The 71725-nt window shown below is 42.4% G+C and overlaps 4 protein-coding genes across 4 annotated transcripts in view; 1 reads left to right on the top strand and 3 right to left on the bottom strand.

The window, feature by feature from the left end:
- Positions 1 to 4225: 4225 nt before the first annotated feature.
- Positions 4226 to 8623, bottom strand: foxa3 (forkhead box A3). The gene is made up of 2 exons (XM_040130001.1): positions 8500 to 8623; positions 4226 to 7089 (listed from the first exon to the last, which is right to left on the bottom strand). The coding sequence occupies exons 1-2, from the start codon at positions 8569 to 8571 to the stop codon at positions 5755 to 5757; spliced, it is 1407 nt and encodes a 468-aa protein (XP_039985935.1). The 5' UTR covers positions 8572 to 8623; the 3' UTR covers positions 4226 to 5754.
- A 4858-nt stretch (positions 8624 to 13481) lies between these two features.
- On the bottom strand, positions 13482 to 18489 carry irf2bp1 (interferon regulatory factor 2 binding protein 1). The gene is made up of 3 exons (XM_040130753.1): positions 17449 to 18489; positions 16775 to 17121; positions 13482 to 16373 (listed from the first exon to the last, which is right to left on the bottom strand). The coding sequence occupies exons 1-2, from the start codon at positions 18465 to 18467 to the stop codon at positions 16815 to 16817; spliced, it is 1326 nt and encodes a 441-aa protein (XP_039986687.1). The 5' UTR covers positions 18468 to 18489; the 3' UTR covers positions 13482 to 16373; positions 16775 to 16814.
- A 471-nt stretch (positions 18490 to 18960) lies between these two features.
- Positions 18961 to 21632, top strand: polr1g (RNA polymerase I subunit G). The gene is made up of 3 exons (XM_040130754.1): positions 18961 to 19088; positions 19609 to 19753; positions 20666 to 21632. Exons 1-3 carry the CDS (start codon positions 19004 to 19006, stop codon positions 21462 to 21464), a joined length of 1029 nt encoding a protein of 342 aa, XP_039986688.1. The 5' UTR covers positions 18961 to 19003; the 3' UTR covers positions 21465 to 21632.
- Positions 21633 to 67168: 45536 nt separating this feature from the next.
- nova2 (NOVA alternative splicing regulator 2) overlaps positions 67169 to 71725 on the bottom strand; it is a 79451-nt gene continuing 74894 nt past the window's right edge. The window contains exon 5 of the mRNA XM_040131568.1: positions 67169 to 68758. Within this exon, the coding sequence (XP_039987502.1) occupies positions 67736 to 68758 (1023 nt within the window). The 3' untranslated portion in view covers positions 67169 to 67735. The remainder of the gene's footprint in view (positions 68759 to 71725) is intronic.

Here is a 71725-nt window from a genome sequence, read left to right as displayed (position 1 = left end):
CACACTGGATTTGCTGTCACCAGCAGTAAGGCCTGAGGGCAGCTGTCATCAAGTGTTCAACCGGCTGAACTGAGAGACTGTTGCACCCCAGGAGACAAATAATCCTTTTTACTGAAAATGACAACAGCGTCACCCTCCCACGGGTCCGTAGGCCTAAGCGACTCTCTTCAGAGCTTCTCCCAGATCTCCAAAGCAGGCCACTAACTATGCAAAAAGCGACACGACGCACTTCAGTTATTGATAAGATCTTCGCGCCAAATCTGTTTTCTTTCACCTCAAACCTCAAACATTTCATACCTTCGTTTTACATCTTGTTAGATTACTAGAAAAGCTGTCGCTATAAACTATTGGTCTTTATAAGCTTCAAAACGAAGTCAACTGAAAAGGCTTCTTTTAAATCTGGAGAGTTACACGAGTAATTGGATACAGATTACTGAACACGAGAAAATAATTTATAGTAAACTCAAGCCACGTGAATCATATTGACACTTTTTACTGGTCGGCTCCAGTTGCTTCCAATTCAGTTTGACCATGATGCATTTTGACGGCCAGTTATTCATTTCCGCTTATAGAACCAGTGGAGGATCTGGGGCCCAATATCCCAGGGAATTACATCCATTTTGGAGGATTCTGCCCCTCATGATTTATGTCCAAAGTTCAGTGCCATTGCAGGAGCCAGTAGCTAGCTACCCTTTATGTAGCGAGGCAGGAAGTCTGACATTCATGCACAAGATGGGAGTCTGTGTCCCGGTCACAAATCTCCACTTGATTTTTTAAAATTCAGTTTTTATTATATGTAATCACGCTCTTTCTCTATCCTTCGCCAAGTGTTTTAGTTGCCTAACCCTAACCATAGCTTAACCATAGTTTATTTGCTATAACCACAATCCTCTTCCCCAAACTTAACCAGAGGACCATAGTTAGCCATGCTCAGATACTGTAAAAAGCAAATTCTTTTTTTCAAATGTTGGCATTGGACATGATAAAAACAAAATGAAAAAAAACAACCAAAAAACAACTTAAAACAAAACAAAAAAACCTTGTCACTGTACATAATACACGGTTTTGCGTCCAATACTGATGATTGTGAGTGGTTGAGAACTTAGAAGTGCCCCTGTGGCTGCTTCTCTTGAGCCAATTTATCAGACCTTACCAGGATTTAACAGAACTGACGTGGATTCTAGTTTTATATTTATTGTTCTCAAAGAAAAAAACCAGAGAGTTATCCATGAAAAGTCAAAAATGCCCCACAAGTGCACATAGAAAGTCAAATGGAGAGAAACATGTTGTTCACGATGCGGAGAGAAGCGGGATTGTTGATTTCATTTTCTTTAACCCTAACAAAGTATCTGTATCGTTTTACAACCCCCAGACTTTACTACTGCAAAGTAGTAAATTCACACAGACCCTCTGGTCCCCTTGTTGCTCCCTCAAAACCTTAGATCATCCGATACACTTTGGGTTTCATGTGGAAATAGACTGAAATGATGTAACTGTGCATAGTCACGTGGTTACGTTCATGTTTTACCATTTTGCTTTGTTTTACTGTCGCACACTTTATAGTATTCATATGAAATTCCCAGTTTATCGCCACTCTCAGGCCACAGAGAGCCAAAAACAGTGTCATGACCAAGTTTGAGAGTAATAAGAGACAATATTTGGATTGATTTCAAACAATTTTGCTGGTTTTTAATTCTTTTTTTCCCCAGTAGTTGCTTAATACAAGCCACGTGCTGGTAGTCTCTTTACTGTTTTCATTTCTAAATGATCAACGTCAACTTATAGATTTTTCCCACAAATCAAGCAAAGTTTCCCCGTGTCTGCATTTTTCCTTCCCAAACCGACACAGAGTTGTACGTGTGCTGAAACATTGATTTTAGCACACAGAGGATTGATTTTATGATTTAAGTCTTCGTCTACATTTATAAAAAAAACCAAAACAAAACATTGATGATTTCTACACAAAACATCACAAAAGAAGTGCGGAAAAGAAGCTGATCCCAGAAACTGAGGCTATTATGGCCATTTGAGCGAGGAGATTATTTTATTGTGACATTCCGTCTGTTATCAGCTGCTGGTATCAATTTTCTAAGGGTCGTTTGGAAACTGGGTCAGCCGAGGGTTACAGATTACAACCGAAAAGGTTACAAATGTAAGGGTCACGCTATAGGTTTTTTTTTTTTTCCCCCCCTTTGTGGCTGAAATTGTTCCACTCTAACTGCTGCATTGTTGCTCCCTGAAAACCTCAGGCCACAGTATGTTATCTGTGGATAGACTCTAATCTGTTTTCCTTCATAAAAAGCCTGGACTGAATGTGACCACTATCAGAGTGGTCACCTGATTACCGTGGGGGAACGTATCAGACTGACATTCTAGAGCCAGACAGGTTAGTCATACCTGGAGCTGCCTGGTGTGTGTATATGTGTGTGTGTGAGACTGTCTTTGGAGCTGGGGAGACCATATCAGGCTGGTGCTTGCCTATCTTATCAAGCCAACTGCTCTGCAGGGACAATTGTGTATGCAAGGTGACGAACTGCCTTAGATTCCCACTGAGACTTTAAGCCAGTGACCATTTTTTAAGGTGTGTGTGTCTGTTAGTGTCGTGCCCTTTTAGAAGCCCACAAATTGCTGTTGCATCATTTAAAAAGTTAAAATAATCAGAAAAAGCAACAGTACCACTGATTGAAACTGAAGTTAAACAGCGAGGCTAACATGCTCTGTGTGTGTGTGTGTGTGTGTGTGTGTGTGTGTGTGTGTGTGTGTGTGTGTGTGTGAGTGTGAGCGAGTTTGTGTGTTGCTGCAGTCTATATTTTTGAAGCCTCGGGGTTTATGGTTGCTGGGCTTGACGTGACAGAGAAGAAAAGGCAGTGACAAATACGTGACAACTCCGACAACACAGGGCTGGGTTGAGCAACTGCAAGCGGAGACATGCAGACAGACAGGTAGACAAGGACACGGACAGGCAGACAGCTAGACAGGCAGCCTGGCGACATGGCACGGGAGCAGGAGGCCAGGGAAGGGCAGCTGCAGGAACCAAGATCAATAAATGTCCTTTTTTTTTATGTTCCTCTAGACATAAGGACAAAGAACCATCAGTGCATTGCATAAGCTACTGTATGTATCAGTCCCTCTCGTTTTTTTGATATTATACAACAGTGATTCGATAGGTTTCCATACTTGAGCTGCTCTGTAGTTGCTCTTTAGCAGGAAAACTTCTCTGGCATTTAAAGGAAGCGATGAATTTCATGTTTACAATTTTGTTTGGGATAGAGAGAAAAGGATCTGATTGGTCAGAGGAGGCACTGAGGCCGAGCAGACAGAGTCAAGGTTAGAGAGCAAAATAATCTGCTTCTAATTTCTCTCTGTTTTTGTTTTGTTGACTTGCTGATAGTTTTTCTAGTGCCGGGTCAGAGGCAGGTCAGTCGTTTTTGGAGTGGTCCCGGTCTTGCTGTGTGTGTGTGTGTGTGTGTGTGTGTGTGTGTGTGTGATGCCGCCTGGGCTGATGGCCTGTGCAGAGGTCTGCTTTGAGGCTCTCAGTGTGATCCAGCCATGTTTAGTCTACCAGTCCTACATGTCACACACCACAGTCATTTGGTCAGGAGCTGTTTCAACAAGGTACTGCCATTCCTGCGGCGCTGCCTCACCAGCCAGGTGAAAAAAAAGAGCCGGGACTGATTGATTGACCGGGACGAGACTTCGGGGTCCTGCCAATAACACTGCGTGATCTAGAACCTTACGTTTTCCTGGTTTTAACTAGAAAAAAATATTGTTGCAGCATTTGTTTTATTGACTGTTTTTTAAGAAAATTTGTGGACAGGTGAAGAGTAATTTGGCACAAAATACGTGTAGAAAAAAAAACTTTGCATTCAGCAAGATTTTCTGAAATGTAGTGAAAGCCAGTTGGATGACCTTACTTAAATATTTTATAAAGCCTCAAGTAATTTTTACTGTATTTTATTTCTGTGTGAAATTCTGAAAGAGGAGGTCTCTTTTTATGATTTTTGTGAAATTTCTCGAGAAAGTTCTTGGAAACAAACTAAGCCGGCGAAACAGGGAGATAACCCTTCTCCGTGGAAAAAAACGAAGGCTGAATTTAAGGTGAAACAGCTGTCAGTGTTTGAGTTACTTTTAATTAAGCTTGTATCCACACGGACAACAAACACTTCCTGCAGTAACGCTGATGGAACAGAAAAACAAATGCACCATTTCTCCCCACATTTTTTGCCTTTTTAATAAGAAAAATGAAACATGAATCATTTTAATCACATTTAAACCAACAGAAACAACAACAAAAAAACAATATATTATATCAGCACACTTTCAAAGTTTGAAAAGGAACATAGCTTAAATAAAAGACATTTCTCTTTGAAACTAAAATATGCTCCACAGAGGACATCATGTGACCTGAAACTTCTGACCCCTCTGCTATTTATCAGAATAATCCTCTAATAGATCAGCAATACACCGATCTCTTATCAGATCAGCAGTCATTTACAGAAAAAGGAACTTTTTGGACAGCGAGGGTTGTTTTACACCCTTTGACATTGTTACACTGATCCCATTGAGCTGATGCATTGACAGTGTAAGGGGGTGTTTCCAAAGTATTGTTGTAACACACACACACACAAACGCACACACTATCAGCCCACCTGACCAGTGGGAGCTCCATAGTGCAAAGTACTGTATGTAAATCCTCCCATAGTGCATCTCTCCTCCCTTCCTCTGTTTTAGTAACTGACTGAACTCCCCCATGCACCTCACCAGCTATCTGTTATTCAAAAGGTTACAGTTTGTGGAAAAGCATTTAGATTCAATGCTCTCATATAGGTAACAACAGGAAATTATTTGGGGCCATCAAAAACAGAAACAACAGGCCTTTTTTTTTTAAAGTTTTTACCACAGTTACTTTGTCTTTTTCCTTCTGGCTGCAGAAGATTTTTTTATTCCTGTTTCCTCTGTGCTCCGGCAAGGACGAAATGGCTTCTTTTCTCTTCATTGCAAACGAAACTACATATAATTTTTATGAAAGTACAGACTTCATGAGCTACATTTACATTGATGGATGCCCGATCTGACAGAAATGATGGAACGTAGTGTGAAATGCTGTAACAAAAAAAAAAAAAAAATTTACTTAACTGTCTGACACTGCAGTAACACCTGCCTGAAGCAGTAACCTGAAACTCTCCTCCTTCTCTCCGTCTTTGGTTAAAAAAAACAAAAACAAAAAAAACTCACATTTGGGTTGTAACTGGTCGACAGAGCGCTATACAAGATATATTAAAATTTATTCCCTTCATAAATAAATGCAAATATCCTTTCCCCCCACATTAGCTCTATTTACATTTTGTACAAAGCCAATTTTGCCAAACACGGTGCTCCTGCGACAGGCTAGGACGGGATCTGAAATCTGTATTGACTTACACACAGACGAGTCAAATGTCTTCATCATTTGATGAAGTTAAGACCTCTTATCATCCAGCTTTACTTCTCTGTCCTCCATTAAACTAACCCAGTCTCCGTGTTCGTCGGAGCTGGTAAAAGAAAAAAGTGTTCTTTGGTCCCTCAAACACGGCAGCCATTTTAGATTTGAGTCTCTTCCAGGGCCGCTGGACGTGAGCCAGAGAGGGAGAGAGAAAGAAAGAGGAAGATAAAGAGAGATGGGTGTCCATTTTAATAAAGGCAGAGAGAGAGAGCAGTCTCCATCTTGGCTCACCACTACGGACAGGTGTGTGTGTGAGTGGGTGAGTGTCCATATTAGGAAGCGTTGAGAACCGAGCGACTGTACAGAGTTTGGTAATAAGCACCTGAGTCCATGGCGGCCGGCCCGGGGCTGTCATAGATCTGCTTGGCTCCCACAGGAGAGGCACCAGTGTAGCTGTTGTAGGCCATCACCTGGTCCTGGTAGGACTTGAGGTCCATCTTCTGCTCGTTGGACATGAGGTTGGTGATGGAGAATGGGTGGTTGAAGTTGTAGTGGGGGTCCAGGGACTTTAGGGCGTCGTTCTGTAGGTCCATGTGCTGCTGCATGGCGCTGGGCAGGAGGTGGGTGCTACCCGCTAAAGACTGGGAGTGGAGGAGTGGGTTGGAGGAGGAGGAGGTGGCAGAGAGGGACAAGGAGGATGGAGGGATGGAGGATGAGGTGGAGGAGGAGGGAGGCAGGGAGACCGGCGGGCTGTGGAGATGTGAGGAGGACAGCGCTGGGCAGTCTAGTGGAACCAGGGAGTTTCGGGGATGCGGCTGGTCGTCTGAAGACCCCGGGTGGGAGTTGTCTGAGTGGGTGGAGTCGGCTCCCTCTGATCCTCCCGTGGGGCTGCGATCCTCCACCAGGTGATCTCCACTGTGGCCTCCTTTCCCTGAGCCAACCTCCTGGCTCTTGCCTCCTTTCTTCGCCATCTTGTCCTCGATCTTGAAGCGTTTCTGGCGCCTCAGGTAGCAGCCGTTCTCAAACATGTTGCCTGACTGCGGGTGCAGAGTCCAGTAAGAACCTTTGCCTGGCTTGTCTGGCGAGCGAGCCACCTTCACAAAGCAGTCGTTGAAGGAGAGTGAGTGGCGGATGGAGTTTTGCCAGCGCTGCTGGTTCTCACGGTAGTAGGGGAACAGGTCCATGATCCACTGGTAGATCTCGTTCAGGGTGAGCATCTTGCTGCCGCTCTGCTGGATCGCCATGGTGATGAGGGAGATGTACGAGTACGGTGGCTTGGCGTGGGTCAGGGAGCGTCGGTAGGGCTTCGGGGGAATCTCCTTGGGCCCGGCCCGGCTCAGGGTCGCAGTGGAAGGGTATCCCAGTTGGCTCATGGACTGGCCCATGTTCTGGTAGTGGGACAAGGAGCCCAGGGAGCCGGAAGCAGCGGGGCCCAGCTGAGTTAGAGAGCTGGAGCTGAGGGACGAGGCCACTGGGGAGAGGGACATGTGGCCGGGCCCGGAGCCCATGGAGGCCAGCGGGGAACTGCTGAGGCTGGAGCTGGGGTACGCCATGTTCATACCTGCGGGGGAAGCGGTGGCCGGGTTCAGGTTAATGTAGCTGTTTATGGTGCCCATGGAGCCCATGGAGCCCAGACCAGAGTTCATAGTGCTGGGAGAGGAATACATCTGGAGACAAAGAGGAACACAACAACATCTGGTTATTCACAGGAAAAGCACAGAGGAAAGATCGGTTTATATATATGTCGTGCAACAAAGATTATAACCCGTTTAAATAATAAAATATAATCAACTAATATTGACCTTTTATTTTTAACCTTTTGAAAACAAATAACATGAACAGCTCTGTTGTGATTATTTGATTTAATTTAAATTTTCTCCGTAAAATGAATGTTGAGTGTGAAAGGAAAGCGGGTTTGACTCTCCATTTAAAAAGTGACTCCTTATCAATGCACAATGAAGCTCTCAGTGCGCGGAGAGAGGACATGGATTTCACACAGCGATGTTAACCTGAAAATGCGTAAAAAGCGCGTCATGGTGCCTCTCAGCTCAGACGGCCTCCTCCACCGCTTCATTGGAAAAAAAAAAAAAACTTGTTGCATTTTCAAGCTAAAGCGGAGGAATTTTATTATTTCCCGATGTGCTCATTGTGTTTGACCAAGATGAATGATTTCGTGTTAATTTTTTTTTTTTTAATGTGAAATCTCAAAAGGCCTTTGACGTGAGGGAAAGGTTTTTTAATATGCGCAAAGCCCAAATCCACGGGGACAGAAGGGACAGTGTCTCGGCCCGTTTCCTGATCGTTGGTTAAATATTATCAGACTCTTTCTTCTCGGTAATTTGATCAGAACGAGGTGAGGTGAGAACTGAAGCTGCTGATAGAATTAACTCTAATTGAATTAGTGACAAAAAAAAAAACAACAACAAAAAAACCGTCTTGTCACATTTACACCTGAATTGTCGCAACGCTTGAGCGGCAGCAGAGACCAAAAGGAAGAAGGCCTATTGATGAGCAAATATCTTCTCAAAAAAAAAAAAAAAAAAGCCTGGGTTGTTAAAATTAAATCTGTATCACAGACATCAGTTATTAAATAAAACATTTAAAGTCGACGTACCTGTTTTGGTGCCTTCGGATGACTAGGTGTTGTGAAAAGAACTGGTGCTAAATAATATTTTGTTTTTCGGTATCATTTATATGATACAACCATTGGGATTTTTACAGAAGAAGAATATGCAAAGGCTTTCTCGTGCTTTTTGGTATTTTTCTCTTTTGGAGTCAAGTCAAGCTTTAACGTGCGCCTGGATACTCAGTATTACTCGATCGTACTTAAAGTTCTTTTAATTCTTATGGTACTACTACATTATCTACATAGAAGCTCAGGGTTTTATTGTAAAGTCTTCATATTATTATTTTATAATTTATCATAATTAGACTACAGCTTTTTTTTTTTTTCGAGTCCTGCTGAAAACGTGCGGAAGTGAAAATGTGTCTAATTTACTTTTTCCATCATGAAGAAATAAAGACAGTGTGATTTACTCGGGCCTGTTGTCGCGTGTTATTCGTGAATGCGTCTTTACCTCACTGGCCTCGCTGTAGAAAGTATTCCACTCTGGTAGATCATGGGTTTCCATCTTCACAGAGCTCAACATCCCCGAGACAAATCTCTGGAGGAGAAAGACTTAGCTATGACCGGATATTCTGTGGGGGAAAAAAAATTCAAACCAAAAAAAAAAAAAAAATCAAAAATGAAAAATAAAATCCTTCGCAAAATTGGAAGTTTTCGGGGGGAAATCCGACATAGAGTTGTGTCCGTCTGCCAAGAAAGGGGGAGAAAATATCTCGAGCCAAAACTGAGAGAAAAAAAACAATCAAACAGCGACGTGACGCTCTGCTCCTGGGAACAGCAAAGTCAATATTTCTTATTTTGCCAGTCATCCATTGTTTCATAAACTTAATCTTGTTGTGGCTCGGTGGTAGATGCTGACTTCTTCTTCTGGCCCGTTTTCTTCTGTCTACCGGGGGAGGGGGGGGGGCCTCGGAACGCAGGCGAAAGTGTGGCGCGCAAGTACAGTACAGAAACCTGGTCGCCCTCGTCTTATAAGGTGCCGGCGGGTCCCGCCCCGCTCCTCACATTTGAATACCACGTTAGGATCCAGGAAGGGCCCCGCAAAAAGGCCGATGTGGCCCCCTGGCGTGCTGTATATTGGCCCGGCGGCTGCACCGGGGCCACCCGGACGAGTGATTGTCCCACAGTCCTCCAGTAACCGAGCTGAGAGGATTTTTTTTTTTTTTTTTTTTATAGCAGTGAGGTTCATGGGAGTGAGGTGGGTGGTGATCAAACGGGTTTATAATCCGCGGCTATGGGACAAACTCTTCAAATTCACACTTGTCTTGAATCGTGTTTTATTTTTTTTTAAAAAATTGAAATCCGCTCCACATAAAAGTGAAATTGTAACAACTGATCAAGACGTTGTTTAATTTGATTTTGCAAAAAAAAAAAAAAAAGAATAAATACTGGAGTTTGGATGAGTTGAACCGGGGTGGGGAGCCAGTTTTGTGACGTGTGTGTGTGTGTGTGTGTGTGTGTGGTGAGGGGCGTGAAAGTTGTTAATTCCCTCGGCTATCACTTCTCTGGGGCTGTGAGCCTTTTAGCGCTATTCTCAGGGTTTCATTGTAAAAAAAAAAAAAAAAAAACCCACCAAACTTCTTTCAGATTCTTGGTTTTGATAGTCAAATATTTTCCTGGTTAAAAAACAAAAAACAACCCACAACTATCAGGTCAAGATTTGACTATCAAAAGAAGAAAATCACACAATCAGAGGTCCTATTTAGAAACGGCAAACCCCCGGAACCCCACCGCCACACCAACAGCACGTCTCAGACTTTTCCCGTATGGCCTTTGGGAATGCTACCGCTACGACCACAGATCAGGTGAGATGAGCTCAGTATCAAGACGCAAAGGACCGACAGCCCAGGTGTTTGTTGGTGCCCAAATGGCGCGTAAACGGCTGCTCCTCGAGCAGCCTACACGGTGACATTAGTCCTTCTCACTGAAGCTCTACGTGCTGCGAGAAGACCGTCGGCTTGCTCGGTGCCCCGTTGGCTCACCTGCGCGCTCGTGTGCGCAAATCTGTGCGTCGGTTCGGCTCGGTTAAGCGTGAGAGACCTCCTCTCCCTGGGAACTTCGCGGTGCATTTCTCTCCCCCCCCCTTTTTTTTTTCCTCCAAAGGGCCATTGGCGGCCCGACGCCGCAGAGAAATACAATAAATAATGTAATCCCGGTGTAATGCATGGGGCCGGACTCTTGTGTTGTGGAATACACATCGGGCCCGGGTGCAGACGGAGGCCCGTGAATGTCAATGCCTCTGCCTAATGGCCGGTCAATGGGGATGTAATTGATGCGCAGGCGGGAGGTCGACGGGATTAGACGGTGAGAAAAGATCCCCGAGGAAAAAAAGAAATAACAGGAAGGAGTATGAGCGCGCAGATGCGGTAAAAAAAAAAAAAAATGCAGAAACGTTTGAGCGTCGAAGGACCGGTTCACTGTCGGGTAACACCGTGTTATATTGTTGAAGGAAGATCTGAAGAATGACAGGGAGGAACGGGATGACGGTGCCCCCGTCCAAAGCGCACGAGGGGTCACTGGTTTGATGAGTAGGGAAGTGATGTGAATCACGTGCTGCGGCCCTCGCAGTCGCCAGATGTCGACCCGGCTGAGGACCTATGGGAGATTTCGGACCGACGCGTTAGACAGCGCTCTCCGCCGCCATCATCAAAACACCAGATGACTGAAGATCTTTCAGAGGTTTGGTGTCCAGAGACTTGGAGAACCAACGCCGAGGAGCACGTGGGGCTGCTCCGGCGGCTCGTGGTGGCCCAACACCTTACTAAGACACAATCACAGGCCGCCTTCTCTCAACGTCTACCGCAGAAGCTCCAGAGTCATCGGTCAGCCGCCGCGTTTCCAGCTGCAGCCCTGGTAGAACATATCCACACATTGTCAATCAGACTCTCCACAGGCCGCCTACCTGTAAAGCCTCGGCGCTTATCGCCTGTTTGCAAACGGCTGTCAGGTCGATTAACACGTGGAATGAGCCAACACCTCAGTGTCTGTAATGATGTAATTAAGCCTGAAAGAGATGATCTTCTTTTTTCACCTGGACGGTGATGTGGTTGTAGATAAAAAAAAAAAAAAAAACGCTGGTAAACTTTGACCTCCAGCCTCTGGTCATATTAAAAAAAAAAAGGCTGTCTCATCCGGGACGTTTTAGTCTGGTTCTTTACAGCTGGACTTCTGTATCCAGAGTAACAGCCGCAACAACCTGCCGGTTCAGCAACCTTGCAAGGAACCAAAAAAAAGGGACTTCACCCCAAACTCTTACAGCCGGTTTCAGGTCCTCAGATAGATACAGTGGTGCTTGTCTACAATAAGAGATGGACATTTTTGGCTGGTGGACAACAATTCTCGGAATCTCGAGGCAGTGAAAGTCACACACACACACCTCGGTTTATTTATATGATTTTTTTTTAACTTTGCTGAGGGATGCGCTTTGATATTTGAGGCCAGGACGCGTCAAGCTTCAACCTTGCCTCTTACTAAGCATCATTGGTGGGTGTATTACCCCTTAAGGTCCCCCTCTTTTCTCTTTTTTTTTGCCCCCCAACGCACATTTAGCCATATCCCCTCTCTGCGGGCCGCTTTTCATGCCAATGGGTCTTCCATCGTCCATTAACACCTCTATAATTGGTTTAACAATGGCTGTAACGAGCTGACACTAATGGAGGAAACGACAGATCCGCCTACCAGGAGCACGACGGCCGGACGGTGGGGAGGAATAATTAAACGCACCACCCTCCCTCCTCCTCCTCTTCTTCAGATATAAATGAGCAGCTTCATCATTAAGACTGTGGCATTTTACTCACCTGCCTGCTCTTTGAAAAGAAAAAAGAAAAAAGCACACAAGACACAGCCAAACAAACTCGGAGTGTCGATTTGGTTTGAGGCTGATTAGTTTCACACGGGAGACTCATTTCGAAAATGGAACAAAAGTGAAATTAAATTGCAACCATTTACTTGTCAGATGATGGAAGAGCCTGCCTGGCTGAACTGATATTTTTCGGGGGAAGAGCATGCCATAGCTGTGTTCAAGAACTTTAAGTTCCTTCTGTTTATGCGACATTTTAAGGCCATAATATCCTGTATCTGATAAAATATGATACAAAAAAAAATCAACTTGTCCGGCAGCTCCTGCGCCTTCAGACAGACTGAGGTCAAGAGTGTAAGAGCGCCATCCTGTGGCCATTATATAACAAAGAGGAGTTACACCGGCACCATCTCCGTTTGAATTTTGTGGAATGTTTGATTGGTTCTTCAAAGTCTAGATGTTTTTTTTTTCTTTTTCTATTAGACATGGTAAAATCAAATGCACGGGGTTCAACATTAATAGGTGAATTAAATTCAATCTTTCGTGACTGCCGCCCCGGACGCTCTGCTCTTACAATACATGGAGATAACATGGAGCCGAGATTTTCATTTCTTTCACACCAGGTTGAATTTACCTGGATGCTAAATTTACATGGTGCGGTCTCACCGACAACTCATCCAGCTCAAAGCTGCTGGATCTTGATCGAGACTAGAAGGTTAACCTCGTTAATTGACCCATGCTCCTGTTCTGTGTTCTTATCCTGGTTTTCAAAGAGAGCACGCGGGCTACTGAAAAGAAGAAATCGGTGTTTAAGCGTAAAGGTTTTGTTGATTGATAACCACTGTTTTACACAATCAAGCTTATGTACCTGTACATGGTAAATAAAATTAAGTCTGACCGATAGATGGGTGACAAACACATTTTGATTTGATTAGACACAAAGTGTATGGAGTATTATAAATGACATATACTGTATTTTTAAAGAATCAACGAAGTGTCGAGTATATTTGACTCAGTTACATTAGTAAAATAGATAACTCGATTTAGTTCAGATATCTTTGAGATGAATGACTTTCTCGGCATCGAAATGTTTTCCTCTCCTCAGCTGCAGGGTGAAGCCGGGCCACAGGCACGATTTTAGAAACGCCGAGGTCGTGACTCTGAATTGCCCCGACACAACCCGACACACCTGGGGGGAAAAAAAAAAAAAAAAAAAAAAATCTGATTCTCCATACACGGTGCGCTAAATGTGGAGTTAAAGCCAGGACTATAATTTCAGAAGAGAGATACTAAATCCCTCTATTTTATTTTTGGTGTAAACCCAGTCAAATTTCAGAATAAACACAAGTCTGCATCGGCCTTCCAGGACCCACCGTGTGAATTTATGTGTAATTGTAGAATGTCGTACAAAATTCCTGGAAACAAAACCGCAGAAAAGCTGCTGTCTGTGTAGCACTGGAGTCGACCATTGTGCTGGTATCCCGGGTAATAATGCAAGCAATAATACACAATTACCTAACCAACCCTCCACTGATGTTTGAAGAATCAATTTAGCCGGATTGTTTTCCCTTATAAACAGGATATTTAATGTGATTAAATCTCAGTAATAAAACTCATGAAACGGAGAAACAAGGACAAGTTTCCATCCCATTTATTCGTGGTTTCTATTTTGTACATGAAGCTGCGGTAAAACCAACAGATCTAAAAATAACACGTAAATGAAAAGAAACTTAACATAGAGAGAGGCAAGGAGAGACCATGTCCAAACAATGAATGGTCTACTGACTTTACAAAGGGTTCAGATAAAAGAAAGAAGCCGTCCGATGGCGATTGAAGGGAAACAGATTCAGGTTAATTATTGACTAGATAATAAAAAAGCCATTGCACTCCTGCTTCCCCTGAGGTTCCCAGACACACAAACAGACGGTAAACATTTTAAAAAGGCACTTAACAAGGGATTGCATGATGTATCAGTGCATATTAAACTTAAATTCCACTTCAAAGACATTTCTCTACAACAGACCTGATCTGTGGGATACTCTCTCAATATAGAAGGCCTACATACTTATCTGCTGAATACTATAGACTTTTATATATAAAATCCCATAAGTACAGTAGACCACACGGGCCCGTAAACTGCAACGGCTTGATGAAGAAAACCGGTTAAGACCTGGCCAGAAATATAGCAATATATTTTTCCATAAAACATTTACATCCAGAAGCATCAGTTTGGACATAAAATAACCTTTGGTTTGTCTGTGCTTCTGTACTGACTAGTACATACTGCACATAAAGAGAGAATCCACCAAAAAACTAATCAGTTTTAACGTGCGAGTATTAAACTATTGGATTGTTCAATTTAGGAATATTAAATCCCTTAAGATGTTTATCTAACTATCAAATTAAGTCTGAAAAATGGGACAAACAGGTTTAGATGTACTGATGCATGATCATCCACATTTGTTCCACTGACTATGAATGAAAAGCAAACTCACCAGACTTGTGTGGTTGTTTGTTTAAATCAAGATACGATGAATTTAATTGCAATGCTGATGATTTGAAACCGAAAATTAAGTACTGGAAGCGCCACGTGATACGTAGTTGTCTTGTTTGTAGTTTTGGGAGAAACTCATTCATATACGATATTAATCCTTTCAGGATTAAAGATCAACTGTTCTGCTTTTAGGTGGGTTCTCACTTTAAAAAACAAACGGTTTAAGAAAAAGATATGCAATCGTTTTTAATTACATATTCCAAACTGTTGCATATACTATGACTAAGGATTGCACATACATACTGTTATAGGTCTATACAGTATATAACATTTAACATTCTAGTATAAAATATAGTCCTAGGTCTATCAATAGATATCTTTTCATATACATTCAGGGTAAAAGCGTAGGCTGGGCTGGATATGAAAGCAACATTTAAATACAGTCAAACAGAGTCTCTGTAGCTGGTTGTTTCTACACAGCAAACATTCTCCTTTCTCTAGGTCAAAGTCAGCTTCATTTAAAAACAATTGCACAGATGTACAGAGAAATGTCACTACTGGCATTCTGTCCACATATCATATAGGTTTGCATGTTTGGGTGTTTTAGTGGAAAGTTTTTCCATTTGTTTGGAGAAAAAAAAAAAATTTCTGATTGTGCGCCAGGACATGGATTAAGTCCTACAACAATTAAAAAAACAATAAACCTGTATTTCAAATTTAAGGATACACTTTGTCGTCATAATGGTTAGTTTCATTTCATTTGTTAATGTAAGTTGTATTTATGGAAGAACAATTATTTAATTTTAGACCAAGCATTGGCAGAGAAAATGGCATTTTTGTCTGAGACAGTTAATTTCCATCTTGCTTCGACTCAGAACAGCCTGTATTTTACTGACCACCTGCTTCAAGTTGACAGTCAACAGTTTGTTCATCAACAAGGAAAAGATATGTTATAACTGTAGCTGCTGCATTTCAGTGTTTGAGGTGGAACTGTTGAAGCAAGCTTTTGTGCTTTCTCATGCAAACAATATATTGAGTGTACTGTTACAATAAACACTGGACCATGGCTACTTTCTGTGAGTTTGAAAAAGGTAATATGAAACCGTAAACATCCCTATGTTAGGTCACCTAACAAGCTACCATCAGCAGTTATGCTAGCTACCTTTAGCAAATGAAACCAATGCCAATCATAGATTAATACACCGGTGGCCAGAGAGAGAAATTGAGACATTTCAGTGGTCAGCGCACTTGTAGTCCTATTTGCAATGGTTGCTTCTTAAAGTGAACGCTCAAGATTTTTTAATGCGATTGCAGAATCTTCAAAATGATTCTACTGGTGTAAGATTTTGTTTGTGGAAAAGTGAGACAATCTTGTTGAAAACTGCTGTTGTCTATGTGTTTCTTCAGTCCGTTTATTTCCGGCTGCTAACAGTAGCTAGCAGCCAGTGCTAATGTAGGCAGGAGCAGTTGTTTCAACTGGCACAACTACTACTAACTCTACATAAGTAGCCACTGTTCAGCTGTTGGCTGGTCCTGAATACCTGATTCCAACAGTACATCATGATGGCCATTTAAATGTATATGCTTGGTAATAACATTCGCTGTCTTGATAAAGTTATGGCGTTATTTCGCCAAGATCTCTGCTGTTAGCTGAGTTGAGACTTTGACATAGGATTAATTTCCAGAGTTGGTGAGTGTAAACTCGCAATGCAGAGGATGCACTGGGAAATTTGAAGTGATTAATAAGATGTGATTTCACATTCTAATTACATCAGAACTGTATGATTTAGGTTAAAAGTCAACTTTTAGAAAAAATTAAAATTATTAATGACAATTTGCGAAGGCAGTCTTTGCAACTTTGGTCAGATATCTGACAAGATCTGATAATGTTGATAAAACTGGGTAGTGTGGGTAGGTGGAGTTAAGACCTGTACGCTGGGAGGTTTTCTGGACTGTGGGTCACTGTGTTGCCTCTCTTCTGGATCTCTCATTTGTCCAGTGCAGACATCTCCTTTTGGTATGTGATACAACTCTGGGGTGAGAAAAAGCAAACGCAAATAAACGGCACTTAATTACACAGAGTAACATCCCATCACTATCAAAGCTATGTGTGTGTAGATTAGGGACATCTAATGGGACATTAACATTTATGGATTTGATTTTTATTCCAATATCCTGAACAGCCTGGATGATGAAGATTTGGCGGATAATTTAATAGATAGAAATATTAATAGAAATAGCTATTGAGTTGAAATTAAAATAATGTATGTATTTAACAGTTAAGTATTCACATCCACATTCAGAACTTTTAGTTTGTTGTCAGAGACTTAAGTCTGGCAAATGCAACACTTGAATATGGAGTAAATTAAGGGGCTTTCTGGTAAAATGCTGACAGACTTCAGACAATGGGTGATCAGATGTCTGTGGACCTGCCTGTTGCTGTGTTGGGTCTTGGTTTCCATGGAAATCACCATCACGTCTCTCTCTCCTTCTTGACAGTGACATCTCCACTCCCAGATCCGGCTCCACTGGCAGCACCACTCCCGGCTCCGGACGCAGCTGCGGCTCCTGGCCCCGACCCGGCAACAGATGCAGCAGCTGATGCAGCTCCTGCTCCCGCTCCAGCAGTGCCCAGTATGGTGGATACCTCTCCCTGCATGAAGGCCCAAGGGGGACTGTTTGGAGAGTTATCCAATGGACAGCGCTCTCCGCTGGGGCAGTACACCTCCCCATCTCCCCGTCGGCTCTGGATGTACACCCTGGTGCAGGGGAAGCAGAACCTACATTTGGTGGAGGTAGAAAAGACAGGTTAGTCCAACTTTCACTGCGACATAATTATTAGGAACACCAACAAATGACAGTTATTTTTCAGTAATAACTAATTATTTGTTCAAGTAACTTATTATGTTTTAGTTTATAAAATGTCAAGAAATAAAAAATGACCAGAGCCTAAAGTGCAGTCTTAAACTGCTTACATGGTCTAACTAAAAGCCTAAAAAATTAAGGATCTCATTCATGGAGACATGAATCCACAAATCGTTTTAGGCTATTCATTTCATAATATAACACCACCTTAAAAACATTTCAAATACAGCAAACACACAAACCTATGTCCTGGCACTGATGGACACTGAACAAAGTGTGTGTCTTCCAGCCTCTCGTGACACAAGGTACAGGACAGAGTGTTTCCAGTTGAATGGGTGTTGCTGGTGGACGCTGATCCCAGCTCAGAGGCACCACTGTGGGGTAACGCTGCAGCTGTGGTGGCCGCCTCTGCTGAGGTGCTGGATCCCAGTGGCTCCCCTCCGGACCTCGCGGCTAGGGGGCGTGGCTGCCTGGCTGGGGATGAGGCAGGCTTGGGGCTCGTCTGGCTCACACCTCCCGCCATTGAGGAGGACGAAGAAGGGAGGCCGGTACTTTTGCTGGCGCTGCTGCCAGCCACAGCAGTGTGGACCTGCGTCTGTGTCTTGGGCTGGTTCTGAGACGAACTGAGCTCTCGCTCCAGCTCCGGAGTGATAAAAGGGGCTATCCCCATTCCTATGCCCAGCTGCCTGCGGCTCATCTCGGCCAGCACCGGGGCAGGGAAGATCATGGGGCTACTCATGGGGGCTGTCCTAGCGGTGAGACCCGCCGGCATGCCCGTGAGCAGCCCATGGGGAATCCCTGCGATACTCTGAGTTACTAGACTCGGAGGGATTGCAGCGCCTAGCATGGGTCTCCGGCTGCCGCTGGGGCTCTGACGGTTCACTTCTTGAGGCGTCTGCCCGTCACGGTGCAGCCCGTTGGGCGGCACGCGAACAGCTGACCCGGTGCTTTCTCCTCTCCCTCCCCTGTCGAAGCGGTCGGTGTGCGGCCTCCCTCCGTCTGCCGCTGCCTCTCCTCTGCCAGATGTGCCGTGTTTATTGGGCGAGGGACCAGGTGACCTGACGTTGCCGTCCTGCATCCCGTGAGTCCGTTTCAGCTGCCGGGCGCTCGCTATGAGGAATTCAATCTGATTTGCTCCCTCGTAGTTCACACAGCCACGGCAAACCACCTCGCTGAAGTCCCACACCACAGTCCATGGCATCTTTGGCAGGTCGCACAGGTAGCACCACTGGCGCCTGGAGGAGGAGGAGGGGGACGACATGGCTGGCGAGGTAGCTAACCTGAGTGGGTTCAACGAGCCAGCTAGCTGGCTAGCGTGCTAGCAAACGTTAGCTGAGTTAACCTATTTAGCTTTGACAGTTTCACGCCTTCTCTTTGCGAACGGCTCGCTGCTTTAACGGGCTTCAAACCGCTTCAGAACATTGTTACACATCGTATAGATAGAAATTTAGCTCAAACATCTGGGTTGTTTTCGCTCTTTTTCTTCATATTCTTTGTTTTGTTTACCCACTTCGGCCTGCTCTTCACTGCTGTCAACTGCTTCTCAAACGGACGCTGGAACGTTACGTAACCCCGCGAGGCGCATTATGGGTGTTTGAGTTTCCTTACCTAGTTTTTGTCAATGCAAACACGCTATTCGAGCCTGGTCGTGGAACTACAACCAAGACTGGCACGGAAGGGGAGACATCAAAGGTCACAGTTCACTTTGTGTCAACACATGTGCGTCCTCCATAGCCATGTGTTGTTAGGTAGAAAACTCCCGATTTCGGTGCTTCGCGGTTGATTGGGGACACAAAAATGCCAAGAGACATATCATCTTCGTCAAGCGAGGATGAAGCGGACAATCCTGCCACAGAACCACCGGTAAAGCAAAAAGAACCCGGTAAGTTCGCACTCACGGATTGCCCCAAGTTGGTGTCGGTCGGCTGATAAGCTAACAGTTATTTAAGTCAGACCAGCTCCATGAAGGCATTTTCACTCAGAAATACACTGCAGCCAGTTACCATGACGCAGTACCGTAGGCCGTCGTACTCTTCGACTCATCCAAACAGAAATACATATTGTCTTGTGTTATGAGTCTAGATAAATGTAAGCCAACATCTGGAACCAGTCCAGTTCCAGCTCAAAGTGATGCTCTGCATCTGTCAAAGCCTTGGCTGTTTGTCATCCACTATTCAAACTAAGGAGAGATAACATTAAATCTTACCAGTCACAAGTGTTTCTTACTTTAACTATAACACACACAAACCAGGTGATATTGATACTGAAAGTTAATCCAACAGAGAGTGACCGCACACGACTTTTATTCATGCTTTCTTCCCCTGCGCTCCTCTGCGTATTTCTGATGCTCAGTGTTTCTTTTCATTGATGAAATGCTGAAGGCGTGCTGTTTGCATCCACAGATAAGAAGACTGCCAGGTACCAGTGTCCTGCTGACTTTGTGTCTTTCCGCCATAAGCCCTGCAGCGGCACCCTCACACAGAGTCTGAAGAACAACAAGAATGAGTTATGGCTCATTAAAGCGCCGGCCAGCTTTAATCCAGAGTGGTGGGTGTAGTCCTCACGCTGTCATCCGTTCCCTTGTCTCTGTCTCTCATGCACAGTCAAACTTTTAAGAGAAGTCATTGAGAAGTATGTTTTCTTACAGGCAGTTTTTTTTTTGGTCGATATACATTTATTGGGCATTTAATCCTAAGATTTTTCATACATTAATGAATCTGTTTTGATGCCTTAATCTACCAAAAAAAAAAAAAAAAAAGTCATACTTTAGTTACAGTGGTTCACTGTTTTTTTTTTTTCCTCCCCGTTTTGAGGCTGCATAAATCATGCCAGTAGGTTAAAGTAAGACTCTGTAAGGTTTACTGAACAGCAAGAACTCTGGGCGCAAGTTACATGTACAGACCGATGGTAAATCATAAAACAAAGCCCAATAGTAGTGCAGGTAGATAAGAGCTATTAAGTCAGTGAAGTGACTCAGTAATGTCAATTAAACAGCAACATCTAGTTAAGGTTCGCTAACATTAACCATCATAAGCTACTTACCTGACCAAGTTAGGCTGTAGGCACAAAATTCCTAGTATGAGTACGTCAAGCAAAGGTACATATTGTTGCTTATGAATTCAAGTATTCATTGGGAAGTGGGGGATTGTGTCATTTCTTCTTTCTTAAGTTACATAGTTTCACTTTCAAACTAATCGCTGCAGCAATTTATGTGGCTGCATAAGAGGTGAGACAGACACAACATGAAGTAACTGACAGTGGGGCAGTTTGTACCTGTTGGGGCCAGCAGGTGGAGCTGGAGATGGGCTTCATGCTGAGGCTGTAGGAAGCTTCCCCGAATTCAACGGCAGTCTGACAAAATGATGTCGTTTGTTGGAAACCCCTGCGGTCCAGTAAACTTTTCGCACTTGGTTCGACTGGTGAATGTTGCCTAACCTTGCCTCTCCTCCCTCCATCCAGTTTCAGTGGCATCAAGGTCCCCCTCTCAGGTCTCCAGACCCTGAAGGTTCCCACTGCTGCAGGCGGAGCTCATACCGGGAGTGGCCGGCAGATTTACAGCATCCTGGCGTCCTCCCACGGTACCTCAGAGCTCCGCTTGCTCACCAGCGACAAGCCGTCGTCAGAGGGCGTCGTTTTTGGTCCGGCTTTTTCAGGTCTGCTAAATGTGTGTGAGAGCTACGGAGACAGCAGCGCCAACCAGGCCCCTCAAGTCATCCCCGCTGCTCCAGCACCCTCCATACCGCTGGGGCTGAAACAGCGATTCCACCCCTTCGGCAGTAAGACCCCCACGCTGACCTGCGTGGCAGAGAATGAGGCTGACGGAGCTGCCTTTGGGCCCTCATCTACAAGCCTCCGCCCCTTGGTAGTAAAGCGATTCTTAGAAGAAGCAGGGCATGAGGAGGAAGGGAGGAAAAAGAAGAAGAAGAAGAAGAAAGAGACGCGGATAAAGGCAGAACAAGAGGAGGTGGAGGAGGTGGTGAGAGTGAAAGAGGAACCTGCAGCTGAAATTCACAACAAAGTGGAGATGGAGCTCCCCTTCCAGGAGGGCGAGATTTTGGAGGAGAAGAGGAAGAAGAAGAAGAAAAAGAAGGACAGGGAGCGAGAGGAGGTGGAGGAGGGAGTGGAGCCCAGTGTGAGGGTGAAGGTGGAAGAGGTAACAGTGAAATGTGAACCAACAGACACTTCATATGGTGATGTAGTGGAAGGCTTGGCAAAGAAGAAGAAAAAGAAGAAGAAAAGCAAAACTTCTGACGACTAGTCTGTTGTCACTTTGTTGTTTGGTAGTTTTCTTTGTTTTTTTTGACCTCATGAACTCACCTAGGAGCCAATTTACGACTAATTCACTCCATTGCATAATGCAAGACTTGTTTTGGTAGGATATAGCATTTTGAAAAAAAAAAAAAAACACGTCCTGAATCAGTTGAATCGTGACACAAATTATAAAGTGGATTCATCCCAGCATCTTTACGGCCAATGTTTCTATCATTATCAGCTCAGAAAGAGACAGTTTTACACACAAAGAGTGTGTGCAGCCGCGGGCATCTATGAGTACATTGGTAATAAGAGGGTACGGGGGGAATTTCTGCGCTTTCTGCCAGTGTCTGTCAACTGGTGGTAGATATTCTGGTGTTATTGTTACACACAGTCTTGCTGTGTTTGTGTACATATTTACTGAACTGGGCTAGTAATGTTGCTGGTCTTCAGCAGACTCAGAAAACCAGAGCGGATGTAAAGACACGATAATGGTCCAGTGTCAGGTAAGGCTGTTAGCTGTTAGTTTATTTTTGTTTTGTTTTTTTTACATGCTGGGTCGCATGCATTGGAGAAATTATGCATGTGCAGGAAAACATGTTAGAAAATGAATTCCATAAGTGATTAAATGGAAAAAAAATGGAAAAACCTGGTGTTTTTTTTTTTTTTCCCTACAGTTGGCACTTGTCGGCACAAGTGTTCGAGTACAGCACATATTCCTCTCATGCCTTGTTAGCGCAGTGACTTCATCCTGAAGGAATGAAACTTGAACTCACGTTGTAACTTGGGCTGTGGCTTTTATATTGTGCACCAACAAGACAGTGCCCAATTTACAGATCGGTAGTTTTCTAATAATCTGAAAAATAAAGAGTTTTCTGAAGTTGTGTCCTTACGAAAGGCAAAAGTTTTTATTAGATAAACTAGAGTCTGCTCTATACTAAAACACGAGTTTAAGAAATTATTTTATGAGTGAACAGCGATAGGAGTGGTATATTCTGCAATACACTGTAGATTAGGCTCTGTCCTTGTACTACTGCATGACTCAAAAAGTATAATGAAAGGAAATTCTTAATAGGTTCAGGTTTATATATTGTCACAAAAGTGGCCTTTTAGAAATTTGGTGCAATGGAGGTTTCTCCTTGAACACAGCTATAGAAAAAGTGTAAGAAAACCAGATGAAATTGTATGTAAGTGTTTTGGCCTTCTGTTAAATAGGTCCATCGCAAAGTATCGTGATGGTCTCTGGTCTTTTCAGTGGCTTTCACACTCTGCCATAACTCAAACTGTGCAGGAAACCCTTCATGGCTATAATCTGTTGGCGTGCTAAAAGTCATATTTAGAACTAGTGCATGTCTGCACAAAATTTTGGCATCAAAAAACCTGGATTGGTGGATCCCAAGTCTATAAATTTGAATTTCCACCGCCAGCAGGAATTCCTTTCAATGAAATGTAACGTAGAAACAAGCAGCACTGACAGGGAGATGGCGCCAAAGTCCAGCCTGTTTCCCACGTGGAGCCGCAGCCTGCTGCCTCGGAACAACCCCTGAGCTTATTATTTACATGCTACCATTTCTTTTCACTAATGTAACACAGATCTTCTGTTACTGTCCGAACACAAACCAAGAGGATTTAAAATTTCTCCATTTTCTGACTGCAGCGAATCCTCAGATCTCAGTGACACTCAGGTGAGAAATTTCAGTCCAGACTCTGCATCCTCCCCTCCTCCCTCCCTTTCACCGCCCCCCTCTCCCTGCTCTGCACCGGAGTATGGTCCTGTTTCTTAATGAGCTCAGGCACCTCTGGCGCTATCACACTCACCATCTGTAATAACCCCGCTGTACATGCTGCAAGGCTTTATTGATCCAGCCTCACTTGTGCATTCACATTTTTTTGCAAGCTTTACTCCCTCCAAGGGGTCAACCGGACCCGAACCATGTTAAGAGTTTTTAAAAAATTCAACCTTAACATAAAGATCATTTTCAAAATAGTTTTCTACTCACTGAATTGGACTTGGCTTACCATCATGATGTCCATCTTTTGGGTTTAACAGGCCGCCATTAAAGCCACAGCTGTCAGACGTTGGATCAAGCAATTCCCAGTGAGTCACATCTAATGCCAGATTTCTGTGTATCCTCACAGGTATGTTGAATGTGTGCAATCGTCTGTGCTTCAGAGCCAGAGTCTGCAGGCATGAGTGCATGGGTGGTATATGCCTGTGTAACTGCAAGAGTGAGTGTGTGTGTGTGTGTGTGTGTGCAGCCGCATGAACTTAAAGTAAGTGAAGCAAAAAACGATTTTTACCATGTTGAGTAAATCTCCTTGATGTACCTCAGTTTAACACAAAATTCATTTTAATTATTTTCTTGTATTTTTAACATGGCATTTCCTTCTTTGAAAACTGGATCTACTGTATGTCAGTTACTACATGTTAAACAAGTGAGAACAAATAAAAAACTATAGGTTTCAGTTTTGTTTTTTTTAACTATTGACTAAAAATTCTCTCTCTGCATGATTTGGTTCACACTTTTGAATGATCCAATTCTTCTTATTATTTCAAATAGTCTGTATGAAATCCAACACCAAGTTCATCTTGATTCCAGAAAATCCGAATGTCGGCAAAAGGTCGGAGCTGAGATACAACAAGTGAGCGTCAACTGCCGTGGCTGACTTGAATAGGTGGAGACACCTGTCAGTCAAACCAATGCTACCCAAAATGTGACAAACCACCTCCTTAATGGAACATTGGTTCTCATCATTTTTACCTGTTCTACACTTTTTTCGCCCCAAAAAGACGTACCGATTCTACCGACACAACTGTAGCTGGCAAGCGAAACGGTTTCAATTTGCAAATTTTGATTATACATCCTGCACATGGCATAAAGAAATGGAGTGCAAACACAGAAAATGCATTGAGTGTGTGTGGAATGTGTCTGTGGCGTGTTGACAACTCAGCCTTTGACCCATTTCAAAAGTTATCAAGAACTCCTCCAGATGCCTCTCCTTTTCTTGTCTTTACATTGACTTGAATATAATCAAATATCTCTCAAATTTACTTTAGGCTCATTCTGAACAGACCTTAAGTCGCTTGGCTTCACCTCTCAGCCAGTTGTGGTTGCTGCTTGGTCCTACGCATTCAGTTAAAGCAGACAGATCATTGAGGAATAAATAAAATTTCAATGTAGCTTTTTTTTTGGTCAACACCTACTGAGAGCCATCCAGAATTGCTGCACTGACGAAAACGTCAGCATAGCTATCGCACTGAGTCTGAGCTCAGTGGACAGTTTCATTCCAAAGATCATACACCAGGCTTCAGAGGAAAAAAATTCAAATTCATAGTAAATCATTCAGATCTGCCCCAAAATGTTTTTTCCCTGGCCCATGCCCTATGCCTCCACCAAGTTTGGTGGAAATTGGTCCAGTACTTTATGCGCCGTGTCAAATAAACAAACAAACAAACAAACAAACAAACAAACAAACCACTAAAAAACAGGCATGGGTGATTACATAACCTTCTTGGCGGAGGTAATTAGAAAATTAACCAATCTGAGCGGAGTTGTCCTGAACCACCCCCTCGTTATGCTGCTATAGGCCTAGACTGCCAGGGGACTTCCCATGAAGCAGCGAGCTCCCCTCGCCTCCTCTCCCTCTCCATCTGTAGCCATGCATATCCCGTCAATGCATGGTACTAGCTCAGCTTCTCTCTCCCGTAGTGTTGTGATTTCTCGTCTCTCTCCTCTCTCCTCCCGTCGCTTTCTGCAGGTACTACTGCCTCCAGAGTGGCAGAGTCTGGATCTGTGATTGTGCACCAGCTACTGCCCCCATTAATAGTCTCATTAATTATTATTATTATTATTATTATTATTAATCTTATTATTGTTATTTTTAGTACTATTTTTGTCTTTTATTATTATTATTATTATTATTATTATTATAAATCTTATTATTGTTATTTTTAGTACTATTTTTGTCTTTTGTTATTATTATTATTATTATTAATCTTATTATTGTTATTTTTAGTACTATTTTTGTCTTTTATTATTATTATTATTATTATTATTATTATTATTATTATTATTATTATTATTATACATCTTTATATGGCCCTCTCACTTTCTCTCTGAACCCAGCCGGTCGGGGCGGAGAGCCGCCCACCCTGAGCTGGGTGCTGTTCAAGGTTTCTACCTAATAAAGCGGAGTTTCCATGCCACTGTCGCCAAGTTCTTGCTCATGGGGGAATGTTCAGTCTCTGTAAATAATAAAGACTACAGTCCAGACCTGTTCTATATGAAAAGTGCCCTGAGATAACCTCTGTTATGATTTGGTACTACATAAATAAATCTGACTTGACTTGACCTACCAAAACATCGAGCGTTGTTCACCTGCTCGTGGTTTTTAACTCAGAACCGCCAGTTTTGCTCCTTTGAGATGAGCAGTGTTATTTATGCACTCACAAAACCTGATATTAATCTTAAGCAACACCCAAACAGTTATGATTGATCCATTTCTCGGATCATCGTGCAACTGTGAAAATACTTTACTCAACCTCTATGCCACTGTACACAATACTACGCACTCATTTTTTTCTCTCGGCAGCTTTTTATTTGACGCGTGTCCAAGTGTCAACCCGTTTTTTGTTGCCATTGTGTTGTTCCTGTCCCCTCATCGCATGTTGTTCGAGCTCCTACATCCGTATTGTTAAGCCGTATCCACTGCGAAAGTAAAACAAGGGTTTTGGCCTGCGTGCTGGTTAGTGCAGTATTTACCCTTCCAAAACTCCCAGGCACATTGTACTAAATGGTGCCACCTCAGCTATAATGCTGCTGTTGCTAGCATTAGTTGCTAAGTATCGGAGACTCAGACGGTTTTTGTAATGATCTTGGTAGCTGCATCTGCCAGCTGATGTTTTGCCAAGCGAAGAGGCTGTTTGTCTTTGTCTGGTAATTTGTTACTGAACAGTTTGGAGAATTCCAAAACACAAGTAGGCAAATTAGTTTTTCGTGTGTACAGTCGCTAGGTCAGGGTTTGAAGTATTGGCGGTGCGTTCATGGGTGCGCTGCGGAGAAGATGATTTCGGCACACAGGAAGAGAAATGTGCATCATGGCCATTCAAAGAAGAACTTTTGGATTATGTAATTGTTTGAAAAACACTTGATGTAATTTCCTCTCCTCCTTTTTTGTCAATGAAAAAGTAGAGATTTCATTAAAATTTTATTTTTAAACTCCAGTTTAGTCACTTCTTTTTTTGTTAACGATATAGCAGGGAGATTTAGTGTAATGACTTCAGTTTGGTTAATGAACGTCTTGTCTTTGTCATAGGAAAAAAGGTCGTCGACAATTATGTTTCTTCACAATTTTCGTTAGTGAAATAAACAATACATGCAACAGCGGGGCATCGTCGCTAACTTTGTTTTTTCTTGATTTGTTAATCGAATAGGAAGGAGAAAAGAGAAAGAGTACCAGTGGAGGCTCTGGATGTGAGGTTCCAGGTGGGATTCAGCTCCAGACCTCGTCAGCCAAACTGTATCTTAGCAACCCCCCCAAATGAGAGTCTTAGTCCCCTTGAATGCAGCACTGTCACTGCTCAGCATAGCAGCTCAGGGGTCAAGAGGTCAGAGCTCTGCTCTGGCGGTGAGGCAGGTTCGTGTTTGAGGAACACAGAGTGACATTTGACTGAAGGAGCTGCAACCGTGAGTACGATGTGGACCAGCCAAGGTTTAATGGAGAAGCAGGGCTCAGTATTATCTATTTTTATCGTACAACTGGGAATCAGTCCTTATTTTTCATTAAAAACATCAGTAATACTATATTCTATGTAAAAATCTGATCAGAAAATACAACTGTTTGGTTTTACTGTAATTGTATTTTAATTACTTTTAGAGACTGCACATAATCAGTAGCTTTTTTGAATTTTCTTCCTGTTTTTCTCCTCCTTTGTATAACAAGATTCATCATTCAGAATTGCTATTGACCAAATGAACTCCTTTACTGTAAACCGCAGTGATCATTGTGTTCTCGCAGCGGGCAGCACAACAAAATTTTGGATGTGTGAAGATATAAAATCTGGGTTCAAAAAAAAGTTCCTCTAAAAAAATATTTTTTGGTAAAAAGCTGTAAAAACCGAGGTGATTTACAGTACTTTCACTTGCTTCTCGAATGAAGGTAACAAACTGCGGGCCTCTCTGATCTTGAGAGTCGGGAACAATATTTTACCAAAATTTGGGTCATCACCTCAATCTGTACTCATCAGTTATCAGCTGGAAGGTCACAGGGGGCAGTGAGGCGTCTTCTGTTCCTGTTAGTCGCTCTAACCTCCATCTACAGACAGTAATCTTACACCTGCCTGTGTCTCCACTGTAACGCAGTATACCATCCAGAGGAAATAGAATGATGCAATATACTGCTCTGTGAAATACTGTCTGTTAGCTTCTTGCTGTCTGGGCTCAGTGCAGTGTGTGTGTGTGTGTGTGTGTGTGTGTGTGTGTGTGTGTGTGTGTGTGTGTGTGTGTGTGTGTTGCTGGGTGTTAGGCTGCGGTGCTGTCTGCCGAGGAGGAGGAGGATGAATAATAAATGCGGTCTGAAGTTTGGATCCAACGTGTTCAGACTACTGAGCAGAGCAGAGGCCTTTCCACGGCCCAGCCAAGCCGATGCCATTGATAAGATTGGGGGGGGGGGGTTTACTGTGGGGGAAGGGTTTGGGGGGGGGTTATAGAGGTAATGAATTGGAGAACCAATTTTCGCCTGCCCTCCCCTCTCTCTGCAATGATCTCTCTCTCTCTCGCTCTCTCTCGCTCTCTCTCGCTCTCTTGCTTTCTTTTTCAACCAGCGTGCCTCGCTCCAGCCAGCCTGCGGCAATGTGAGCATTGCCATGGCAACGTGGACCTGCCAAGGACTATGGTGATGGAGAGAGAGAGAGAGAGAGAGAGAGAGAGGAGGGGTGCAACTCATCAATGTCTTAGAGTCCCCCTTCCCTCCCCCACCCAAAAGCACACACACACACACACACACACACACACACACACACACACACACACACACACACACACACACACACACACACACAAACAAACACTCTTCAGGCATGCTGCTGAAAGAACAAACATCACAAAGGGCTCAAACCTAAATTCTGCCGCAGAGAAACTGAAACTGCTGTAGCTCCTCAGGTTCCTCCTCTGCTCATTTTTAGATTTTACTTTACTTCTCTTTTAGTAGCAACAGTACAAACACCTCGGCAGTGTCTGTGTTTGCCACTGCTAATGGGAAAACCAAATAAACAAACAAATAGATAAATTCCCTCCGATTTCTCACACTCTCCCTTGTACGCTTCCACCGAGCCAGAGGCCACGTTAGAGGAAAAAAGTGTGTATTTTGTTTGTTTTTTCCCTCCATACTTTAGTATAGTTTTAAGCAGATTTGTTTTCATTTTGAAAAAACAGATTAATTAAAAACTCAATCTATCTATCCTCCAATTCCATATGTTCTTCATTCCTTTACTTGACCCTGTGTTTCTATTTCTCTTCTCTCTTTCTTCATTAAATTATATTAAATATAATTATATTAAATAAATGAAACAAACTGTATTCTAAGAGAACACAGAGACCATACTGATAGCATAAGAGTATCCACTGCTTTTCACTGTATGTGTTTGTGTGTTTGTGTATTTGTGTGTGTGTGTGTGTGTGCGTGCACACGCTCATTTCCATCTACAGCCCTCTAATAAGCCCCTCTGCTGAGACTGAAAGTGTGACATGGATCAATAACTGGATATAAGAAGCTCTTCTGCACAAACTGACATGGAAATAGTAATTCTTTTCTTTCCCTCTGTTTTCTCACAGACAATGGAGGGAGTACAAACACTGTGGTTTGTGTGGTGTCACTGAGCGTGTGTGTGTGTGTGTGACATTGCAGTGTGGATTTGAAAGGCTGCGGCAGCCGTCGACAGACAACGACGATCCTTACCGCACCAGCAACTTGATTGCATACTAATGTTTTGGTATGACGCATCTCTCTCCCCTCTTCCTCCCCCCTAATCAGCCTCTCTGCCTGTTTTCCAAATCCTCCCTCTTCCCATATCTCCCCTCTCTCCCTACCCCTCTTGTGTATTTTCATATCTCTCTCTCTCTCTTTCTTTCTTTCTTCCTACCCTCCCTCCCACCTTGCTCTTCACATTGTGTGGCAGTGATATGGCACCGAGCTGCTGCTCGTCCAACCCACCCACCACCTCTGCAACGACAAACAGGAATTCAACCACATGGGACAGACAGAAGAGAAAAAAGCTGTTATGCAGGTGGCGAACACAGCAGCAATGTGAATTTAACAGGCAGATCTTATTATTTCATTATTAAAAACTATGGATGCAGCTATTTTCATTATTGATTATTTTTCAGATTATTCAATTGTTGAATCTATAAAAGGTCAGAAAATAGTGAAAAATGCCCATCTTTAAAAACGGATTGTTTTTCAGACCAACAGACCAGAACATGGACAGGATTTCAAGATGGCTTACACTACAGAACAGATCCTGTGTCCCTTTAGCAGCAGGAGCACATTGTCAAGTGTCTTCTAAGGGAAAAGGACCAATATAAATGTATTCACATGAGCGTTTTCAGATGGTTAAGGTCTGGTTAAGTATAAGCAACTAAACCTACTTAGTTAAACCTAAAATAACTGATTTTTTCAGCCACTTGGGTGCAGCAGAAACAAGCTGTGAACGCAACATTCACATATCATCACCTTTTGGTTTGATATAGTGAACCTGTTAGGAAATAGTTGTCTATTTACACATCGAACAAATAGTTAGAAACATTAGCCTTAATTTGAGTCATGTTTCTTAACATCTGACAATTCAAGTGCAATATTCACTCTCCTTTTAGCTCGGAGAAAAATCTCTCTCGCTCTGTTATGCTGCTAAATGCCCCACTATGTTAGTCAGATAATCACTAACTTTGTTTGTCTGCCATTTGGTGCTCGGCAGGTAGCATAAGTTGGTTTTCAGAGGTTTTTCACTTCTTCATCCATGTCTAGAAAAGGCACCGATGAGAGAGTTAAGAGTGAACCAGGGCCAGAAAACCAAAACAGTGAGCTGAAATACGTTCAGATGCTCCCTAAAGCTGAAGGAAACTGCAGATTCAGGTGATAATTCTCTGTGGATGTTGACTATGAGCAACCCCTATCACACACAAGTAATTTTTTTCCATTGTTGATATAAAATTACTGATAGTAGGTTCTTTAAGGAAACCAAAATTGACTATTTGTAGGAGATGAGATGTAGGGTCCAGTGTCAAAGTCAAACACTTTATATGCCCAACCATCTGCCCCAATGCTCTACTGTAGAGGCTTTACAGTTTTATCATGTCATGGCGATAACCTGAGAGGTAAGCCATCAAGAGAAGTAAGCCATCAGGCTGAAGAAGGAGGCCTTTTGGGCCTTGCTGAAGCAGCAGACAGGTACCGGCAGGTCAGAGGGGCTGCAGCTGCAGTGGCTGCGGATGCAAAAACCTGGGTGTGGGAGGAGTTCAGGGAGCTCATGGAGAAGGACTTTTGCTTGGCTTCAAGGAAAAGTTATGGCAAACCATCCGGCGTCTCAGAAAGGGAAAGCAGGGCATACCCCAGGCCGTGTTCAGCAGGGGAGGACAACTGCTGACTTGAACTGGGGATATCATCGGGCTGTGGAAGGAGCACTTTGAGGAACTCCTGTACCCAACCAACATGTCCTCTGAAGAAGAGGCAGAGTTTGAAGAGTATCATATCAGGATATCAACACGGGGGGGAGGAGAATGTTTGGTTTGGGGGTGCCTGAATTGCATCTCTGCTATTTGCAGATGATGTGTTACTGTTGGCTTCATCAGACTGTGACCTTCAGCATGCACTGGGGTGGTTTGCAACTGAGTGTGAAGCAACTGGGATGAGGGTCAGCACCTCCGAGTCTGAGGCCATGGTTCTCTGCCGGAAAAAGGCGGATTATTCCCTTCGGGATGGGATGAAGTGTCTGCCCCAAGTTAGGGAGCTTATGTATCTTGGGGTCTTGTTCACTGGTGAGGGTAGGATGGAATGGAAGATTGATAGGTGGATCGGTTCGGCATCACCAGTAAAGCAAGTGTTTTACTAGACCTTTGTGGCGAAGAGGGAGCAGAGCCGAAAGGCAAAGCTTTTGATTTACCAATCAATCAACGTTCCGACCCTCACCTTTGGTGATGAGCTTTGGGTGATGACCGAAAGAATGAGATCGTGGATACAAGCGGTTGAAATGAGTTTCCTCAGCGGGATGGCTGGGCTCAGCCTTAGAGATAGGGTAAGGAGCTGTGACATCCTTGGGGAGCTTGGAGTAGAGCCGCTGCTCATTCATGTCAGAGGGAGGCAGTTAGGGTGATTTGGGCATCTGATTAGGATGCCTCCTGGGCGCCTTACATTGGTGTTCTTTTGGGCATGTCGAACTAGTAGGAGACTCCGGGGTAGACCCAGAACACGCTGGAGAGATTATCTATCTCATCTGGCCTGGGAACACCTTGGGATCTCCCAAGAGGAGCTGGAAAACAACCGGATGCCACCGTGACCCGACTTCAGATAAGTGGCAGAAAATGGATGGATGGATGGATGGATGGAGAGGGGAGGAGACAGGTGAGAGATGGACTGTTAGGCCTTGAGGAAAGTAAGACGCTTGCTACTTTATATAGGGAAGTTGGAGATAATGTTTTGGCATTCATTGACTGTTTGCTTTTCTGAGGCAGAGATTAGATGTCGATTTAATATTTGCAACTCCGTTGCTCTTTTTTTCTTTCTTTCTTTTTGCTGCAATAAAATATTTAAAAGAACAAGTTGGAAAGAAGGAAAACATGATTTTTTTTTTCTGTGAATTATTTGGCCACAACAACATCTCTTCTTCCTTTATGTCAACAATGGGAGCAGTTCTCTTTGCCTGAATCATTTCAGACCGCTGACAGACAGCAAGTCAAATGTTAGAACAGTGAGTACTGTGCACGGCAGTGTGATAGGCTGCACAGAGAATCTGTTGCTAGGCTCACTGTGAACAGACCAGTCAAGTCTGACATATGTTTTCAAAGCAACCCTCTTAGCAGCTTGCAGCAGTTGCCATGGAAACCCCAATGCCATTTCCCCCCATTGTTTGGACCGTTCGATATCCCGAAAGCTTTTTCAGAGTCCTGGTTTATTAAACCCTGGAAGACCGACAGCGAGAGCTTGTTTTGTGCAGGTTGTTGCTGTGTGCATATATTCAGCATATACAGTATGTTTGCACATTTTTGCAAGAATCTGTGTGTAATTCTGTGTGTGTGTGTAAATTCAGGATGTTGTGTGCATAAGTATCTGCATTTGTGGCTGTATTTGTTCACATACTCAACGATGCGTGCCCATGTGTATTTGTGTGTGTGTGTGTGTGTGTGTGTGTGTGTGCGCGTGTGTGTTTGTGTGCACGACTGAGAGCAGAGCACAGCCAGTCTCAGTCAGAGGTGTTGACAAAGGAAGATGTCCTTCACTTGACCTTCACAGCAGATGCAAACAAGGACTGAGTCTGTGCTGCTCTGTTACCAGAACTGAGGTGTAACCAGTTTAGCATTTATAGAAAACACAGAGTCGAAATTAAAAAAAAAAAAAAGATTCTAGTTTTTATCAGGCTATGTAAATCTATTCTCTTTTTTATTATAGGCAGCAGAATCAACACCTGATACCATGAAAGCCCATTGTCCCTTGTGATTTTACACATTTAAATTTAAAACATGTAACATTTTGAACTGCTGATGTTTTACTGTTATACTCTGGTCTTCATTTAAATTTCAGTGTTGTTAATATATGAAATCTCCTGGCCATACTGCTGATCTTAAAGTATCATATTAAAGTTACATTAAAATACCTGAGTATGATGCTAGTATGTGAGCAGCTTTGGTATGATGGAATGGGTTGTGATTGGCAAGAATGCATTGAAATTAAAAAAAAGAAAAAATTCTAGTATTCAGTAAGTTTTACTGTCTGCACAAGCCCAATTGAGTTTTAACTAGTTTGAGACATCTGAGGACAATGACACACTGGTATGGTGAGGTGAGATCATTTTTGGTAATGCTTTATTTCACACCCCCCTCATTTCCAAAGATTGTTTTTTTTAAATAGTCAGATTCCTGGAAAGAACTGTGTAATTTGGTACTAATTGTAAGGAAAACAGGGATTACCTTAAAAGAATAGCTACATTTAAACTCAAGTACATATTCACTCGTTATCCACTGAATATCAGAATCATTGCCCTCTTTACTGTATACTGTATTTTGAACTGTATGCTTGCCATAGACAAAATTAAACATCTCTGCACCAACTGACCCTGTTGTAAAAAGCACTGCCTCTTTATATAGGCCTATCAAATAGTATATGTTTTGTAAACTGTTAGCTCCCAGTTCAATTTCTATTTCTAATATACGGTAGTCTAACATTAGTGTGTTTGTCCATCCACACCACCACAACCACATCCATTTTTTTTTTGTTTTTCCAGGAACACACACACTTCTCCACGGTCATGTGCACTAGCTCGCCAGCTTAATGTCTGAGCTCCTCACCCTGTCTCCAAGGTTGAGCCCGTTTTGGCCGCCTGTGTTTGGGATCTCATTCTTTCGGTCACTATCTGAAGCACACATCAATAGGTGAGGATTGGATAGCTTGATATGGCTCGACCATTAAATCAATCGTTTCACCTTCATTCTCTGCTGACTCTTCATCACAGCAGTCCGATACAGTAGCTGCATCTTTGCTGATGTTGCAACAAATCTGTCTGTCAATCTCGTGCTTCGTCTTACCCTGACTTGTTAACAAGACCTGAAGATACTTGAACTTGTTCACGTAGAGCAGCAATTCATTCCCAACCGAGTGAACAATCCACCATTTTCCAGTCAGTTACCACGGCCTCAGACTTGATGCCAACTTTCATCCCCTCAGGTTCACACTCAACTGCAAAGTGTCCCAGTTAATGAAGCCAGAAGAGCCACATCAGAGATTTAATCACGGGGCCACCACACCAAACACTTCCCATCCCTCAGCTGCATTCAGAACCTGTCCATGAAAATCGCAGAATTGGCAGCCTAATATCTGTAGGAAGTATGTCCATACTGGACAATGCTGCACCGCAAAATTCATGCTAAATGCCAGCGTTCACTAACAAGTTCGGAAGTAGTGTGCTGTTTTTGTACGTAGAAAGTGAGGGTGTGGAGGCCAGAGTGGTTGATGCGGGAGACAAGAGTTTGCCTCCCGTCACAGACTTGCAGTTAATGGTCACATTTTTATTAACTGTACCCAATCTTTCCCTAATGTTGACCAAGCAGTAGTTGTTGTGCAGATATTGTAGAAAGTGACAATTTCTGAATCTTTGACATTTGACGTAAAAAAAAAAAAAAAAAGATGTGTTGGAATTTTACCTAGTTCAGGGTTTTGCAGAATCATCCAGTATTGATGTTATTATCAGGTGACTGGTCTGGAATCAGTGACAAGGCAAAACCTTGGCAGAGCCCTGCACCTACTGAGACACAAGGATGCGCATTCGTATTAAGTGTATGAAGAACAAACTTTGGCAGACAACAATAAAAATTCTCCTTTCCTAATGGTTCATTGGACAACCAATACACCATGTGTTTCCATTTCCAGGCATTTCCTCTCTTATGTCCTGATGACTTGCAGGGCTGCCTTCCCTGAGTGTTTTCTGTGTGTGAGCCCTCAGTTAGACTTGGGTCAGAGTTCAGGTTGCTGGATAAGAGACGAATTGGCCGTCGGAGGAGGGCTGTCGCTCGCCCTGAAGTCCTGCTGGGCAGCCATCTGCCTGCGGGTTGAGGCAGACAAGCCCTTTTGTGCAGAGTCCTCGGGACTGGGAGTTTAGCAAAGTAGGATTGTTCATTGGAAACTGTTATGGCAGGCAAAGTGGATTAATAACAATTTCCCCTCCTTAAGGCTTGGCTCGGACCATTAACTTCGGTTGAGAGAAACTGTAGCTCACACAGGCTTTTTAGAAGTTTAAGTGTATAATCCAAAAAAAACATTTCCTCCAAAAACTTTTTAAAAAATATTAATGAAGCACTAAAACATAATTCCTATCTGTCAGTGGCTCCCCTGTTGTAGAAACCAGTTGCAAGTCCACTTGGGGAGAGATATTATTTTAAGTTATAAGTTACAAGTTTTCGGTCTTCTGGTTCATCCTGTGTGAGTTAGCGTCTTCCATATGTTGTGATTAAATTGATTATTAAATAATCATTACTCCATTACAGATCCATTATAGTTGAACACTTGTTTACTTTAAATAAGTCTGCGCCAATCAATATTTTTATATTAACAATGGATCTAATGACTAGTGTGTAATCTGAAAGGTGCTGTAATGCTGCAGCGTGACATCCAAGCACAATCATCTAGTCAGTTCGAACATAATGTCAGAATATTGTGCTTTAGGACTCCTGTGTCATAATGGTAATTGTTGACTACAGTGTTATTTCATTTTTTTTCCCACTCTTTTTAAAATCTATTTCAAAAGTGTATCAAATAATAAAGAAATGACTTTATTTTAAAAAGTCCGGGCAAGTCAAGCCAAGAAAAAGGCTTTTGGACCTTTGATTTAAATGGCCAGATATTTTTCTCAGGAGTTGGTGAAGGTCAAAACACAGCTACAAGGAGATTGAATATTTGACTTACAAACCGTGTTCGCCACAACAACTTTATAAGGTGTTGTGTTTGCAGCTTGTTACACTGATGCCAGGTGGACTGAAAAAAAAGAATGATACTTTAAGTAAAAGTAAAGTATTATGTGTGTTAAAACCAAAATACACTGGAGAATTAATAGTAAAAGTAATTATTCTGAAGATGTAAAGATTTTTCACCCAACTCAAGGTGTTTTTCTGAGTTTTTGAAAAGCTGGCATTGGGAGGATGAAAGATCCAGAAACATTTGTTATGATTTTATCTCATGATAAACGATTAATCTGCAAAATAACACCTGACTAAAACTGCCATAGATGTAAATGCCACGAAGAAATAATTGCAGCAAATCCCTCTGAAATGAGGAAAAGTAGAAAATCATCCAAAAATGGAGACAGAACGTTACAGCTCTATGCAAGTATGGTAGTTGAATGAATGTTTTTAGTACTTCACACTTAATCTACACGCTTGAGGTGTAAAAGTTGACTAAAATCTAGCGTCGAAGCTAGAATCATTGCGATATTTTAATAATTTATATGTTGCATAACTTATATCAAAGAAGCTTGTTTGGCTCAAATGACTATTTTCAAAATGGAAGCAATAGTTAAAGGTGTAAAAATCTGATTTACGTTACTCTACATGCCCTGACCTCCATCTATCTTTACACATTTGTAAAAAAAAACTTGCTGTTCACAGTGCTCTGACTGTTACGTAACTCGCAAAAACGGGTCAGCATAAGAGTAATAGTGTTGCTACCTTTCATACACTAAGTGTTACCCCCCCTTTATATCAAAAGACTCTGAACATGGATGCGTAATTGTTTGTATTCCAGTCAGATAATATGAAACAATTTCATAATGTGTTTCCTTGTAAATGTAATATGGTGGTAAATTTAAATAGATTAAATGTTATTTACCAGGAGATTTTTTGCCAGAGGAGAGGCAGAGTATTTTCCATTTCCACCCTCTCGTTCGCTCTGTAATAGTGGAAGCGTATTCCAGTGTTATTTGTCAACTGAACCTCTCCAGGTTTGAGAAACTCTGTTGCTTTATAAGCTGATTTATGTAGAGGGGGATTAGCCAACGCTGAGTGCATTGCATAAATAGTCCCTTTGTATTTCAACTGTACATTCAGAGAACTCCACCACTCCTCCAGGGCCTCCATTTTCATGGAGCAAAGTACATTCACTTGACCCTTGACCTCGAGAACAAGTGGCTCCATCTGAACTGACATGATTTCATTTTCCTCCAGCGCTGCCCAGCCAGCTGTCCATGTTGTAGGACTCTGTACGGGCCCTTTAAACAGGCAGTTGCTCATAACAGAACAAAAAGGGTCAGTGGAGGTCTTGAGATTAAAGAAGTGAGCTGTAACCAGACGATCAGGAGGTAGACTTCCTGGAACGATGGAAAAGACGCTGCTGAGTTCACACAAGGGTTTTCCACCAAAAAACATGTTGTGTTTGCCTCCGTTGCTGCAATTGATCATTAATTTTTAATGAGACTACTGTTTGGTCACAGTGGGGGTCCTGATGCAAATGGACTCTGGCAAAGTAATGCAGGGTTGTCTGGCAAAAAAATCTGAACCTGGCTCAGCTTTCACTGCAACTCAATGCAACGTCATCGGCAGCAAACTAAGCATGCAGAGATGCAGATTCCAGCTGGTTTATTATCCGACCAACGTCCCCGTTTGGTCTACGTAACAATCACTGACTCACAGAATAAATTAATGATTGTCACCATGAAAATGTTCTGTATAACCTGTAACCTAATACTACAGTGTTATGTGCTGTGTTTTGGAATCTGATAGGTCTTCAAATTCACTGATCCATTACTCAAACTGGACTTTTATGTTTCTTCTTCTCACTGGTTTGTAGCATCAAACCACTGTAGCCATCTAATTTCTTAAAACATCACCTGTAACCAGTCAAAAATGTTACAACAGTGGCACCCTGTTTGAGGTGATGGTCATAACACTAACGAACAACGCCTCTATGGGAAGAATAAATTAACGAGGAAGTTTCTTTTTTTCGCTTGATCCTGCTTTTGAGTGTTAGATGGTTTAAGCAAAACAAGATAATGAGCAGCAGAAAGTTTATACTACTACCAGTAAAATATAAATTGTAATATTTTCTGATCTTGACAACTTAAAGGAATATTTCGCCGATGTGTTGTATGTATGCTCTGGTTAGTGTGAGGATTAAACAAAGAAGCCGTAGCATGTTAGTTAGTGAGCTTTACAGGTGCTGTCAGGTGGATTCTGTTACCGTTGGACAGAGCCAGGCTAGCTGTTTGCCCCCTGTTCCAATCCTCATGCTAAGCTAAGCTAATCAGCTTTATTCACCATACAGACATGAGAGTGGTCTCGATCTTCTTACCTGTTTTTCCCAGGCTGTCTGATGCAGAAGATCCCGTTCATCTGATAGTCTAAAAAAAAAAGAGTTTCGTTTCCATTACTGACGTTTAATCCAGGATGTGTTTGCCAATTAAAGTAGCAGCAGTTGTTCAGCCCGTGTTTCTTAGAGGAATTTCCTTCAGGTGGAGAGTTTTAGTCATCCACTGTTGAAAAGAGACAACACTTTTACGAACTGGTTGCCGACTGGCTCTGTTGCTATAGACTATTTACCTTGTAAGGTATCAAAAGACCTTGCTTACTATTCCTAACATTTTTGGGGAATGTAGATTTTTATGTCTCAACCTAATGATGAATTTTCCCCATTGAAATTCGCTTTGTTGCATTTAGAATTGAAACCCTTAAATCTTGTCTGCCTGGCCCGGAGGAATAAAGAAAGCTTCATTTCATCCTCTTTATTTCAGAGCACTTAGCCTGATCAGATTATCATTCAGTTATTAAATGACCCGGGACAGTAATAACTTAAAAGCAGAGCAGAGGAATGCAGGGATTCAAGGTTAGTTCAAGTTCACCAAACCTCTAAATCTGTCTTGAATCCCACTTTGTCCTGACATTTATTCTCTTCCTACTGTCGTCTTCCATTGTCCATCTTTTTCAATGAAGGAAGGAGAGAAGGAGACAAGGAGAGAGATGGAAGGATCGGAGAAAGGGAGGGAGGAAAAGAACGAAAATAGGAGAGCAGGGTAAAGGGCGGAAGGAGAGAAGATGGATGGAACGAAAAAAGGAACAAAGGACAAGGAATGAAAGGATGGTATTGAGGACACAAAGAAGAAAACAGGATGGAAAAATACACACACATATTTTATAAAGCTGTATAAAGCTATGTTAATAACTATTTTTAATATTATTATCAAACGAAAGCTACTAATGGCGCGTAACAGGAAGAATCCTGAAGTCATGCTTGTCTCATTCATGCTTCACCATCACATGCTCATTCATCAGCTGCTTGGCTACCAGCTGACCAGTCATGTCCCATCATATTTAGACCTGAAACGCTTCGTTCGATTGATCAATTAGTACTTTGACAGAAAATTTGATCTGCAACTATTTTGATAATCCATTCATTGTTGAAATCATATTAGTAAGCAAACCTTACCAAAAAAATCCACTGGTTATGAATTTTCAAATGTAAATATTTACATTTTCTTAGTCCTCAGTGATGGGGACTGTTGGTCAGGAGATGTCACCCAGGGCTCTGTGAAATTGTGACACTATGTCATTTTTGTTTATTCTCTGACATTTTATGGACCAAGGGATTATTACCCACTTAGCAAATAAACAGGAAATTGATTGATAATGAAAATAATCTTTAGTTGCGGCTGGCGCGGCCAACTTAACCTGCCGTTTACTATCACTCTTCTGATATACTTATGCCAAAGCTGCTCGCTGCACCATCTTCCCACATAAGGACTTTTAACTAGGATATCTGTGTTCATTTATGCTTTCATTAAGAGGGGATTCGTTCTCCCGGCAGAATAGAGCTGAGGTTTTCCCGCCAGATCGGAAAAGTGTAACTTTTGCCACAAATGATGAGTTCTTTGCCCTAAGTGTTTCAGACCAGTGTCATTACTCCCCGATCGCTCGCTTTGCAGAGGAAGTGTCTCTGTGTTTTTTTCAGGGCGAGGACTGCAACGTGAGTTTTGACAGGATATCGACTTTGGCTGCTGGTGTCAGGATGGTGATGGACTGACTGTTTCCAATTGGAACGGGCCACGGCAACTTGAAGTTAGGACGGCTCACTAAGAGCATAGAGTGTGACTGTCCGTGGACGGGAATGACGATGGAGTCTCGTGAAGAAGTCGAAACACTCCTCTAAACCACCTGACAAATGAGTTTTGCAAAGAAGGTAATATCATTTTTCAATTTAACAGCGTTCATGATGGAGGGATCAACTGTATAAACTCGCAAGGTAACTGCCAGAGGGCTGGAAGAGCTGAAAGGTGTGATGGTCGGAATCTCAAAACTTTCAAATACACTGAACGTAATATGTATGAATTTGAACAAAATATTGAGAATAATGTCTTCACCAATCTACAACGATTGCTCTAACTACACAGAGGATCAGTTTCACATGACGGGGAAGTCAGATCATGAAATGTCAGTGAGTCACCTCAACAGCACGAAGCTTATATGCAAACTTTAAAAACATCAGCGAATTTTTAAGTCAGTTCAAGAAACCAGTCAATGTCCTGGCTACATCTGAGCGGTGGCTCAGTTCTGAGAAGAGTGTGGGTCTTGAGATGAATGGATATGAACCGAGTTTACATGAACGGGGAGAACAACAAAAACCGGAGTGGACGTGGTTCTGTATGTGGATAAAAGCTTTAATTACAACGTAGCGGAAATTATGACCCTGTGGATGATATGCTGGAATGTATCTCCATAGATATCATAGAAAAAAGAAAAATGTAATTGTAAGCTGTGTATGGCGAGCACCTGGGTCCAACACTGAAATATGAATGGATAGTATGGAGGGAGTGTTTGCTAAGACGGATCAGAAGGTTATGTTCATTTGTGGAGTGTTCAGTATAGACCTGTTAGATCCTAATAAGCACAAAATGACTGATGAGTTTATTGATGCAATGTACAGTATGAGTTTATATCTAATGATCAGTAAACCAAGCAGAACAACGGCACACTGTGCCCCTCTAATAGATACGATTTTGTGATCTATGACTGTGATTACGGGAAGGATAAGGATGCCAGTAAAATTTCAGCACAGGCGAGTGAGAACGGAGGAATCGATGAGTGCGTTTAGAGATGAATTACTAACACGAAACTGGAAAAGAGTATATGAAGAAGATATTGGCAAAGCCTATGAAACATTTCTAAAACTCTTCAAATCATATTAGGACAAAAACTGTCCAATAAAACAATGCAACAGAAAGCAAAGTTATATAGACAGGCAGTGGATCACAAAGGGACGAGAAAATGTCTGAATAAAAAAAAACCCCAATATAGACAATTCATAAAATATAGAACTATAGAGATAGAAAGTAACTATAAAAATATATAAAAATAAGCAAACTAGTATTATGAGAAATAATATAAGATTAATAATTCATAATTAATAAATGAATAAAAGATTGGAGCATAAAAAAAGCAACATCAGGGGGCATGTGGAGTGTATTAAATAGCATTTTCAGAAATGGATCAACAACCACAAGTCACCCTCAGTATTTTATTGGCAATGATAAGATTATAAACAATATGAAAGATGTGGTTAAGGGGTTTAACACATTTTTTTTTATTGTGGGGCCAAAATTGGTGGAAGAAATTAATGGCTCTATGATGAACACGGAGGTAATTATTTAAGTTGTGTGTAAAGGACACTGGGGTGGACAGTTGGAACATTCGAGATAAATAGTACGTTCATTGATTAGAGCAAAAGGGGTAGAACCAGATAAATATTTGACTTCTTCCTACTCCTTTGCGGACATGTAGTTCTTATTTATGTTGCCTGTTGAGATTTTGTTGTGTATGCATGCTGTTCATGTTTTTGGTTGTTCTTGTGAAACTGCATGTATGATAGGTGGGATCACCTGTATGTAGATGTACCTTAGAATAACGGAGAAAACAGATATTTGCCTCTCAACTATCTTCTTTTTTAGCCCGTCAGTTTTACATCATCCATGGGTGTCGAGTTATGCCCCCCCCCCAACTTTACGTATTCCATTGTCTTTCTGAAGGTCAAACAAGTCACTCTCCATGACTGACAATGTCTCCCATTGAACTGGCAACTTAGTCACTTGGATTTGACCTTTTATTCCCCAGAGTTCTGTCGAAATCCAATCGGAAGCCCGGGATTTTGCGTGTGACACACTGACGATAAAGCAGCAGACAGCAGTTCAGTGTAGACTCAGTGTTTCTTGTCTGAGATATCGCCTGCGACAGATGGACAAACAAGTGATCACATCTCTTTTACCTGCTGATCATGAACAAAAAATAAAAAAACAAAAAGAAAAAGTAACTGCGAGAGAAGGAACTTGTGTGTTTTTGTTCCACTGTGACTGTGATGTGAAGCAGCCTGAGGCAATCAGGGCGTTCTTCTGCGGTTTCTCTGTTCTCTGGCTGACTTCCATACATCACGGAAAGCCTAATGTCTCCCGGCAGGGTTCGCGTGATGGTTTGGGGGTCTCGGAGACAGGTGGATAGACCATCCCGCTGGGCAGAGCTGAACATGTTGAGAGGCTTCTACACTGTGATTAAAAATGACTCCGTAAGCTACCTTCAGGTGGTTCCTCTGGTTCCCAAAGAAAACACTGAAGGTTTCGTGGTTTTCTCAGAGATCACATCATCATCAAGAAAAATAAATTCTCGAGTCTTTCATTTTAATGACTTCACAGGGTTAGTGGTTAGGATTAGTTTTATATTGCTAATTCTCCTTAACTGGTCTTTAGTAAACAAGTCATCCATGTGATATCTCATGAAACGGACCTGACAACTAGTCTTTAGTGTTGTTGCTGGAATTAACGCGGCCGAACCACAAAACTTTCAGCCAGCTCTTACCTCCAGCAAGGTTGCACTGTGCTCTTAATCTTTCACAAGTTTTATGTGACTGCTTCTCTTAAACTGACATGTGTTTTTGTTCTTAGAAAAACGAGACAATCCCAGTGAAAACCAGCGCAGGTTATGTGACACCTTCAGCATATAGTGTCTGGTTTGTCTATTTTGATCCTACCACTGGGGGGCACCAAAGCTGGACATTTTTGAATATTACACACAATGACTTTAATTTAGCAATAGACGATTGTTAGGAGGTTTAGGACCTGCATCAAAAATATAAACAATGAAAGACAACTGTGGTTTGAGTTAGCTCAGTACTTCATAGGAAGATAGCAAAAATGTTCAAAAACACCCAGTCTCTCAGTTTTAAGAAATTCATGGATTTGCAACAGAGACTAATCTTTACTAATCTTTTCTTCAAGCTGTTCACCCAAATTTTCCACCAAAATTCATTCTCCTATTTCATGTTTTAAAGCATTCTGTGAACTAAGGAACAACAAAGCAGGATGGAAAACCTAACCCTGATGAATACGATCATCTCACCCTTATAATACTGTTTCCATACGGTCTTACAGGTGGATTCTTCTGTTTGGCCAACTTGTGCTTATCTCCAACGCATGCATGGAGAAATGTATTTTAATTGATCATATATTTCAATATGGAGACGGCAAATTAGCAGCTGACAGTCACAGTGGGTGTTAAGAGCCATCGGATCATAATAGCAGTGCTGTTTATGGATTTGAAACGTAGGTGACGAATAAGCACCACTTTGGACCTCCGAAGAACCGTGTTGTTTTCAGAGTGTGGGGTGTGAGTGCGGAGGACTGCTGGTTCCTCATAAACTGTGGAAAGACTAATGTGTCCTGGTGGGTTTGTGTGATCTGCAGGACCAGGGGGCGAAGAAAGGTTATTACCGTAAAAATAGAACAGCAACTACAATAATAACATTGTTCCTATGCACGTTCTCAAACTAGACCGGCACTTCATGTCAGATATAACGTGAAAAAATGAGGCTATAATGTCAAATTCACTGGATTTATACAGCTATGTGTAAAGTGTATAAATGCTGTACATACTGGAGCAATCTGGAAGGAAGCACAGCACCATCTTGACTGCGCTCCTCCTTTTAGATGTGTGATGTAATCATACAGTACAGTAGCTGATGCCGATAACAAAAAACCCCCCCAAAAAAGTATTTCCATACGGTGGATCTAACCGGTAGATGACAGACATACTGTACACCCTACACGGTGTCTGCTTTTGCACTTTAAATACAAACTGCCAACCTCCCTCCCTCATCCTGGTCCTTCTTTTACAAAATAAAGTACCACAGTGATGCAGCGGTTTTATAAGGAAGCAATGATTAGTGACAGTTTTACAGAAATACACATATATATTACGCTGATCTCATTTTTGAATGTTTAATTTTTTGAAAAATAAATTGGAAATGACAGCTCACAGTGCAGACATTAAGTTGATGTTCCTGAGCAGATGTCATTGTTTTTTTGTTTTGTTCCAGGGTTTCCCAGTAATGTGACTAGACTGGCTGGTGCTAATGGGAAGATCAACATGAGGAGCTGATTTTGTGCAATAAACTGCACAAATTGCAAAAAAAGGGGGAAAAATGTTCAATATTTCCCAAAGCAAACATCCTCTCCAACAGTGTTTATTAAAATTTAATTTCGTTTTGATGATATTCAGTATTTTCATATTGTCAACAAATCCTATGAAAGGACCAAAGCCATCAGTAAATGTATCCAGCTAACAAGTATTGTTTGTGTATCAAAGCCTGATAAGTCTGGGGGGGGGGGGTCATGCACAGGTCTTTGACTACCCGCGAGAGGTAGCTTTGTATAAATAGCATGAGCATTACTGTGCTTGTTTCCCAGTGGAATCCTGTGTCCTGTTAGCTCGCTATCAACATGTGGCGTCCTAAAAGTGTTTTGGGTATGCACCAACGATGCCACACACAACCTAGGTTAGTGGAAGCGAGCTTCCACCGTCTGCCCTGCCAGAAACTCTTCCACCTCTGACACCTCAGCGTCGGAGCATTTCTGCTGAAACGGGTCTGGATTAATTATGATAACTGGCAAAAGCTGAGTAGGTTGAATTTAATTTATCTCAAAATTAAGAATGTGCTTAAATTACTTCACTTCTCATGAAATTTAACCCAAGTATAAAGTCATCTCTTGACAATGACATAATAATGTCATACTATGGGACAATGCTGTGAAAATCAAATACCAGGTCTTCGCCAACTGGGGCTGTTTGATTCCTTATCCTGTACTTACCTTCGTTCCGTGTTACAAATTTCCCGTAAATACGGTTTTATTGAGGTACACACTCCGACCCGCACGCTCTTCACTAACCGCTCCAGATGAATTTGTGGCAGGTCGCTGTGGAAAAGTCTGTCTCCTAAATGAGCAATATGTAAATGTGAAACATGCCGGGGATCAGCTTCTGTGAGGAAATCACCGCCTCATTAGCATAAAGTTAATTCGGTGGAGATGAATCAGTTCATGTAATGTTTAAAACTAACAGATTAGGTTGAGCCTCAGTCTTTTCCAACTCATGAATAGAATTTAAGTGAAAAATTGTTCCAGCACAGGATATGCATTTCGTAGCTCTATTACCACAAATAAAAAGGGACGCATTGTTTGAAGGCCTCATTAATTAATGAGCTCTATTGTATTTACAAGGAGATAATTTCGCACTAAACAAATGAATAACCTTGTGCTGATGTTAGAACTTCAGTCCTTTGTAATGAACGGATTTATATCACTGGATTTATATCACTAGCAGCGTTCAGGTTGGATTATACAGAAAAGGTGACAGCAGGGCCCATAACATAAAAATATTGGGATGCACAGGTAATGAGTCTGTCACACACGCACATTTAAGAAAAAAAAAACACATGCAAATTGTAGAACGCATTATTCTTTTTTCGCTTCTCATCTTCCTCACACACACACACACACACGCACACAGTGTGTGTGAGTCTCTCACACACACTGCTCTCACAGTTCATATCTTTATGTTCATAAGATTACCTACGGAAGCTGCCTAAAGTATATCCTCATTATGCTGATTTGTCTTCGTCGGCCCACACAGCGGCTCTGGATGCTGCGCCTCGCTTCAGCCGCAGCACAGCACTATTTCTCAGTCCCGTTCAAATCGGAGTTCACCCTGCACGGCGGCTCAGGAGGATTTGGTTGACATCACAACCAAGTAAAAAAAAGGATGTCGTGTATGATCACATGTTAAGGTAGTCTATTATTGAGCTGTGAAGGATCCTTCCTCTTCCTCACATGAGTCTCCTGTATACTTAGATGACATAAACTGCAGGTGTATGTAATGGCCATCAACTTTAATTATTTCGACTTTATTTTGACTTTATTACATCCACCATGTCGGTTTGACACCGTGGCAGACCTTTATTTTTTTTGTATGTTTTTTTTTTTACAGACATGAACTGATTTCAACTGCTGAAACATTTATCCGGTTCCCGCAAAGGTTAACATTTAGCTCGGCGACTTCATCGGGAGTTGTGACTGACCTTCCTCCTGAAACCTTAGCGGAGAGGGTTTTTGTTGGCCACTCGGAGGCAGCAGAAACAGCAGGCACAGGTTGCAAACACAGCGCTGACCTGTTATCATTCCTTTAGGGTCATGTTTCTGGTCGCCTGCTGAATGTAGGACCAATATTAACTCTTGAGACTGTCCTGTAAAAAGACGGCCCCGCACGTCGCCTGTGCAAGCAGCTTATTACGAACCGTAGTTACGTGTTATCGTCAGGCGACTTCTGGCAGCTTTAGTAATTATGATGGGGGCAAAGGAGGAAGTCAGCTGAGAGAGTTCTGTTCATTTCCAGTGTGAAACCAACAGCTCATCACTGTTTCACTTTCATTCATGACCGTGCCACAACCGTAACCCTGTGTTTCTGATTGTTACCATGACGGCAAAGGCCCGGTACACCTGCCGCTGGTACCCGCCTATGGGTCGTCTCCAAGGGCAGGGACGAGCGACCGGTATGGCTCGTTTAGGTTGGAGAACTTGTTGTCACTCTCCTTGCCTGAGGGACATATCTGGCGCTTTAGCTGCTAGGTCATGAAGTCACACTGTGTTCACCAGCTAGTTACTAACTTTCTCTGTCTGCTTTTTGGTGCAGGGAAGGTGGTATTCAGTTTGTTTGTGTGTTTTGTTTTGTTTTTTCTTCATTTTTTTCTCTGCTTTTTTTCTGGCCCGGAACAACATTGATGAGAGTGGTGGGAGCGAACCGGAGCCGAGGGGAGCTGCAGAGTTGGGCGACGATTCTCTGTTGGCTCGTTACAACAGGCAACCATTTTCACATTACACACAGTCATTTAATCCATTTTAGTGTATATAAAAATGTTGATTAGAGCCTCAGCTGTCATCCAGATGCGTCCTACCTTCAGTGCAACAAGCTCCATTTTCTTTAATGAAAACATCAGAAGAAGACACCGGGTAGAAATCTGAGACCAAAATAGAGTAGAACAGCGCTTTATGTACTGAAAGAAGAGGCAGAGAGAATATGTAGATAAATTGTATTTTTATGTTGTTCGTAAATAAAAAAGACAGCAGAGAAGAATGAGCAGGACTTTTTTGCGTTCTGGTTTTGCTGCCGCCCACAGCAACACCGGTTGGACACATCAAGCACTGCGTAGGCTTCCCTTTTGTACCGTAGAAAATGTATTTATTAAAGCATAGGCTCTAGAACAAAAACAAAAGAAAACCAACAACAGCTGCAAGATTGCAGAACATATTATGTACCATAAAATTGATAAAGAAATCACTGTACACACTACAGTGCTTTTTAAAATAACAGCTTTTGCAATGCAGTTTATAGAACTTATGGTTTATAGTATATTGTTGTTTTTTTTTACATATAATAAACATTCAGTAAATCTCAAATATGTCTTCTTTTGGGAACATTAAGGAATTAGATTAATGTCAAATAAATGTATCTCTGTAAGTTTGAGTTAGAAATGTTATCACAGCAGAACAAACAGCATACAAAAAGTACAATCATTGTTCAGTGTTTAGCTCAGCTGACTGGCGTTCAGTAAATTAGAGAAGAATTATGGAATGAAGGACAATGATGAGCATTTTAAGATAAATTAATACTAGGATTCAAAGATGCCGTGGGACTCAAGATTTCTACTGTCTCTAGCATAATACTATACATACATAGTTACTCTAATCTCATTAGTGCAACCAGCTCAGTAATTTTTGTTGCGTACATATGAACAGGTGTGTATTTCCCCGTTTGAGGTCTCTTGAAATACTCGGAGGTTTCGCTGCAGGAAAATGTGTCACTGTTTTTGGGGGATGCTGAGTGAAATGCAGTTTACGATTGCTTTAACATCAGATTATTTTTAGATTAAAGACAGGAGGGAATTTTAATTCAGCTCTTAACAAACAAGCCTAAAATCACTTTTGGCTCAATGACTTTGTGTGAAAACCTTAAATTTCAGTGAATTGAACTTATTTGCTAAAATCTGTAGACTATAGACACACATGCAATCAGAATAACATGCCCTCCCTAAGATAAAATAATTTTAAAATACTCGAATTTCAGCTTTTTATTAACTACAAATTGTTTTTATTAGCCAAAAATATTCATCCATAATTCAAAATTTCATGAAGTTACAAATGATATATATAGTTAAAAGCCAATATCTTATTAAACTCTGAGAGTCTGAATTTCATATAAAATATATTGCATTAAAAAACTGCTTTCTCTTAAGTCTAGGGAGTTTGGCATAGAATAGCTCGTTGTCTAAAAGATCACAAATCTCCTTTCATCACTTGAAGGGTTTTATTTCAAAACGCTAAATAAACTCTTATGATATTCGTCATCCATTGATCTTTGCTGGTCCTCAATATGTTATCACATGTTTTTTTCCAGAAAGGGAAACAAAAGGCAGGAAAAAGCTGTGCATGTATTCTATCAACTATTTTTTTCTCGTGACTGATTTATAGTGAAACTCTACTGATGCTGTAATTCACAGCCAGACAAAAGGAATCCTCATTTTTTTAGAAATACATTATTTTGTGCAGACGATTTTGGAACATTTTGAGAGCATTGACAAATTGTGAATCGTCTTTCCAATCCGTCGCTTTGGTTCAGTCACAAAAAGACCTGCAGGACAGTAAGGAAGCGCTTCGTTTCCAAATCGTGGCCCATACGCTCCCTGAAAGCAACACAATACATTTAAAATGAAAATATAAACGATTATGCCGTCTGCAGTGTTACGTACAGAGTTACACGTTTCAGATTTGTCGTTTAATTTGTTTTCCCCTTAAATGTAAATCAAGCCCTTTGGAATGAAACCCTTCAGGCGAACCTCCCTCCTCACCGTGGGTTCAGTTAGACTGTGTTGCTCAGCATGTGAATTGCCAAGGATTAAGTGATTGTGTATCTTTTAGATTCGAAACATCTGCTGTTTATGCTGGCAAAAGCTCCACCACCCTCATACTGGGTCGTAAGGCAAGCGGTCGGAGAGAGGGATGGCAGAGACAGAGAAGGGGTAGTAGGAAGGTATAAAAAGAGAGGCAGACTGAAACAGAGTGGAGAGTGGCGGCCATCATTTGGTTGTTTGCTGTGAACAAATTAACGATGGAGATTCGTCAGTAAGGTGGATTATCATTGCTTCGGTGAAAATTTTTCACAGTGGTTAGACAGAAAAGCACAGATCTGCAGAAACAATGCTGAGTTTTTTCGCTGATGCTTGTGATTCTGATACACGTCGGACAGTTTTGCTCAGTCGCACACGTCCGCCATGTTTGTCCCCAGGGGTTAGCAGACTCCCAACCTTAGCGGTGCACTTGCCTGTTTAAGTCGTAACTGAACACAAAGTTTTCAAAGGTGGGAGTTAAGTGCTTATATGTGCATCTACGCTTACCAAACAAATACAAAAGCCGGGTTTTTTTCCTGTTGTGTGTCATTTAATCAGTGTTTTTGCAGCCTAACCCATTTAAAATGCTGCTATAGGAAGGAGAAAGAGAGGTGAAGTGAAGAATCTGTCCCCAAATGAAGCAGATAAAATCAACTGTTACCAGCTGTTGAAAAGGTTTGACATAAAGTAATAATCTTGAAATTTGCTAAATAATTACATTTGAGAGCGTCTTCTCTGGTTGGGGAGGTTATAACTACACCTGTAATAAATAAAACATATGAATAGACACACACACACACACACACACATACACGGGTTATTATGCTTTGTAAAACTTGTTCTCTGTGTAAAACTCAGTTCACCTTAGTCTCCGTCCATTCGGTCTCGCTGCGGTTGTCGGCCCTCGTGGTAAAAAGTACAGATATGGTTACGTTAGTCAACACTCTTACACACACGCAGTTGTTCCATTAACCCTGCTTACAACCCTCACCTCTGGGTTTGTTCCCATCTGTCCAGTCTCCTTTTCTGTCCCTGTGTGCACGTTTTCTGACACCTAATTATTACTCTACTTGCCCGCTATCCTCAACTCCGTTCCCCTTTCTTCCACCTAAAGGATATTCTCCAGTTCTCATCTGAGTGCAGATGTTTAGTGTTGTACTTTTTCTTGGCCTCCTTTCTCACCAGTTACTGTATGTATCTCGTCACTTTCCAGTCTCCCACCTTTCTTTACTGCAACATGTGCATGTCTGTAATTGCCTTTTATTATTTTTTTATTTTGCTTTTTGTGTCATGTTTTTTTATTCTCTTGTTGTGGCCAATTTCTTGTCTGTCAATCCTGCTTTATTATTGTCTTTCATATCTTACCAGAGTCTTCTTTTCCTTATTTTCTTTCCATCTTTTTTTCTCCTGCTTTTTAGACGTAACTCTGTTACTTACTACTATTAATAGTTACTCTCTCTGTCTTTTTGTCCATAACTTTAACACTTGTGATTGTGTTTAACCCTTCTCTGACAGGTTTAATACAGAATTGTTCTTTATTTCTTAGCGAGTGGAATCCTCCTTGACTTGATCTTAGCAAACCAATGAGCAGCGGTCTGTGTACATCGAGAACACAACCTACACTTGTCAGAAAGACGGTTTACTGTAACTGTCTCCGTAAGCGCTACCTAGCTTGGGTTGCTACAGTTACGTACAGAAACAGAACTTATTTCTGTAACATAGCTTCATTTTTTGGGGGGATCAACATAGTTCCATACATTGTTTAATAAGCACGCTTAATTTTTACCTTAATTTTTCATCATGAAGGAGCCAATGAGATTGTTTGTTTGTTTTTTTCCCGCTGCGTGACGTTTCATGCATGACTGTTACCCTAGAAACGCCTTTTATGCACCTCCCTCCGTCATGTGCGGCGCTAGATTATTCACGCCTCCCTCCGACGCGGCAAATGAGATTCCACTCGTGCCTTCGCTACACTAAAATGCCTCCTTTTTTCAGGATCAAAAAGATTCGGGACTAGGCTCCTAGTATCATGATGCGGCTATTGCTGACATTGACCTTCCAGCGCTTGGACTGATTGCCATTTAATCTGTTGATCGGCTATCACGGGGCCTCAGCTCATTTACTGGAGTGCTGTAGCACTTCACTATAAAACCCCACGCGTAGCCAGGATGAACTGGATATCGAAAGACCAACTGGATGCACTGAAAAAGGTTGTTGTATTCCTGCTTTTCCATCAGGAACAATGAGTACACTGTGGGACTCATTACATTACTAATTTATAACGATTACTAATAAATGTTAACAGTTTAGAGGGGATTCTGACATTTCACTTGTTAATGCTGTAGTGCCCTCTGAAACCTTGCGTGCTGGTTGTAAACAGGGTCTTCCCCAGGGACAGTGGAAGCAGGGCAGAGAGACATCCAGTATGCATGGTCCCACAACATAAATAATTTGCTCTAATGCTCTCTAGGTTCAGCTTGTCCCTTTATGCCTGCCTGTGTCGTGGAATTACGATGCATCAGTATTTTTTAACACAGTGGAAGTGCACTACAGTTTGTTATGGTTAGTGCACACTGTTGCAGTATGATGTGATTTTTGGGCTTGTTGCAGGCTATGGTTTCGTTCAGATACGCTCTAAACCTTTAGGTGGACACCTCAGACTTTTGGTACTAGCCTACTTACAGAAGGTGCCACCATGAATGTCCACATTAATCCTAAGAAACAAGGACACAGCTTTATATCCCAATGGGAACTGGAACTGGAAAGTACGGCACAGCGCCCATAAAGGCTGAGAATATAGGCTACTTGTGCACTGGAAGCGGTGCTTCTCTGCAAGAAGCAAGCCTTTCCAATTTATCTTCATTCCTACTTCCACCAGACTTCACAGGAAAGAGCTGTAAACATCTCCTTTGGGGTTTACTGGAATCTATTCCCGGAGTTCAGATAGACAAGCAAAAATGTAAAAATGTGAAGAGAACAGATGAGGAGGGAATCTGGAATCAATATACAGCCGCTAAGAGGAGAGGTGCGCTATTAGCAGAAGCAGGTGCTTTGTTAACGCTGACAAAGACAAATAACTAGCTAGCACAAGCTAACATGAGTTACAAAGCTGCACTTGGGAATAAAGACATTTCCCGTGCAAAATGTTTGATTTAATGATTAATTAAGCGTCTTCTACCGTTTGTTGTGGCAGTTAAGCGCAGGGTTTCCCGTTTCTGGAAGTTTTTATTGGTGGAGTGACAACAGGCGTAGTATGAGCACCGCCCGAGCGCCCTAGCGTCGGAGAAGTCTGTGATCCATATGTGGGTATGAGGCCTATAGGAGCCGGCTAGTTTATCATGGTAGCTGTCACACAGCTGCTGCATCTGTACAGGCTTTAGCTGTCTGCACAGAAGTAGGGCAACAGGGAACATGAACACTTTGAAAGAAAAAAACAGTAATGGGGATTTACAGATTAATGTATGCTATGTACCAGGTACGCTAAAAGGGAAATATACAAATTATAGAAACCTCCAATTACATTTTGGATTAGTGCATGTCTAAAAATGTATATGTTAAGAGATGGTTGATGTGGGCTTTGGTTACCGAAAGAAAAACTATTCAAATTACTGAATGATTTAGTCTATAAATGTGATAAAAGTGTGTAATTTGTGTTAATCTGCTGAAAACCTGTTTCTCACGTATCTTGTAAATTCAGTACTGAACTTTAGCCAATATTTTAATACAGGAACATGATTGAATACATGAATGTTTTCCAAATGGGCCAAAGTGTGTCGTAGCACTGGTGTGAAGGCTTTCTTGTTTTCCGTGACTTCTTGAGTTCTGCTACAGTGTTTATTTCAGAGGCACAGCTAACATCTAGTCGCTCCCTGGATAATGCACAGGACCCTGGAAGAGCCTAAACGCAAACAGCGTCATCTTTTTTCTCTTCTTAGTTACATCATGTGTTCCTAGCTGTACTCGGATTGAGGTTTTGCACTCATGTTCTTACACAAAAAATACCATTTAACCTCTGTTAAGTTATGAAACCACTCTGAGCAACTTACCTCCTGTATCCTCAGAGGTCTCTGCGGTTCTCACACAACCTACAACACCTTGGGGAGCTGATCTAAGGCACATTACCATTCATCGCAGCACTGCAGGGCATCTCAGTGCCCAGTTTTGGAACCATCGTTCAGATGAGGAGAAAAGGGTGGAGACACACTAGCAGAGTTTTCCCCTGCATTTTAACCTTTAAAAAGGTGCTTCGAAACAGTAATACACTGGGACAAGGTTTTGAAAGAAAAGCATTTCTTGGAGGAAGAGCTGCTCTGGAGGCAGAAATAATCTTATTGGCTCGGTTAGTCACACACGGCCAGGTGTGGAGCCAAAGAGGCGGATTGTAAAAGGTTTATGTGTTTATAATGAGTTCACTTCCAAATATATAATGGAGCTGGCTGACAATATGAATGAAAAGCGGCAGAGTTCTGCTTTTTATACTAAAAAAACAATCATCAAATCTCACTAATGGTATAAATTATGAATCTGTCTAACTCTAACTATCTTCAGTTCAGTAGTATGTTGCTCAGTCAAGCTGTTTTGTTCACTTCAGTCCAAAACAAGGTGCATACAAACACTGTTTATAAGGTTATTTGCAACAAAGTTAGCACATTGTGATCATTTCTGTGTCACAGAAGTGCTAAAAACGGCCTTCTCAGTCACCAGTAAATGGAACCCCACTGCTAAGCACTAATGATTCAGTCAGTGACTGGTGATTCAGTATAGTCAGTTCAGTTGGAAGATTTGGGATTAAAGGTTTATTTATTTATTCTAATCTGTCATGTGCAGCTCAGTCTGGGGTCTGTGATGAGACAGGTCTCACAGTTTGTCTGAGTCACCCTCATTTAATGGAGTAGCTTGAATCCAGGCAGAGCTCTCTGCTGTGAGACATGGTTTTGGCATTTGGTTCGGAGATCTTGATTTGTTTGCTGTTGTTGTTGAAGTACATCCTGGGCCATAAGAAAATGTTAAGAATTTGTTGAACTCGCTACAAAACCGTCTCATCATTTGTGTCCCATTGCCAATCGCAAACTTCTTTTTCCTAAATAAATCCTTTGAATTTGTGTGAATTAGAGAGGTAGTTCAAATGGAGTGGTTTTTATTTTTCACGAGTTATTTATCTTTTGAGTACATTCTGATTCCTTAAGCAGTACGTGGCACAGAAGAGGGCACTGTATAGTTTTGTATATGTTTGTATTGATTATTAATAAATTGATGTCATCTTCATTGTGATTTTCAAAGGGGCTTTGTCTTGAATTTGTTATTTTTTACGTTTTATTCATAGGACCAGACGATTGAAGTGGAGAGCCACATCTGGCTCGTGGACTGCTGTTTGCCAACCCCTCCTCTTCCTCGTCTCCTACCTGTTGCTGGCTTGTTCCCTGTATTTCAGTCTATTGTTACTGATCCAGAAAAACTACGGTTCTTTGGCTCTGCACGTGAGGTGTAAGTCAACCAATGAGATTTTTTTATTGCTCCTTCGGCTCTTCAGCCTCCAAGAAATTAAAAAGGGCCAATCTGCTCTGAAATCTCCATTTTACATAATGAGATTACAGTTTGAGTACAGAGTGTATAGATCTTGTTGTTTATCTTTTGTTCTATCAACCTTGTAAATATTTAGTATGCATGAGTGTACTAGTACACTGTTAAAAATGTAGTTTTGAGGAAAAGTTTCACCCATTTTGTTTTTTAATTAATTTAAGTTACTTTTAGCTGCCTGGGAGACCCGTGTATTTGCTTGTTTGCATTGATCTAACTCATCAGGAGTGTGTAACAATTTGCAAGTTATCATACACACTATAAAAACACAGTGACCTTCTTGCTGGAAGCTGGAGGAACTTCTTTAGTGGTGTATGGAAAAAAAGGTGTGTGGGAGGAGAGTGACAAGAGGTTGGTCGGACCATGCTGTGAATTGTGACTCCATTTCCCAGGGAGCTTTGTAACAACAGCTCAAAAAGCCACTAGCCGCTTAGCCGATGGCATGGAGAGGGCTGAGACGATTTGGCCAGAGGTCACAGAAGCTGATTGGCTGGTTTGTGGAATCATGGTGGATGCGGGGGTGCAGGTGTTTGTTGATCGGATGACTCTGGTGCACAGGAGGATTGTGGGTAGATGGATATGTTAGAGAGTTGAACCCCACCCCTTCTTGATTGTGATGCCTGTCATAGGGAAACTGACGATGTGTGAAAGTGGATCAAACCCCGATTGTCTTTCATTTTGGACCTTCTCTAACATGTTGAGCCGACTAGATCAAGCCCTCCTAGAAAACCTCAGGACATCTGAGTGGGAGCACATTACCAGGTGCCATGCTGGATCAACTTCTACTGTTGAAACTTACCTCTTAACAGTGTATCTACTGCAATATCCAAAGCTTTCAAAGTACCTTTCTTGGTACTGATTTTACAAAAAAATGTGTGAGGGCTTACTCCTGAAGACTAAAGATGTTAATTTGCTTCAATGGTTTATTTTACCCATAACCATGTACAAATAAACAAAACCTTTACAGCTTTGTATGGTCACACATTTAGCATTCATTGGTCCATAAGCACTCCTCACGGCGACATGAAAACACTGTCATTAGACACCGACATTGATTTCTAGCATCGGCGTCTCAATGTTGCACTGACGTCACAAATGTACCATCCATTCTAACAGTTTCATTGCAAATCAAAATAGTCACATGCAATGATTGAAAAAAATTACATTACCTCATGTCACATAGAAAGTAAGCGAAAAGTTCCATCATTTAGAAATAAGTACTCTTCAGAGATTTGTCTCTCTCTTGTTTTTTTTTTAAGTCCTAGACATTCTTTCAACAGCGTTGTTGGTCTCATTTGGGTTGTAAACATTAGTTACAGTGCCTAGCTTCATTCACCTGGCTAGCTGTGTAGCGTCTCTCAAGAGAATTGGTCAATCAATACTATCAATCAACTGATCGAGAGGAATTGGTCAGTAGTCGATCAGTTGTACAAGGAATTTATCATGGAAGGACATGATCGTCTTTGGGCTCAGTTAGGGGCAACAGGACACCAGTGAGAGACTGGAGAACAGACTGAACAGTAGATCTATATAAGACACCCTGAGATTCACAACTACGTCTCTTTCATCTGTCATCCCTTCTTCCTATCTTACTCTTCCTCTATCTCTTCTTCTATGGAACGATCATAGTCAGGTGGGCGTGGCCTCGGCGATTGAGGAAGATGGTTGGTTGGTAGGTTGGTTTGTTGTGGCGGAAGCCGGTTGCTGTGCAACTGGCTCCTCGGTGGTTGGCATGGAGACAGGTTAAGGTGGATTCTGACCTGGCAAGGTAGTATGCAGCACGTACAGTAGTATGAACAGTAGAATGTAATATGCAGCTCTGGGGAAAAATGCCTGAATTTAAAATGGTTTCAAATAATGCTGAAGAAAACAAACAGAAACAAGTGCACCTCATGCAGATTAAAGGGTCAGTTCATCGAAATAATTTAATTACATTAAAACAAAAATATTTTATTACTTAACTTGTGGTATCTAGCCCTGCAGATAGTATTTGTTTGATTTCTATCACCATCCCCCAGAAATGGGGGTTTTGCTTTTGGTGCACAAAGTGGTTTTCATTGGAACTTCTTTCTAAAGGCAAAATAATAAAGACAGTTTTTTTCTCGTAGACCTTAGTGAGGTCTGTGGTTTACCAGGAGCAACGCTGTTTCCAGAAAGATAGGTCTGGTGCTGATTTTTTTTTTTTTTTTAATGTAAATGCTCAATGCTTTGAGCACCACTGACTACACTACATTCACCTCCGTTGTTTTTTGGATGGAGGCAGATATATCAAAACCTGGACAAACAAACACTTTTATTTCAGGGTGAACTGGCCCTTTAAAATTTAAACTCAAACAACTTGAGGTATACTTGTTTTTTGGTTTTTTTGGACCAACTTCAGGAGCGCTTTGTTTCATTTGTAAACACTTAATAATCTCAAAGGTGAAAAGCACCACATATTAATAAAACAAAACCAAGCGCACCTCAAGTTTGAACACTTGAATGTCCATTCTAGATGAGTATTTATCCCCAGATCTGTCAGTATGTAACAGTAGATTGTGACAGTAGTATGTTATCAATGGAGAACATCACATGGGGCTGACGTGGTGTGCAGCAAAGGATGGCGCAGGGGAAGGCGGTAGTGGTGGACAGTGATTGGTTGATTTGGTTGGTCAGGTGACTGAAGGGGTTATGGACAGTCGAGTTGAGTCAGATCACATGATGAGGGTTTGCAGCTATAACGTCAGGAGGTTCCATCAGGATGTATGGAAACCTGACAGGTTTTAGCTTTTGGTGGACACTGGACAGAACACCCACCCCGAACCCCGCCCTTACAGAGCCAGCGAGCACGCACACACACACACACACACACACACACACACACACACACACACACACACACACACACACACACACACACACACACACACACACACACACACACACACACACACACACACACACACACACACACACACACACACACACACACACAAACAGACTTGCATTCATACGCAAGTGAGCGGACAGACGTACAGACAAACACACACACACACACACACACACACACACACACTTACAGATACACAAATTAACCGTATTTTGCATAGACACACACAAATAAACACACAGGTTTGTAAACTTACACTCACACATATATTCATGACAAACACACATTTGTTCCCATATTTCACACAAACCCACCTTCAGCACACACACTTTGACTTACACAAAAACACACTCTTGCCCACCCCCAGACTTGCGATGTGTTACTGTGATGATGCAGAGTGTGGTGGAAGGTGAAGAATAAGACAACGGAAGACAGGTGATGCTAAAATGAACATTTATAATGACTGCTGTTGCTGTCGCAAAATAAGAATCCTTAAAAAAAGACCTCATATATATTAGCACTAGATTGCCCACTTCACTGGTAATCCACAAGTCAAGAAACACAACTCACTAGGTTTTTTTTTTCTCTTTACAAACACAATGCTACAATTACATTAAATATTCAATACTCTTTAAGTCAGTTAATGAATGTTGTTAAAAGCAACCACTAAAATACTAAAAATAAAAACAAAACAATAATAATATTAATTCACCTTTTTCCAGTCGTTCCCTTTTTCTTGTTGCGTTGTTATTTATTAATAGTATAATAATAATAATAGTCTGAGAAATAAATAGCTCATGTGGTGTTCTCAGGGCAATGGGGCAGGCAGCATAAATCAAGAGTGGAGCTCAGAGCAATGCGATGAAATGGTGGAGTCTAATCTCACGCAGTCACTTTAATACTTTCAAAATGTCTCTGATGTAGAGGCGATATATGGAGATATGCACAAGTTTGGTTCTGCAGGCAACAGGATGGTTGAGTGGCACCTGCAGAGGTTAATCATCTCTAAACTATCATTCTATGTTATGTAAACTAGGACTGTATTGCACAAAAGTTAGCAGCTCAGCTTCCTCGTCTTGCAGCCCGGGAGGAGCTTAGTTTCTTTTTTTCATTTTCTTCTGTCCACCTCCCTGGGTTTTTCTCCAACCTGGAGGAGCCGAGTCGAGCCGTTTTCCACGATGATATGTCTCTAACACAACCAAGCATTTTCAATAACTATGGCTTGATGATAAAAGATACTAGCGCCACTACAACTCACTGTTAGGAAAACATCAACAAATGTACAAAAACAAGCCTACGTCGAGAATGGCTCGGACTACTTCTCAAGGTTAGTATTATTATTTGATGAGCACAGTTATCTAAAGAGTTTGCTAGCCAACATGGAAGCTAAACAGCGAATACAGTAGGTAAATCAACACTAATAACAACAGCACAGGTTAACACAGTAGAACTAGCATAGCCGATTATACAGGCAGACCTAACTATTGGATACAGAGGATGAAAAGTGTAATGATCGTCTACCGCGTCCACTAGTTCCTCTTTATGCTGCCGGCCCCTTTCTGCTCAACACTTCTCTCTTTACAGCTCAGCAAAAATCTGACAAAAATATTTACAATGAGAGAGAAAAAAATGAAATTGTGGAGAAACAGTTGTTTAGTGTTTTTTTTTTTTTTTTTTGTTTGTCTGCATTTCTTTTTTTGGATGTTTTTTTTTCTTCCTTTCATATGTTTTTTTTTTTTGTTCTTTTTTGACTTATATCTCAGAGAATTGTCCCCAATGATGAGCAACAAACAAACAAACAAAAAAATCCAATCATATCAGCTAGCATTGCACAGTCTCAGAGAGGTTTTGGGGATGGAATGGAGAGTTATCGTCCAAACAGTTGGATGAACACAGACGGGGGGTAGGAGGAGGAAGAAGGTCAATAAAGTTCATGAGGGGGTGAAAGTTCAAAAAGTTCAAGAAGACAGAGGATGGCTGCGCAGCTGACGGTGCGTTAACACTCCCCACACCACCGCACGGGGGCGGTGCGTGTGTCGGCGTGCGTGGTTTGGATGTTAAACGACAACAAAAAAAATCATCATTAGAAAATGGAGTTTTTTGAATCTTTCCCATCGAGAAAAATCAAATGGAGCGAGAGCGAGGGGGGGGGGGGTGAGGGGGAGGGGGTAGAAAGAAGGGGAGGTGAGGAGAGTGAAAGGTGCCCTCAACACTATGGCACACAATCAATGAAGTCCCACAGGCTGAAGAGATGACAGAATTAGGAAAGCAGCTGGCATGAGCGGTAGGGCTTTTTTAGGTAGGTTGAGAGGCAGGACAGTAGGTAGGTAGCCAACCTGCAGAGGGGTTAATCCTTGTCGGGTTTAGCTCTGTGGGGGGTGGTGAGGAGGAGGAGGAGGAGGTGGTGGTGGTGGGGGGCAAGGTGCTGTTCAGTTGAGGCGTCATGAGCGACATCATGTTATGAGGGCGGAGCATGCTGGCTTCATGGGTGCTTCCAGGATGGATGTCCGACACACAAGAACAACTCAAAGAAACGCTTGGAATGGTAGTTGTTGTTGTTGTTGTTTTTTTTTTTTGTTTTTTTTCCTCTCTGTTCTATTTTGGCACTCGAGAGAAGAGACTCGTGGGAGGCGGAGGAGAAAAGTGTGTGTATGTTTGGGCGAGGAGGAGAAGTGGGCAGTGAAAGTGCAAAAAAGAGGCCATGGAAGAGTGTGTGTCTGTGTGTCTGTGTGTGTGTGTGTGTGTGTGTGTGTGTGTGTGTGTGTGTGGGAGGGGTAAACAGGCTACACACAGAAATGGCATTTTGTTAGAACTGGTCTAGGTTAGACAGAGCATACAGTACAAATCAAAACCAGGAAAAAAAAAAATCAACAGAGAACGAGAAGAAGGAACAGAAAAACAGTGATATGACAAATGCAGTCTACAGTTGCTGGTGCTTCGATGGGGCCCGAGTTTGGGGAGGAAGTGGGGTGGAAAAGGGGAAGAGCGGGGTCCCATAATATGTCTCAGAGCGTGTTTGAAGAGGTGGGAAGGTCAGTGGTGGGTGTGGGTGAGAGTGGGTTTGAGTTTGTGGAGGTGGGTGGGGCGGTGGAGGGACGAGGCAGAAAACAAGATCTGAGGACTATGTCGAAGAGCCACACACCCACTGAGAAGCGATGAGGTCACCTGGCGAGCAGGTGAGAGTTAAGTTTGCATTCCTCTATGCATCACAATAAAAAGAAAGAAAAATTAGAAAAACATGACTAGCCGGCTACGCTGCAACACAGACACCACGAGCACGGAGCGGGCCTAAAGCAGACAAACTCATAGAGAGGGAGAGAGAGGAGCATGCACATCGAAATACACTGCTGAAGAAACACCTACGATAAGGCTACACATCTACAGTAGGTTCGCACACTGACCCCCACCTCAGCTCAGCCTGTCATGCACAGTAACAGCAGAGGGCTTAGTGCAAACATGTCGCTAAGAGCGGTAATGGAAATTCTTTTTTTTTTTTTTTTTTCTTTTCGGGGAGTTTTGTACGAAGCAGGCCATTTCCCATGACAACATCTGTAAGGATACACAACATGACCGCACCGAAAGTCATCTGGTTTCTGGTTGCATAATAAGGAACCAGAGAGGGAGAGAGGTGGGTGGACTTTGGCTTTCTTTTTTTTTTTTTTTTTTTTTTTTTGACACTGAAGCCAATAAAGCATCTAATTGAACTGAACTGGAAAAATAGAGAGAGAGAGAGAGAGAGAGAGAGAGAGAGAGAGAGAGAGAGAGTGGGCGGGATCAGGATTCAAAACATTACCTCTTTGAAAACACACTGGCAATGTTTCTCTCCCCCAGATCAGAGCCTTGGATTGCATATTAAGGAAGCAAAAACACAACCTGTTCCAAATTCGAGGCACCCAAGGGAGACCGAGACTGCAGCAGACGGACTTGAGTGTGTGTGGGGTTTTTTTTTGGGGGGGGGGGGGGTTTGTAGGTGAGGGAGGGACGTTTTCACCTCTCTTTCTCACACACTGTCTCTCTTTACCGTCTCTCTCTCTCCCAACCCGTCGAAACACGCTGGGAGATGCTCCATGTCAAATTTGAGGTCAGTAAGGTGCATATCAATGACAAGACAAGCCAGAGCTGGGGGGGGGGGGTAAAAGAAACAGACAACAGAGTTATACTGAGAGCTTGACAGAGTGCGTTGAGGGTTAGTAATGTTAGAGTACAAAATCACACCAACACACATAAGCCTCTACTGCACGTCAATGGTCAGAGGAGTGATATGCAAACTTATGCAGAGGTGAGTACATTCATGGACAATCTCAGTCTTTATTTGAAATTAAATCCTGATTGTTTTTGTTTTTTTCTGAAGTTAGGTAGCAACTGAGAAATTTTTAGTACAAGCTCGCTCAGCAAGTAGCAAAATAGTCTTCGGTTTGTTCGAGAGTTTTGTTTGTTTCCCTCTGAGGAAGGTTAGACAACTTAACGACAAAATATTCAATGTGTTGTAATGTCGAAATCAAACATTTTGTTCACCTGTGCCCCGTTGACCAGGACTCAACTTGATCGCATTGAAAAACAACGAACACTTGAACGCCTGTAAAACAATATCAAAATGCTCTACCCTTATCGGCATGCAAAGATTTGTCTCCCAAAAATGAACGACACACACTGCCTAATTTTTTTGTCACTTCTTTTTTGTTTCTTTGATTTTTTTTTCCTTTTTTTTTTTGTCCACGCTTCACTTTGATATCATGCAATATAGACGTGCAAAAAGATAACATCTATTTCCACAAAATACATTTTCATTGTAACTATAAAAGGCTGTATTTAAGAATGCTATCTAGTCACATTTTCTTAGCATTATTATGCTAACCTATCACTACATTGATTCGTCTAGCCCCAGAGAATAGTGCTGTTGCATTCTGGGAAGGGTAGTTCCCAGAGGACTGGCTAACACTTGGCTAACATGGCGCTTCCCTCCTCTTGTGGCAGAAACAGAGAGGGCTTAAACAAACTGCTATACTGAGGCGCTTTCTCTGTTAGTCTACCTAGTTCTTAAAAACTGTCACTGGGACTACTCCCTTCCTATGTAAATTATAAATATGGTTCATTTGGCACTTTTCACATTTTCTTAATATAAAAGTATGTCTCCTCTTATCTAATGTCATTTAAATCAACACATTTACAGTTTCACTCTGTAAAGACCTATTTTGGCACAGGTTTAACTTGTTCAGGTTAGAATTACACTATTGTTAACTTATCATGAGCTTATAACAGAGCGTGTATTACACTGCCACTTGAGACTAGCCTCTCCAGCTAAAGGACAGATTTCGATATGTTTTAACCTTGTATTTTTAGTACATCAGTTATTATTAAATAGCAGCATATTCCACAAATTAAAAAAATTTACTCGTGTAAACCTATTCATTATCTACAGGTAAATCCAAAAGCTCCTACGGCAGACAGAGGATAAAGGACAGGACAAGACAACATGCCACTATGTGTATTGCTTCCAGTAATCATCACATTTTATCGCCATCACCTAACATTACGATAACTAAAGATTGGCCGCTGTGTAAAAGACAAACCAAAAAAAAGATCTTTCTAAGGTTTAATTAATGAGATGAAAAATAAAACTGTCCCGTTTCAATTAAATCAACCGGCACCTATATCAGGAACTGCAATGCTGCTTTTTCCACTGTAAATGTACTGTGCCGCATCCAAAGTAAGTCAGCAATGAAACTTGAAGGTTTACAGGCAAATTGGACGACAGACTAAACCTGCTTCGGTTAAGTTAAAGAATCTGCACCTTCTGGCTTATCACAGAATACAAAGAAGGTTTGTCTAAATGAAGGAAAAGGGGCACAACTAGGGCTATTTCCACATCTTTCGATTCATTATTCTCAAATTCGATTGACGGAATAATTGTTTAATCCGTGAGACGTCAGAAAAATAGCGAATCATGCATGTCATACGGTCCCAGAACGGCCTAGAAATAGCTTGTTTCGTCTGACCACTGGTCCGAAACCCAAACATATTCAATCTACAAAGATGTAAAACTGATAAAAAAAAGAAAAGCTGGGATCAGCAATTCTTTGCCATTTTTGCTTGATAAATCATAAATCAATCAGTAGTCTACCTGCCCTCACCTGACATAACATACCACACACTAACTAAACTGGAAAATCCCTTACTAAATGCATACAGCACAGTACAGTTCTACAGGGGAACCAAAGCACACTACCTTCGTATGGTCTTTATGAGGTTTTTGCCACAAAATATCAAACAACAATCCAGTCAATCCCCATCAATGACAAAATATTCCCTCACGATATGTGTATGTCTTATGTTTGTGCAGCAAAGTATACCAAATTCACAATGTTTCTCTTCAGTGTCCTGAAATAAAACGCACTGATCCAGACTACACATAAGAGTGTTTGTGCACTGTGCCCTGCCAGCCTCAACTATGACTTCCTCTGCAGGTGTGGTGGTTTTCTGATGGTGGTGCATCGGGGTAGTCTCCGAGCCTCAGCTGCCAGAGGAGGCAAAGAGAAGAGACACTCAATCTGTGGTGTTTGTCAGGGCAAGCAGCAGACATGCATTGATCGTAACACCAGACATAGTCACCCATGGAGCGATGTGGTAGGAGGAGAGGGGGTGTCAGGATGGGAGAGCACTGGAGGACTGAGGACGGGTGTGAGGGAGGGTGAGGAGAGTGTGGATGGTATTAGATGGGAGTAAAGAAGCCTCCTTACCAAGCTGTGGAGATAAACCCTCACTGGCGCTCCAACAGAGAGACACGTTCGATAGCACAGTGGAGGATTTTGAGTCGGATTGGTTTCAAAGGAATCAAAAAGGTTTTTTTTTCTTTATCTTAGAGGAATTCCCTCACCTCACCAGGCTGTTGAGGTCAATAAATCAAATGCACCCCCCTCCTTATTTTTTGCCGTTTTACATTCCATCACACTTCAACTCCTGTTGGACTTAAATACATATATCTGTTCAGGGATTTGCCCATTGGATGTGCGGGACATTATCAATTTCAACTGTTTAGGAAAAAGATACAGCTGCAATAGAAACGTGAATTTGGAATTTGTTCCAGTCCCTTTAATCTGCTACTGGACACCTAACACTCCCCCAACATCCTGCCCTCTAATTACAAAACACTGTTCCAAGACAACAGGTAGGTAGAATCTAATTGATCTCAACTCTTGACCTCAATTGATTGATCCTCTTCATCGACCTAGTCTCTTTCTCCTCCTTCAGTATTCAGATATGACGTGCATTTCTGGTGAAGTTCTTCATATGCATTCGACATATATTTCATATATGTGTTTTTGTTTTGTTTTTTCCCTGCCATACAAAAACCATCCAATCCAGATGCCACCTACAGCACACACCCCTGACCTCATAGGCCAAGAGAACCGCTCCCTCGCTTCACAGTGCATTAAGACAAAAATTCAGTGTACTCCGATTGTAAAAAAAAAAAAAAAAATAACACAACACAAACAAAAAATTAACAACAAAAGAAACAACAGCATCTTCAGCAGCCTCCTGGGTCTACAGTGGGCAGAAAACCTGTTGCCATGGGAGACCTGCAGTTTGCCAGAGGCAGAAACAAGCTCAACTCCCTGGACGTATGTTGAAAATCTCTCTCTGCCCTTTACCTCATCGGCAGTCGAATGGTTGCTTGATAAGGGCAAAGATCAGTGAGGCTATTTATCTCCTTTACTGATATCCACACTGCCGTATAATAGCAAATCTACAAGCAAGGTTTGCAGATTCGGCAGTGAACCCCAGACGAACGACGTTCCCTCGTCACGTTTCAGTGTTTCCTCTTACTCCGTGTTTGCATGTCTCAGTAGTACGTTGTGAGTCTTAAGTGCTCTTGTTTGATCTAGTCTGTGGTTTGGGTTCATCTGAAGGGTATGGAAGACCACAGGCTGAGCAGTAGCAGTTCAACTGAGAATTAGTCTCAGGTCAACTCAATTATTCATTTCAGTTACAATTTTACATTGTAGGCAAACCGTAACTGGCATTTTACTACAGATATAACACAGTGGGGATGTTTTGGAGCATGAGCTAGGATAACCAGGCGTTTGAGGTTAATATAGCTGCTAAAATGCTGCACTGCAGCCTGTGGTTTGAGTGGTTAACAGATATTTTCTTTCTAATCTCGAGGTCTCACTGCAGTCTGCATCATAGATATGGTGAATTCGCTTTTCTAGCACCAAATATGGCATCATTGTTTTTTGTGTCAGTGTGTACGTGTGTGTGTGCACGTGTGTGTGTGCGTGTGTGTGTGTGTGTGTGTGTTCCCTGTTCTGCTCTTTGACTGGATATATAAAGTGATCCTCCACTGTAATGATCTTGCCTGGGGCGGCTTTCTTGCTGGACTTAAATAAGACATATATTACACTATGTGACATTACTATTCATCTTCAATCCATTTAAATTAAAAAAAAAAAGATTCAAATCAAATATAGTCTCATTTACATTCATGTCAACCTGAATTCACAGATTTAAAAAAAAAAAAAAGAAACAACTGAGCTTTATATGGGTGAACTCATTAATAAATAATGACGATGGTGATGATTCCTATTGTAATAATCATGACAATATCATTAATAGAATGATCAAAGCAGACTGCAAAAAATGCCATAGATCCTGTGTGTTTGCCGCAGCTAGCACAGTATCACTCTCGTCGTTTCTAGTTTTCGCACTACGTGAGGTCATCAGCGTGCGCCTCGGCATTCTATCTCAAACACTAGAGCCGCGTGTGTGTGTGTGTGTGTGTGTCTGTGTGTGTGTGTGTGTGTGTGAGTGTGTGGGGGGATGCTACGTACTGTAACACCCCTGCGGCGCTGCACTGCTCTTGGGATACATCACAGGGTACACAGGGGGGGAGGGTGTGCAAATGAAGAAACGCCCAACTGATTCTCTCTCCCCACACCCCTCCCCAGTTTCACCTCACCCTTCCTTCATGTCCCAGAAAGGGGGGAGGAGGAAGCGAAGTGAGAGCATAGGAGGGGGAGAGAATAAAAAGTGTTGAGGGGAGTTGAGGATGTTTCTTCTGTCACACACCAGGCTGAAGTTTGCAGTCTTGCTCATTATAAAACCCAAGTAAAATGGGTGTGCGGGAGGGGTGGGGTGGGGGGTGGGGGGGGCACAGGGGCAAGTGGTGAGAGGGGCTTTGGGGGGAGGCCGGGAGAGGGGCCTAGGGGCAAATCAAAACTAGAAGAAAAACAAAAACCCTACGGGAGGGTGATGGGTGTAGGCTGCAGGGGGAAGGAAGGGTAAGGGTTATTTTCACAAGGGCTTTTGGGTTGGGAGGGTGGAGGGTTGTACCCTGTAAATGCCAACCCTCCCCTCTCTGCGACCCTAACCCTTCCCTCCCTCCCCCCACTTCCTGTAGCCTCTCAGGCAGTCGGCCTGTCTACATGGCATTCAGCTCTGTCCACACAATACACAAACGAACAAACAGACAGCTTAATTTACTAAACAAAACAAAACAAAAAACAATAAAACGAAACAATAAAAAATCCCGAAAGGTCAAGACGTTAAGTAATAAAACCTTATTTACATTTTACACATTTTTTTCTTGGTTTTTCAGCGTGATAACTCGCTCCTCTCCCTCCTTGTCTTCTCAGCACATTTTTGCTTCGCGTCAAAAACTTTTTTTTAATAGAGAATACTGAAAACACGCAGAAGAAAACGGCGCGGACGATTTCTTCTGACATTCTTGCTCTCCTCTCCTTTTTCCATTCTCACTCTCACTTTTTTTATACTCCTCCCCCAAGCCCCCACTTTTTTTTCCTCTTTTCCTCCTCATTTCTCATTGGCTGTCAGGTTTAGCCCACCTTCTGTGGGTTGGTGGCGCGTACCCCCTGCTCGTAGGTGATTCGCTGGCTGATCAGGTACTGTGCAGCCTGAGTGGCGGCCTGGGAACCTGTGATGGTCACCTTCCTGTTCCGAGTTCCAGGGATGAACTCGCCTTTCTTGGAGATCTGGATCCTGGCGCCGGTCAGCTCCTGGTACTCCACTAGTGTCTTCCCTCCTTTCCCCAAGATGGCTCCCACCAGGTTTTCTGGCACGGCGATCTCGACCACTTCCTTTGCTCCTTCTGCTAGCTTCTCCGTGGCCAGTAGAGATGACGCCACCAGTGGTGATGCAGCGCTCAAGTAGCCGTTGGTGGCCCCTGTAGCGGCAGCCAAGGATCCCAGGGAGAACCCTCCAAGACTGGCTGCTGGGTGAGCTGCACTGGTGGATGCATCGCTGGCGTAGGATGCTAACAAATTAGCTGCGGCGGCAGCTGCCGGGTTAGCGTTAGCTGCTACAGCGGCTAACACCCCTGAAGCTGCAGCGGGGTTCAGACCCAGGCCCAGGGAGTTGGTGTTGTAGCCATAGCTGGCCAGAGTGTTGAGGGCAGAGGTGATGGCCAGCAGGTCATTGCCTGAGAGGCTGGACATGGTGGTGGGGAAGGCCCCGACCCCTGCCAGGCCAGCCTGGCCAAGCAGAGAGGAGGCCGTGGCTGCTGCGGCGGCTGCCGCAGCCGGCATGACCTCGGTCGAGTTGGCGTATGGGGAGCCGGTGGGGTTGGAGTTGGCGACGGGCCCTGTGATGTTGGAGTAGGAGATGTTGAGGCAGGAGGAGCTCTGAGGGTCCTCCTGGATCTTCTGGACAATGATCTCCACAGCTTTGCGGTTCTGCTCAGGCTCCCCGCTGATGGTGACCACGCGCTCCTGCAGGTTGATGCCCTCTGGCTTTTGGGATAGCTGGACCCACGCCCCGGACTGCTCCATCACGGCCTTGACTGTAGCTCCACCTTTACCAATGATCAACCCTGCCGTGCTGTTGGGGACGATCAGCTTGGCCTGGTGAGAGGGGCAGGGAGGTTGGAGAAAAAGAGGAAATAAAGACAAAAGAAAGCATAGGTTATTGCTCTGTGACAGAAGTTGTATCATAATCATAGCACATCTGCTTTAGCTGGTGCTCCAGTGATTGCACAAAATCTAAGCAAGCACCTATGCATCACATGAAATTACCTGAATGTCAAAATACCAATGAGAGATGTGTTCTTGTATTGATTGGAAATTAAATCCACGAAAGTCATGAAGAGGAGATGTAGGGAAGGAGCAGAGGCAGGGTAAAATGAATCTACGAGGATGCGCAAGTCAGTGTCACAGAGAACTATTCCTAATGTTTTCTGCATTGTGTATGTTCAATAAATGGAGACAAAAAAAGACTACGTGATGATTAAACATGCATGACGACGGACCCCTCTTGAATCGAAAGTCCGCAGTGGAATGACATTATTGAGAATTATGCGATGGAGCTTGTTGGTGAGAAATTTTTCTTTTGTCACTCAAAACATGGTAAAACAGTGCACACATCATTCAGCTCAAGAGTAGACTTGAGCGGCAAGGTCGGCCATGAAAGGGACTTTGTCAGGAACTGCTTTTCAGAGGTGTCCTCGAGAAGGATGGGAGAAAAAAGAACCAAAGAAAAGATGCAGAGAGAGTCTGAACCATGTTTGAATACAGATAGAGAGCGAGAAGGAGAGAGTTCATGATGTCCTTGTGTGTGTGTATGTGTGTGTGTGTGTCAGCAGTGTAATGATGTCCTGACGGAGAAAGAGCTGAGACAGACATACAACATCCACGACCACCACCTGAACACGTAAAGACCGTGGGTTTCTTTCTTCACTTCTTTGATAGATAACAGACCGAAAAGAGGAGAAAGAGATAGAGTGCGAGTAGGTGAGAGAGCAGGAGACAAAGAGGTAGAGAGAGGTAAACAGAGTGGGAGGGAAGGATGGATGAGGGAGAGAGGGCGAGAGGGAGAGAGGGAGGAATTCTAAAGAGGCTACTTGTGTGAAAAAAATAACTGACTCCCAGGGGTCAGCGTTGCCATGGAAACCCAGCTCCAGCATTCAAAGGGTAGTGAAAGGGAGTGAGGCGATGACACACACAGACACACACACACACACACACACACACACACACACACACACACACACACAAATACGCGCACACACACACTCTCCATGTCCAAACACGGCACGGTATATCTCATTTCACATATTTGCATGTACAAATGGTGGATTATTGTGATTATACTATTCTTCATCATATATAAAACCATTTATAATATTGCCGTGTCAGTTGATGAATGAACATGATGCACTTAAGTAAGTTAGAGTAGAGAATTGATCCGTGGTACACTCCTCGTGTTTGGGGGGCCATTAATTTAAAGTGATTCTAATGCAACATTTCCAGCCAAGCATGTGACTGGGGAGCAACAAATGATGTTTTTTTTATATAATTATTATTGATTAATCTGTCAATTATTTTTACAATCAATCTGTTAAATGTTTAGTCTATAAAATTTAAGAAAATAGTAAAAAAAACAAACAAAAAAAACAAACTTTTTTTATCTGAACCAAGAGTTTAAAATGGAAAGACATTCTGTTTACAATGATATAAAACACAGAAAAGCTGCCAATCCTCACATTGGAAAAGCTGGAGACAATGAGGAAAAGTTTATGACACAATGTTAAATGTTAACTTTGCCAAACCATCCAACAAGGGCTCTCTCTCTGCATTTAATCAAAAACACTGAAAAATTGGTGCACACATTTCTGTGGATTTCGTGACAACACTTTGCTTTCTTTCACTGTCCCAATTTTAGATGATAGATTTAAAATAATTTTGCATTGAGTGAAACAAAACAGTGATCTGTTTGGGTTTGGTTACTATTTGTCTCAGTGAAGCAGCCGAAATTCCGCAGCGATCTTTCATTCCACAGGAGAGAGGGCTCTTTGTCAAACATCGAATATCCTAATATCTATCTATCCCCGTTGCATCAGATAACATACAAACAGATCTGATGTCTGCAGGTCTGGTCTGAGGTCTGAAAGAACCTGGTGTGTGAAGGGTTCACTGTTGCCCTGCTGACGTAGGCGGCGAGTGAGGCATCACACTCTGCTACAGCACTGACCTCCATGGACAGTGAAAGCCTCACTTTGCTGCATGGACGCAGACCAGAGACATAACATTGGAGAAGAAAACAACAACTTTTTTTTTACAACTTGTCACAACAAAATCTGTTGCTCTTCTGCGCACCTAGAAAATAAACGTGTGTGTGTATACGAATGCCAAGCTTTCTCCTTTTAGCGCTGATTCCACTCTTTGCAGAGCAACGCTTGACAAAGCTACCACAGCTATCTGCTGTCTGTCTGAATGACGGTTATTCATATTTAGAGCAGAAAGATGGTGTGGGCTGGAGAAACAGGAGGAGGGAGGGCTGAAGAGATAAAAAGACAAAAAAAAAGATACAGAACAAATGAGAGGGAAAGAGAGGGAAAGAGGGGCTGATCAATTAAACAAAATGAGAGAAAAGAGGAAGTGATGCCCCATTTTTTGTTTTCTGGGTTTCTATGCAGAGAAAAGGAAGAGAGAGGAAAGGAGGAAAAGGAAAAAGAAAACTCCAAAGTGAGAGGGATCAGTTCAACTTAAAATAGAAAAATGCAAAGGCCATTCCAATTACCTTCCCTGTCTCACCCTCTGCTTTACCCCCACGCCCCCTCCCCCACCCGCTGCAGTTTTAAGCCCAGCAACATCTGCGTGGCGGCAGCCTCAGTGCAGCGGTTTGTTGCCACGCCGCATTCCAAGGCTCGCTCTCTGCACCACAGCTCTCTGTGAGGCGGAAAATGAATTTACATAGAAATAGAAAATTAGGAGGGAGCCGATAATACGAGCGGCTTCAAACCCGCAGACGCCGTCACATATTCATTTCTCACTGCTTCAAACTGAATATTAGAGAATTATCTTTCCCGGGCG

This window comes from Xiphias gladius, chromosome 7, assembly GCF_016859285.1.
Source record: "Xiphias gladius isolate SHS-SW01 ecotype Sanya breed wild chromosome 7, ASM1685928v1, whole genome shotgun sequence".
NCBI lineage: Eukaryota > Metazoa > Chordata > Actinopteri > Istiophoriformes > Xiphiidae > Xiphias > Xiphias gladius.
The sequence above is the reverse complement of the archived record's forward strand: the minus strand, read 5'-3'. Positions and strand labels throughout refer to the sequence as shown.

Coding starts and splice junctions, on each gene's coding strand:
- foxa3 (XM_040130001.1), bottom strand. CDS start 8,571: ATGTTGAGCTCTGTGAAGATGGAAACCCATGATCTACCAGAGTGGAAT. Junction 7,090..8,499: donor TCTACAGCGAGGCCAGTGAG/GTAAAGACGCAT, acceptor CTTTGTCTCCAG/ATGTATTCCTCTCCCAGCAC.
- irf2bp1 (XM_040130753.1), bottom strand. CDS start 18,467: ATGTCGTCCCCCTCCTCCTCCTCCAGGCGCCAGTGGTGCTACCTGTGC. Junction 17,122..17,448: donor CCATCAGTGCCAGGACATAG/GTTTGTGTGTTT, acceptor CACCAAATGTAG/GTTCTGCTTCCCCTGCACCA.
- polr1g (XM_040130754.1), top strand. CDS start 19,004: ATGCCAAGAGACATATCATCTTCGTCAAGCGAGGATGAAGCGGACAAT. Junction 19,089..19,608: donor GGTAAAGCAAAAAGAACCCG/GTAAGTTCGCAC, acceptor TTGCATCCACAG/ATAAGAAGACTGCCAGGTAC. Junction 19,754..20,665: donor GCCAGCTTTAATCCAGAGTG/GTGGGTGTAGTC, acceptor CCCTCCATCCAG/TTTCAGTGGCATCAAGGTCC.